The sequence below is a fragment of the Rhinichthys klamathensis genome, unplaced genomic scaffold (assembly GCF_029890125.1).
Source record: "Rhinichthys klamathensis goyatoka isolate OS25496 unplaced genomic scaffold, OSU_Roscu_1.1 h1tg000157l_1, whole genome shotgun sequence".
NCBI classification, from domain to species: Eukaryota; Metazoa; Chordata; class Actinopteri; order Cypriniformes; family Leuciscidae; genus Rhinichthys; species Rhinichthys klamathensis.
In genome coordinates, this window is record NW_026606692.1 from 1,931,793 (window position 1) to 2,003,881 (window position 72,089).

Here is a 72,089-nt window from a genome sequence, read left to right on the forward strand (position 1 = left end):
TTTGTATTATAGACGTGTTATTCTTATTTATGTTGTTTCACTCACAGCATTTCTCCACCTTTTGCCTAGGACTCATAAATTGATAATTAAAAGCTTACATCACACAAAAATATGGAGAACCTCCACATATATTTTGGCCCTTTCCGAAATAGATGTGCCACATCACATGAGTGAATAATAATTTCAACTAGATGAACACGGGACAAGAATGGACCAGACACTTCCCCCCCTGCAACTAACCTGAGGCTAACACAGACACACACAGTCATTCCCCGTGCTGTTCAATTAGCAAATAGTAGATTAGTATCGATCCCTGTGTTTTTCACACTGTGTGAGAAGTTTTGCTCAGCTCATTAAAAAGTTAGCTGTTCTTACTGGAAATGTAATAGTCTACACATTTCCACCTAATGACAGCATTACCGACACATGCTGTATGATATAGGCCCTATGAGGGCCACATTTTAGAGCTATTCATAAAACATGAGTCTGTGTAAATCGTCCAAAAAATCACTATAATGCAAGTTGTTGCATTTAACTAAATGCCCAGAATTACACAAGAATCATTGTTTAAACCATTTTCGGTTACCCAGTAATTCAACATTAGACATTCTACTAACTATAAGTTACTTTGCAACATGTCCACTAACTCTCATTAGATTATTAGTAAACTGTTAGGTTAGGTTTAGGTGCTAGGGTTCGGGTTAGTAGAATAAGTTAGCATCAAAGTTACTTAAAGTCAGTAGAATGTCTTTTGGGGATATTAAGCAGACAGTTAAATGCTCAAAATAATTTCTTCGTTTAAGTATAGGCTAAACTTAAATTCAACAAATTAGTTTAATCAAATTAACTTATATGAGTATTTAGAACTTTATTTTTCTTTTGAGATCACCAAACTGGCACATTTTAAGTAATCTGAATTGTTTTGAGTTTTATGAACTTACTTTATGAACTTTAAATTTAACTGAAAGAGTGCTGGGATTTCTATTTCCCCAGCAAGCTTTGCCATGACAGTCTAAAGGGAGAGTAAAATAAGTAAAATAACATTAAGTGTTATATATATATATATATATATATTGTTGTTGTTTTTTATTTATTTGTTGTTGTTTTTTTTTTTTTTTTTGGGGGGGGGGGGGGGGGGTGGTTTGGGTTGAAGTGCAGCATGAGCTGGGTTTGAGAACAGGTATATGTTAAATATTCTACATTGTCATTCAGCAGTTGCTATGCTATACTAATGCAATCAAAGTATTGTGTTACTAATTAACAATTTAGCAATCACTGAATTAGCTAGTTAAAGCTAGCCAAGTTTCCACTGTCAAAAATATTTAACTTGGCATTCCATGAAAATGGTAAGTTAAAAGTATAAATTAGCTTACTCAAATATTTCAAGTTAAGAGCAATTAAATCATATGAGTATAAAATAAAAAAAAACTGCCAGTTCTGCTAACTTAAACTTTGAATATCATAACTTTAAAATTGTGATGTAACCGATTACCTGAATTGGTTTACAGTGACTAATACTCTAATGACTGCTAGTTGACATGTAGTTGCAAAGTTAGTATAGTCAGTAGGATGTCTAAAGTGGACGATCGAAATCAAGTGTTACCTGATTTACCAATTCACCTGAATTCAGAAACACTGTAATGTGTTGTTCCAACAAACAGAATTTACTTCTACTTTAGTGTCTAAACTTTTAGGTTTAAGTAGACAGCTAAGGATAGTATTTTGCAATTTAAATTTCGCCCTCTCACAAATGTGCCAAATTTTCAGGTCATATTCTGGACATCGCCGGACAACAATGCTCTACAAGGACACACCATAAAACTGCTTGTAAATTTCTCCCCGACCCGTGGAAGCAGCATGTATTATTATTTGAATCCTTGCGTAGTATTCAGCCAGTCCTGTGATGATGCTCAGTTTCAAAGTACTAACCAAAGTCAAACACATCAGGCTGATGAAATCTGTGCTTAAGGCCCCACAACAGTAGTTTGTGACCTCACTCTCCACATTCAGATGATTTTTGTATGATGACACTAAATGAACTTGAAAAAAAGTCTTGTTTTGTATCCAGGGATTAGAGAATCGTCCTTGCACCAGGATTTACAGATTGTCCTGTATGATTTACTAGAACCCGCGTTCTGCGATCACCCTGAGGATGACTTGTTTGAACACAGTCAGACACAGACACTCTTTCGGGAAAGCTCATGAGAGCCTCCATCATGAGTCTTTCAATCCTTAGTCATGCGGTCCCGTGTGTTAAGAACTACTCTCAAGTTTCGTGTGGCCCTGGAGGAGGGAGGATGAAATTGACTTATTTCTGGTTTCCATATTCAAATGCTCTGACGATAGCAGCAAAAGTTCACCCAAAAATGAAAGTTCTGTCATTTACTCACATTCATGTCATTCCAGATGTGTATGACGTTCTTTCTTCTGTGGAAAACAAAAATAATAGTTTAACAAAATGTTCGCAGGCTCTTTTTCAAAGAATGAAAGTGAATAGACCGTCAAGCTCCAGAATAACAAAAAAGAAACATCATAAATTTATATTCCATGCTACTTGAACATAATTTAAGTATAGGGATGTCAATTTTATATGAATTAAGACTGATTTATAATGATCCTTGATATTTTATCTGGTAAAACTAAGGTTTCATTTGGACTGGACTAACATTGAACAATACTTGTACAGCATTTTTTAATCTTCGTTAAGGTTAATTTAAACATTTACTTGTACATTTTTAAGATCAAATGTTGTATCTGTAAACATTAGGTAATGCACTGTGAACTAACGAACATTTTTATTAACTAAAATTAACAAATGTTGCTCATTGTTCAAGTTAGTTAATGAACTAACGTTAAAGGAGCTGTATGTAAGATTGTGGCCAAAACTAGTACTGCAATCACTTTCAAATTACTGTAGAGTGGTGTATCCCCTCCCCCTCCTCCCTGACTCGAGGTTGCCAGATCGGCTGCAGGATCCAGCAGGAACGTGATGAGCTGCAGCTGTGGTAACTGAGCAGAGCTGGCAACCCGGATGCCGCAACACTACTGACTTCGTGATTGGTAGATAGGTGGAGGGTGGAGCATCAGACCAAAACACAAGATGACAACATCAACATCAGTTGAGGGCTGCAACTGCACTTTTTAAATGACAATATCCTGGCCGGACTACTGTTGTCAGTGATATAAGTATTTGAAATGAACATGATTTCTTAATGTCTAGTGACATTTCAGGGCCATTTTATGATTAATTGAAATACATTTCTTACATACAGCTCCTTTAACAAATGACACCATCTTGTAAGGTGTTATATCTTATATCATACTAAAATGTAAATGTACAATATAATTTTTTATGAATAATTGTATAAGTTATGTTTATATTAATAATTTAACTTTCAATATAAAATAATTAACGCATACTTTTTTATTAAAAACATGGTATATCAGCAAATATTGATACGTGCAATTAATTTGATTAATCAATCATATATCATGACACCAAAAAGTCATTGAAGGTGTAACGAATCACACAATAATAATATACATAAAATGTATTTAAGGGGGCCGGAAGGCCAATTTAGCTCAAAAGGAATGATTCATCGATTTGCAATGAATCTTGACCGAATCACTATGGAACCGAGCAAATGACTCGTTTAGAGTTCATTTGAACGGGCCGTAATTATAACCTTGGCAACAGATATGAATATCCAATCTATAGTGAAACACTATGTATTAGCAAGGTAACTTTAGATCGACAGTACAAGACATTAAATGTGCAAGCACAACACAAGGCAAATATCTTTTCAAATATAATGACGACTTTATTAACTATTCTAAACACATAAAACTAAGGTCTAAACACAATCACACACACACGCATTCATACAAGGCGCAGAGGAAGAGAGAGAGAGTGAGTTTTCACGTGAGATGCACTTTGTAAGACATGACCTGAACGAACCACCAAGCATTAATTTAAACCTTCGTTTCTTAGACAGGTTATTCAATTTACATTTAAAGCACCAGTCAGTTAGAGTCTGGAGTAAGTTACTTGCTTGTCTTTGTGTTGCTCAGGGAGTTCCGTTTTTGCGGTGCTTCGTCAAAGGGGTTTCCCGACCGGGTCCGTGTGGCTGGTTGTCTTTGAAGTGCCTGGATGGAAGTTTCTGAACAGCCGGTCACGTGTGGTTGGCAGGCGAATAAGAGTCTTTACAGTTTGAAGCGCGTTGCAGGAGAGACGTTTAAACGAACTTCGCAGCAACTTAACTTTGAACCGAGACTTTTACGAAAACAAGAAAATAAAGGAAGAAATGAAAGTAAGACGAGTTAGATGGCTTGAATGAGCTGTTTTAACCCCGATCTTGATGGGTTATTTGTCTGCTGGTCTAATTTGGTCTGGTCGATGTAGAAGCGTGCGAACACGCTCTTTGGTGTTTTCAGAGAGAAGCACGAACAGGAACACTCTCTTGCTGTTGCTAGAGAGAGGCGCAAACTTAGTTCAACACCGAACCGAACTCAAAACCCCGAACTGCTCTCTGAACCGAATTTCTTTTTCTAACTCTTACTCTAACTCCTTTGTTCGGGTCTTTAACTTAAAGTTAGTCCGACCTCTTTTGGAGAATTCTGACCAATGAGACAATGGCATCATTGTGGGAGGTGGATCGAGTTCCTAGTTATCGTTATCTGGGATCTGCTTGGGTTCCAGCACTTAGCAGAGAACAAGAGACCCCAGTTTAAACATTATAGATTATTATAATCATACAAAACATTTTACACAGATTTCAAACAAGCCACCTTTTGAATTAAAGACATACGATTCTTTTGATTGGAAGCACGATACTCTTTCATCCATACACACAGTTATATCACAATTACATGATTTATATGTGATCTACGCATAATACAAACATGAATTGTAGGAACAACAAGAATTATGATGTTTGATTAAGTCCACGGAGCATTGTTCTGCGTGAGTTTTAATTGGTTTGATATGTGAAGTCTGTAAGTCTCTCACGTTCCGTGAAAGCGTGGTCTGTTTTACATCGCTGTCCTGCTCAGCAGTGGTGGTGCTGAGGGAGGTCAAAGGTTGTCAGGCCCCTTGGTGGTCAGGCCTGTTTCACCATTTTTGAGCAGCTTTGTCTTGCTTAAGGATGAGACAGTGACAACGTTCTTCCTGTTTAGGCTTATCTCTTGGGCCATAAAAGTCTTCTCTGGGGGGTTTTCTAGACAATTTGGAGCCAGTCTTGTGACTTTGGAATGTGGTATTCAGATCCGAAATGCTGAATCACATTTGAATAAATCCCATGAGAGATTAGAAAGATTAATTCGTGTTTGGTTCATCCTTAAAGTCTCTACATATTCCCCCCTTCGATCGATGATGGGTTGAGAAGAAGACATCATTGAACGCTGGAGAAACAGAAGAAGCAAACACACACAGCAAACAACACGGCAACCACCTCCAAGACTGGTCACTTTACTGGTGCAGGGCATTAGATTATCTAGGCCTAAAACAGGTTCACTCTCTCAATGTAGTCAATCATGTGGAAAAAGTTTAGTTCAATTTTAGGACCGTTATTCTAGTTTGTTTTAAAACGGTGATTGATCAACTTTGTGACTAAATTTGATTTGTTTGTTTTATTCTCTTCTAAATTGTTCTAGGTTTAGACCAATTTACCTTTCACATTTTGATTCGAATGATGCAGGGAGTTCTCTAGGCTAACATTCGTCAGGCGTGGTGCGTCAATCCTTATATGGTAACCTTGACCCTTATGGGGTAACAGGGATTTTACCTAATAAAGGAAGAAGAAAAGGAAGAGGTAAAACAAAACCAAGCAGTTGAGTGACTCCTGTATGGCTACTGTTGTGCAGCGTCAGGTGTCACAATGTAATGAGAGGGTTATACTTGTTGGGTGTATTGCTACATGTTTCCTATGGAAAGGATAGCTAAGTCAGTGTTGCGATTTCCGTGTCTACCTGTGGGAAGAACATGTTTGTTGAATGTTTTTCACGGTAGCTGTGTTTAACTTGTGTATGTTAGTGGTACAGTGTAGTGTAGTGCATGTACTGCATGTATGTCAGATCTGTCTCAGTCTGTTTTGCTCCCCCCTTTGCTTGATGGCTTAGCTTTGATGGGCTTGTTGCATCTTTGCCTTGGAAAGGGATTTTCGGTGATCTGCTGGGGGTCAGTCCAGTAAGGCAGGAAGTTCTCTGGCAGACATTGGGAGGTGGTTTAGCATGGATGCGTGAAGCTGTAGTGCAAAACGTGGTCTCCTTTGTTGCCTTCCTCTTGTGATGCCTTCTGGTCGTGACAGATTTCTGACCTTCTGTGCTTACTGTCGTTGCTGTAGCACACACATGGTTCTTGAGTTTGGAGCTTGTGGTGTGATCGGTAACCAGGATGGTGTTTCCTGGTACCTCTGGGTGTTTGTCAGTGGTTGACTGTGAGAGACCACTTTGTTCTGGGTTGTTGTAGAACAGGTGGTCGTCTCGGGAAGGTGTACAAGGTGATCACTGGTCTTCTGTGTTCAGCTTGTCTTTGATGAACACTTGCAGTTGCCTCAGTAGTTGCTCCATGTCTTCTGAGGGGAGACTGTCGTGTTCTTGGGCACACTCAGTGTGGTGTTTGGCTGAGTGGCGCGGAGGTGGGTTTCGTTGTCGCTTACCCTCATAGAATGCTTTTGGATGCACTCGTTGATTCCAGTTGTTTCCTTCTGGTGGGTCCCATGACTTTTCCATGTGGTTGGAGTGGTAGCTGTCATCGGCATGGGAGTAACGTCCTCTGTGCTCCTTATGAAGGACTGGGGAGTTGTCATGCCACTGGGTGTCTTCCAGTGCAAGGCTTGTGTCTTGGCTGATGGAGTTTAACACTGTGGATGTTTTCAAACTTTTCTTTGAGGCCATCTTTTGTTTGATGTAGGCCTTGTGTGTCAGGTCACGTAGCTGTTGAATTGTCATTGTGCCTGGGCAGGCCATGATGCCAAGATGATGACTCAATCCGGGGTGCAGGTTTCTCAGGAAGAGGGTTTTGAAGTTCATATCCTCTTCAAGTTCAGGTTTGCTATGTGCACCTAAGTAAGCTTGTCGAAAGCGGTGGTAGTAGGCTTGGGGAGTCTCTTGTCGACATTGTTTGGTTTCCAAGGCGATTAACACACCGTGTTCTGACTCTGGACCTGTAAATTCTTTAATCAGTGTCTCACGTAGTAGCTGGTAGTTTGACATGACATTAGCAGGTTGTCGGTCTAGAAAGCTTCGTACCTCTGGACTGGATGTGGATCTGAGGAGGTAGAACCTGTCTCTGTCAGTCATATGGGGTCTCACCTCTAGGTGGAAGTCGATATCTCGGAGGTAGGCCTGGATGTCGGGACCCTCTGTGGAGTTCGGGTTGAACTGAGTGATATTCTTAACCAGCTGGTTGAGATCTTTAAAGGTCATCCCATGTGCAGCTTTGGAGTCTGCCTGGATGGGCTCTCTTCGTTTGTTAGCAGGGAAGAGTTCTGTGGTGAAGGCCGGTGACGTTTTGGGTTGTGGCCATTCACTTCTTTCACTGTATGCCAGTTCTTGGATGGAGGACTCTGTTCTGCTCAGCAGGGGTGATGCTGAGGGAGGTCTCTCCCTTCTTGGCTCTGGTTTCTGTTGGAAAATGTGCTGGAGTTCATCTCTGACCGCGTAGAGCTCATCGTTGGCGTCGTCTCGCTGTTGGGTCAGATGGTCCATTTCAGCGCTGCACCTTTCCAGGTGGTCTTTCAGAGCAGTGATTTTAGAGTTCTTACTTTCAATGTCAGCTTTGGCTTTCTCTAACTGATGTTCAGCAGACTGGAGTTGGTTTACCAGGTGTTTCTGGACAGTCTTTAACTCTTGTTTGTCACGTTCAGTGACTGCAAGGGCTTCTTGGAGCTTGTCAACTTGTGTCTTTGTTTCTTGCTCCGCTTCGTCGGACACTTTGAGTTTGTCTTGAGCTTCACCTTTGAGCTGGTCTTTGCAGTGCTGAGTGTGCATCAGCTCTCTCAGGAACTCGGTGGTCTTGGAGTCATCCTGGACTTTCACTTCAAGCTTGTCTATGCGGCTTTGGGCACGTGTCAGCTCCTCCTGAAGGTAGGTGACATGCTGGTGGCTTAGGTTTAGCTGGGCTGTGAAGGCATTGCTTAGGGAACAGGTTATTTTGGTTAGTTCCACATGGTTTTGGTTTTGGCTTGAATCGTGTGTCAGGAATCTTCTCAGAATTATGATTATTATTAAAAATAATAACAGTTCAATTGTCTTTGGTGTGAGGCAGTCTGTAATGCCTCTGAGCCAGGCGTCCACGTCTTCCCGTTGGGCAGTGGGGTTTGTCGTCCACGACATGTTGGCACGCTTGGTGAAGAGACTGACACAGATCTGTGTGTATAAGCCTATATGTGGTTGAACGGCTAAGTGTCGTTTCAGTAATTGTACATCAATAGTGAAGTGTCGTGATGACTAAGTGTTGGTCTAAGTGTACACAGTGAGGCTAGTGATGCGAAGATCTCGTCACTCAACTGGGTAAAGTAAAGAAAAAGAAAAAAAGGTTAAAACAAATCTCAAATGGAAAAAGCTTTTTTTTTATAGGGGGAAAATATTATTTTTGTAAATATTTCCTATCACTGAAAAGCTGGTTTCAACTCGTGATGTGAGGACTTCGTCGCTCAACTGAGTAAGGGAAAAAGAGAGAAAAGTTAACCAATTTCAATGAGGGAAAAACAAAAAGAAAATTATTAAATAGGGGAAGTATTAATTTCTCATAGATGTTTCTTATCAATGAAAAACAAAAAAGAAAAATCTGTTTCCAGAAAGGTAAACAATATTATTGCTTATGTTTGCAATGAAAAATACAACAATAATAATGCGGATACCTCTTTTCTGAGTTTGACAGGATTGACACACACACCTTCAGTTGGACCGCTTACAGCAGAGTTTACAGCAGGGATGCTTTGAAGGCGGAGTTTGCTCAGCACTTGTCTCTGTTACTTGATCTTGGATAAGATGTCAAAGTTTAAATTGCGTTTACAAATGCAGGGAGAGTATGAAGACACAAAAGGGTTTGATTAAAAATCAAATACCTAATAATCTGTTTGTTGGGAAAGATTATCTTTGTCTCTTTTTAGAGTCGATTAATGGTTCTTTCAGGTTTGTTCCCTACAAATGTGAAGAATAAGATGGAATAAAGCAGGACAGAACAGGAAAGACGTGATGAGGAAGAAATGAAGCAAGGAGGTTGGATCCCGCTACCTTTAGGTCTACCACGAGTATAGAATTGATAGTTGAGGAACAACTAAACACACAAATAAACTTTTGTAAAAGACGATTGTCTCTGGTTTATTTGAAACTCGTATGGAGATGGTAATGTCCCCTATTGAAGCGTCCCGAAAATGAATTAATCAAATATAGTGGTTAAGTTTATAACCAACAGGACGAAAGGATAAAACGCAATGACAATAATAAGCAAGTCTGAGTCTAACACTATTTTTGTAATAGTAAAAAAAAAAACTTTCAAACTTTACTTTCAGAATTCTTGAGTTTCAAAGACTTATTCACCTAAAGTGACTAGATCTCAACGAGAAATGTAAAAATTATGAAAATTATGTCATTAGAATTATTACAAAAATAAATCTAGAAATCATTAGAAATGATCTGTCTAGAAAAGGTAGAATTTCAATTTTGTTTAATATTTCCTTGTTCTTTAAAACAAATTCGAAATTTGACTATTAATAATCATAAACCAGTATTTTCCTTTTACTTAAAGTGTGAGAAAGGTAAAATAAGAAAAACAAGAAAGGACCAACAGGTGTGAACGTCGAGGTGTCTAAATGGTTAAATCACTTTAACGTTTTTCAAACAGACACTGTAGTTAACCGCTAGGGTTAGTATTGATAACCGTAACTGATGCTAAAGCTTTAGCACAGGCCTCAATGCAAGCAACGGCCTCTCTTAGCTTAGCGTAGCGTTTGTTTACAACGAGGGTTGGGTCAGAGTTCACCCGGAAGCGTTGGCTAAGACTTCCGTGTCACGATCGTAACTATAGCGACCAAACGAACGCTAGTGGGCGAACCGGGAATTGCAGACAGTTGGAAAACCGTTTGTTCGAGTTCCATGCAATATGGGAGCATTTCAACAATGTCCACAGAACATGCATGTACAGTAACAATCGATCATTTTACGGGAAATGTCGGCGCATTTCACACTGTTCAAATAAGATACACCACTCGTAGCTGGGTTTACGACGTGGGGCTTCACTCAATTTGTTTGGAGTGATATTAACTTTAAGCAAGCGACAGCTTTGCGGTATAATAGATGGAACGATGGGAAAATAGCGATCTCGGGCGGATCGTCTCTGTGCAAGTTTATCTGGGCACACAAACAACAGCGTTCTTCACTGTTGGTTAGTTTCAACGTCAAGCTTTACTTGAACACAATAAAAATAACTCTTATTCAACAACACTCGCGAGTGTTTACACGAGAATTCATTGAACAGACACCAACATACAAGCAAACATAGACAAACAGCTGTTTATTTCTGGGATTGCAATGGGACACGCATTGACAATCAGATAAATATAACTGCTTCTATGTTTATCACGGGTCGCAGTGGAACACGCACTGTGAATCGGATAAAAATATATAACGTTAGATGAACACGCTTGTCGCTCTGTGAGGAGAATATTTCAACTTACAGGGTTATTTTAATTACTGCAGTTTGATTTCGTTCAGCCCTCTAACTGATATAAACACACACACACAACGTTATAGCCCTTCTAAAAAGACTCTGGAACACGCAGACGTCGATCAGCTATAACGAGGTATTTCTGGAAATTGAGGAACACGCCCAATTCTCACCTTATTGTTGTGTGATATTTTATAACTTGGGTTATTTTACTGCAGTTGAAAAATAACATATATGGAGGCAGACAGACTAGATTAGCAGCTTTCTCAGGGGTGCGTCTCTCAAGCAGCAGATTCATTCAAACAGGGCGCGCGCTGCGCGCTCTCCATACGTCACACACAGACTTTCAGAGGTTCGGATCTCGCATCCGAAACAAAATGAAAAGATAAATCTTGATATATGCTTACAATTTAGGTTGAACTGCCCGCATCATTCTCCACCAATTATGTAACGAATCACACAATAATAATATACATAAAATGTATTTAAGGGGGCCGGAAGGCCAATTTAGCTCAAAAGGAATGATTCATCGATTTGCAATGAATCTTGACCGAATCACTATGGAACCGAGCAAATGACTCGTTTAGAGTTCATTTGAACGGGCCGTAATTATAACCTTGGCAACAGATATGAATATCCAATCTATAGTGAAACACTATGTATTAGCAAGGTAACTTTAGATCGACAGTACAAGACATTAAATGTGCAAGCACAACACAAGGCAAATATCTTTTCAAATATAATGACGACTTTATTAACTATTCTAAACACATAAAACTAAGGTCTAAACACAATCACACACACACGCATTCATACAAGGCGCAGAGGAAGAGAGAGAGAGTGAGTTTTCACGTGAGATGCACTTTGTAAGACATGACCTGAACGAACCACCAAGCATTAATTTAAACCTTCGTTTCTTAGACAGGTTATTCAATTTACATTTAAAGCACCAGTCAGTTAGAGTCTGGAGTAAGTTACTTGCTTGTCTTTGTGTTGCTCAGGGAGTTCCGTTTTTGCGGTGCTTCGTCAAAGGGGTTTCCCGACCGGGTCCGTGTGGCTGGTTGTCTTTGAAGTGCCTGGATGGAAGTTTCTGAACAGCCGGTCACGTGTGGTTGGCAGGCGAATAAGAGTCTTTACAGTTTGAAGCGCGTTGCAGGAGAGACGTTTAAACGAACTTCGCAGCAACTTAACTTTGAACCGAGACTTTTACGAAAACAAGAAAATAAAGGAAGAAATGAAAGTAAGACGAGTTAGATGGCTTGAATGAGCTGTTTTAACCCCGATCTTGATGGGTTATTTGTCTGCTGGTCTAATTTGGTCTGGTCGATGTAGAAGCGTGCGAACACGCTCTTTGGTGTTTTCAGAGAGAAGCACGAACAGGAACACTCTCTTGCTGTTGCTAGAGAGAGGCGCAAACTTAGTTCAACACCGAACCGAACTCAAAACCCCGAACTGCTCTCTGAACCGAATTTCTTTTTCTAACTCTTACTCTAACTCCTTTGTTCGGGTCTTTAACTTAAAGTTAGTCCGACCTCTTTTGGAGAATTCTGACCAATGAGACAATGGCATCATTGTGGGAGGTGGATCGAGTTCCTAGTTATCGTTATCTGGGATCTGCTTGGGTTCCAGCACTTAGCAGAGAACAAGAGACCCCAGTTTAAACATTATAGATTATTATAATCATACAAAACATTTTACACAGATTTCAAACAAGCCACCTTTTGAATTAAAGACATACGATTCTTTTGATTGGAAGCACGATACTCTTTCATCCATACACACAGTTATATCACAATTACATGATTTATATGTGATCTACGCATAATACAAACATGAATTGTAGGAACAACAAGAATTATGATGTTTGATTAAGTCCACGGAGCATTGTTCTGCGTGAGTTTTAATTGGTTTGATATGTGAAGTCTGTAAGTCTCTCACGTTCCGTGAAAGCGTGGTCTGTTTTACATCGCTGTCCTGCTCAGCAGTGGTGGTGCTGAGGGAGGTCAAAGGTTGTCAGGCCCCTTGGTGGTCAGGCCTGTTTCACCATTTTTGAGCAGCTTTGTCTTGCTTAAGGATGAGACAGTGACAACGTTCTTCCTGTTTAGGCTTATCTCTTGGGCCATAAAAGTCTTCTCTGGGGGGTTTTCTAGACAATTTGGAGCCAGTCTTGTGACTTTGGAATGTGGTATTCAGATCCGAAATGCTGAATCACATTTGAATAAATCCCATGAGAGATTAGAAAGATTAATTCGTGTTTGGTTCATCCTTAAAGTCTCTACAAAGGTTTGAAGAATGTAAAAGAAAAAAGAAAAACTAACCCCAGACTTGTGAGGGTTAGTGTATGAGCCAGCTTTTAATATTCAACCATTTATTCAATGCTCTTGAATTCCCCCACAAATGGAATATGTTTGTCCACTAAGACTTGTTTAAGCAAGCACTCATTGTTCTAACCACTCAGCTGGAACCATCTACAGAAGAATAAATATTTCAGAGCTAGCCCTCTGTTCTTAGTGTCCCATCAGGAGCACACTGGAATTAAAGCCTCTAATTTGCACGGAGCTTTTCATTTATTAATGCGAAAATAGAGTTCCAGTGTTGGAACATTAATTTGAGGGAGGATTCTTGTTTTCATTATGATTGTGCCGATCCTGCGTTACCTTTCTTTTAATTAACTTCTGCACGGACCTCCCACAACTCAGCAGCTGCACTTTAATTATCTCGCACAGCCTTATCGTTCCCGCATAATCTGTGTTAACAGCAACTTTACAGAACTGTTTAAGAGGCGCTCTTGTCCTGCACACAGGCGCTGTAATTTATTTCACAAAGTTGGAAGTTTCAGAACATCCTCTTTTTATGTCTTTTATCCTCAGCAGCCTATAATAATAAATTACAAGTTACAACTTTCAAATTAAAAGTTTTTTTGTTCAGAATACAATAGAAAACTATCTTTTTTTTTCTTTTCTTTTTTTTTAGCTGTAGGCTACTGCTTTGAAATGGTTCCCAGATTACGGGTCTTCATCAGTGGACTGTTTTCTGCTCTCCTGCTGTTGCAGTGACACTGGGCTCTGTCCTGCTGCTACACATGCGTCTTGGTGACGTCGATGCCCGTAAGCCCTACAAAACAGAATCGTTCTAGTTCTTACACTGCTAGAAGGCCACACTTTTGAACTTTCATAGCGCCAGCCCCATTGACGTCGGCAGTGAATATTAGAGTCACACCACTAATGTTGATATTTGGATCAGTGTGTGCACATTTCGATTAGGTTTTGCATTAGCATGGGGGTTTAAAGGAATTAGGTCTGCAACTAACAATTATTTTGATAATCAATGAATCTGTCGAATATATATTTTTAATCAATTCGATTTTAAAAAAAAAATCTAAAAATGATTATACTTTAAAAATGTATTCTAATCCATTTATAAACAATGTTATTCCACATGCTGCCCTCCAAACAATGTGTAATATAAAGCCTATGATAGTGAATGTATCAATGTAGGCTGTAGTACTTTATATTCAAAAAGGGTTTAAATACAAATATAATATTTTAAACTAAAAATCACAAAATAGAAAAAAAAATCACAAAATGTTTCTTGTTATTTCATTATAGGCCTACATGATACATCAATGGGCTAGTCCAACAATAGTGGCTTTACTGTCACTGCTTGCATAAATATGATTAATTGCGTTACATGTAGAATTGTAAACTTAAACTTAATAAAAAAATAAAAAAGATTTTAGCAAAACGTGCGCTCTGTCTGTTTGACGCGCATGCGCAAATTCATTACAGACAGTGAAGTTCAACAAGAATCGCTTATTGTCATAATATGCTAAATGGAAATGCTTGTGGGACTTTCTAACATTTACAGATAAGGATGTAACCATAAAATCGAAGTTATGCACTGAGGAAACGTGTCAGAGGAATTAAACATCACACGCATCTGTCAAAGCACGAGAGGGCACGAGGCGGTAAACGATGCTTTTGTTTGAATCGCTTATAAATACAAAGCATTCTCATGTTTCGGAAAACTTGGATCATGTACCTTTCCCGCAGCAGCTCACTCTGTGTCCTCCGCTGTTTGTCATCTATTGTCCACAGAAATGAGTGATTCACTATCACTACTACTGTGAAGCGACGTGACTGGCTGATGGTTTCCCGAGCGCAGAGGCGCGACTAATCGATAATCAGATTCGTTGACGAAAATTTTAATTATCGATAATAATCTATTTTATCGAATATTTGTTGCAGCCCTAAATGAATATAGACAACAAACCAAAAATGGTAAGTAGGCTATATCTTAATTTACTTCCCTTTGTGTCCTTAGAAATCCATAATATGTTGCTGTTTTGAAACAGTAGTGTTTTGTTCCTGAATCTGTTGATCGAATGATTCATTTGGCTCACTCAGTTCTGATACTTGTTTCGTTTTGACTGAAGCAGTGTTTTAGAACGAATTGGTTTATTAATGGTATAAGTTGGTGAATCATAAAGACAGTCGCATCAACTGTTTCATTCCTAAATAAAATCATTGCTCACAAACAAATCGGTTGAGTGAACGATTCATCACTTACAAATAGTAATTTGTTTCCTTTCTGAATGATTCTGTGTTTTTAAACGAATCAGTTTAGCGAATCAATCCATACTTCCCTATTAAGTTACATAATGACAACATGACGAATCAGTGCGTCTGGATTACTACTACACATCCATTTTGTTACTGAATATTTAAACAAATCAATTGATTTAATGTTTCCATAACTCCATAGTGAAGAATCATTTTCGATTATGAATGAATCCGTGTTTTAGATCAAATCTATTATATGAATAATTACTCATTATAAATTCACTTGTCGCCCTATTAATGTAACTAACCTGCAAAAACAATCATGTCCTTACATCTTGTGCACTAACTATATAGTATTCCAAATCTTCTAAAGTCATATTGTGTGGGGAAAACATTAATTTAAATACTTCTTCACTGATAATCCAGTCACACCTCTTAAATCACAGTCATACTTTATTCCCATACTATATTCATGGATGTGGCATACAATATTTATGATACATCATAGTTATGTTTGTTCCTCCATATTAAATCTATAACTTCAAAAGACTGGAAACCGATTCTCTTTGACTACTTTTATGGTGCTTTTTGGTCATTTTGGAGGTTGAAAGCCCCTCATTTCATACGCTTTTGAAACAAGGCTGAGATAGAAAGGTTTTTTTTTTCTTTTTTTCTGAGCTGTCCCTTTAAAGTAGATGGCTGGATCTTGGTTGACTGGTCAAGTCTTTTATTCCCTTTGTTCTTCATGGTTCCATGGTCTCCTGACAGGGGACAAGTGACATCCAGTGGACACCTGCGAGGTCAACCTGAAAAACATATGGTGAAGCACGTAAAACAGAAGCAGGAAGCAGTTGTTGTTGTTCTTAAGTGTTAATGTTGTTGGTCAGTGACAGAGAATATGTAAAATAGGGACAGGTTAGGGCAAGGTGATGTGATGTTTTTGTAGCTTGATGGGGACAGTGTTGAAAGGGACTGCTTAAGATATGAGTCATGAATATGCAATGTGCTTGTTTCTTTGAACCCATAAGTAGGAAAGTTGAGACTCCTCTCTGATGTGTCAGAAGTACTTGTAAAACTGTTTGATCAGAAGATAACCATAAACACAAACTGCCAACAAAATATATGTAGAAATATCATTTCTAGTCAAGATATAGCCAGACGATGCAATATGATGACAATATTTTGTCAGAGTTTATAAGGTTTATTAATGTCCCCCGCCCATTTACTTTGATTCTTAATATTCCAACAGTATTGCTTGCTGTTGTTTTTGTTGGTGTTACATCATATGCCTTTTATTTCCCCTTTTCGTCTTTGCACCACATGCTTTATTTTGACAGAATTCACCAGCAGCTTGTTTAAAGAGAGAGACAAACTGAGAAATACAACCAGATGTTAGTAAAAGTAAATATGATATTTTGATGGCAGGTATATGATTTATAATTTTGCATAAAGGGTCACCTCCATGTGCACAAACTGCCAGAAAATATTACATCTATCTATCTATCTATCTATCTATCTATCTATCTATCTATCTATCTATCTATCTATCTATCTATCTATCTATCTATCTATCTATCTATCTATCTATCTGTCTATCTATCTGTCTGCTTGTCTGTCTGTCTGTCTGTCTATAAAAATACAATTTAAGTTAAATTGAATTGCTTTAATTTGAAAAAAAACTTGCAGTACAGAAGCAGACATTTATATATATAATATATAGTATTACTATCTATCTGTATGATTTTTACTAAAATTGAATTAGATTTAATTGTATATGTGTATTTGTTATTAAAGTAAGTATTATCATTATTCAATAGCGAGTGACTCAGCCTCATAGGGAGTTTTATGTTACAGTCACGGGTCTTTCTAAAGGTTGTTTTCACACACAGTTTGAAATGCTTTCCTTGTAATTAATATTTCATGTTGTTTGTAAATTGTACAACTCTTTCACTGAACAGACTCTATCCCTGGCCCACTAAACCAGGCAACCTCCATTCACAATAAAATAAATGAATAATAGATTCATAGTGATGCATTGTGGACTCCAGGGCCCAAGGCATTGAGGTGTTCGGAGGTAAGCACATTTAAATGAAAACCTGCGAGCTCATAATTAACTCGAGCTGCAACGACCAAATCAGGGTGAATATAATTTCTCTGTGAACTTTAAGATATTAACTTAGTTTGTGGAGAACTGCTCCAGCTACGTGAGGTTGATGAATCCAACTGCTTCAAGTGCCGTCTCACAATTTAAATAGCTTAAGTTATAATTAACAACTAATGGCATGCCTAGTCTTTTAGAGTGTTTATTGTTAATTAGTGATGATTTTGATTATATTATTGAAGTGACCACTGTGAGAGACGTACCATATGTGTAGGTTTGTTACAATATTCAGCTTGAAACTGGGTTGTTTCATGAAGGGTCCACTCGTCGATTATTGCATGCTTACAGTATTTTCTTTCCTTCATGTGTAACAACTGACCCAGCTAAACGGACATTTTGCATGTAGAATATGTTTCATTTCATGCTGAACATATTCAATAACTCTTGTCATTGCAATAATTTAATAACTCTTGTCATTTTTAATGGAACAAAGACCTTTATAACAATGCTACATCATCAAAGATCGAGTCAATCTAATATTCCGCTGATGGGACTTGCTTTTCAAAATCATATGCAAATTACATTTTTTGTTTAGCAGTGTATTGCCGAATGTCATGAAAGGCAATTGGGCAGTCCAGTGGCCTACTACACATTACAATTCTTGGATAAAAATTCAGCAAATTCACTGCCTCCTCCGCTAAAACGTGCAACCTTGGTGATGATTGCATTTATAAGTCTTGACTTGAATAACATTTGTGATTGTATGAGTGTCACCATCATTGTGTTTAGTGTGTGGAATGAAAGAGACCATGTATGAACAGCTTTATCTACTTATCTTTTATTGCAGGATACTTCTTGTGCAGTTACATTTATACAAGGTCTTACTATGATAGCAACAAGCAATAAAGAGCACCTCAACATACTGTATGCACCAGTGCCACTGCAATACCCACCAGACATGCAGTTTATTTGCACATTACACAACGGTTTACTTGGTCAGTGGGTTGTGCGGGTAGTTCAACAACAATGTGCGGTTCGGTTAAAGTGTTTAGCTTCTACACAGCACATAACTAAATAAAACAGGGGTAGTTTGACCTGTATATTGACAGATTCAAATAAATTAACACATTTAATATTAATATCTCTCAAAATCTTTTTTTGATAAGTTTGGCTGATTTGTAGAGAGTGTTGTAGCATGCCTACGCAAGTAAACCAATCTACTTCCTGCTTTGCTTTCATCTTGGAGGGATCCCATCTCAATTTTGTTCCTGCCTCTGGCAGAGCGGTTTCCTGTTCTGACTAATGCCGTTGGATTCAGTGTAAAGCATTAACCTAATGTTTCCCTGAAGTCACAACGTGAGTCTTTTGCAATCCAGCCAATGGTAGCATAGCATAAGAAATAAAATACACCTGAAAGTTTTATTTCCATTTTCATGAGTGAAACTCAAGATCTCCACAGGAATCAAGACTGATATGATAATACTCATCATAAGGGCATAACTCAAAACTTCCACAACAATATTTGGATGTAAAATCACAATGGCAAAAGTTCAAATGGCTGCAAAATATGACCTAGTATTACAACAAACAAAGTTATAACTTTGTTTCACATAGTAAATGGCCACAGTCCTTAAGTATGATGAAACCGAGACGAAGTTTCTTGGTGAGCTCTAACATCAAACATTTATACACTAAAAAAAAAAAAAAAATACTTTGGACCAGCTTAATTTCACTAGTTATAATGTGAAAGTAGAAGCTCCTTCTGTTAGTCATTGTTTATTTTGTTTACTTACTATAAATTAAGACAATTTGAAAGTTTATTGTGAGGCCTTTTCAAAATATGCATCATATAAAAATTTTAATTAAACACACACACACACACAGTTTTAATAAAATGAAAAAAACCACAATAATATATGCAGTCAGTCCCAGCTGCTTAACTCCACAATACATGGATCTCCATAAAACCAATTTGAACACATCTGGATGAAAGTACAAGTGAAAACTTTTGATTTAAACTAGTTTTGTTCCCTCAATAGTGCACATTGTAATCTGTGAAGAGCTAAACAATTTTTTTTTACAAACATGTCAACTAGCAGTCATTGGAGTTAGAAAACGTCTCGGGTTACGGCTGTAACCCTCGTTCCCTGAGAAGGGAACGAACGCTGCGTCGAAATCGACACTACGGGGAATGCCCTTAGCATGACGCGTCTGAAGCCTGAATCCAACTAGTCCAATCCTGATTGGTGCTGCGTGATGACGTCAACCGTGACGTCATATGTGACGGTGAGCGGAACTATAAAAAGGGCGCCGGAACCCGGAAGCAGTAGCTTTAAATAGTCCGAAGCAAGTCGTCTCCAGGGGCGCGAAGAGTGTGGCCGAGGGACGCAGCGTTCGTTCCCTTCTCAGGGAACGAGGGTTACAGCCGTAACCCGAGACGTTCCCTTCCGAGGGAACTTCCGCTGCGTCGAAATCGACACTACGGGGAACGAAATGCCCACTGCGCCACACTAAGAGAGTACGCCCTGGTGTGAAGCAATCTGGCACACTCAAGACGAGAGAACCCGTGAACCCGGTGTAGAGGGCAGATCCAGACTGTAATGTCTTATAAAAGTGTGAGGGGAGGCCCAGCCTGCGGCATCACAGACCTCTTGAAGAGAAATACCCGCAAGTAGAGCTTTAGAGGAGGCCACTCCTCTCGTGGAGTGGGCCTTGAGCAAAAGAGGTGAAGGCAAATTGCGCACCTCGTAAGCTGCAGAAATAGCCTCTACAATCCATCTACTTATGGTCAGTTTGGAGGCAGGAGAACCCTTCTTAGGTGCCCCAAAACACACAAGCATCTGGTCCGACTTTCTCCAGCCTGAGGTCCTATGCACATAGGCCTCCAAGGCTCGAACCGGGCACAGTAAATGCATCTTAGCTTGCTCATCCGACACATGGGGTGGAGGATGAAAGGCCTGGAGAATTGTAGACCGTGCCACATTTGTTGGCACTTTGGGGACATAGCCCGGTCTAGGGTGGAGAATAGCCTTTACTTTGCCAGGAGCGAACTCGAGGCAGGAAGGAGCGACCGATAGAGCCTGCAAGTCGCCCACTCTCTTTAGGGACGTGATGGCAAGCAGGAATGCTACCTTAAAGGACAAAAATTTCTCCGACACTTCCTCCAGAGGTTCGAAGGGCGCCAGGGATAACCCTTCGAGGACCACTGTCAAGTCCCAAGAGGGAACTCTGGACTGGATGACAGGCCTCATCCTCCTTGCTCCACGAAGAAAACGAACAATAAGTGGGTGCCTCCCCAAGGTGCCCACCCCTAAAGGCGTGTGGAAGGCAGCAACGGCCGCCACATAGACCTTAAGCGTGGACGGGGAGAGCCCGTCAGAGAAGCGGTTCTGAAGGAACTCCAGCACTGAAGCCACTGGGCAGTTAACTGGGTCCAAAGAGTGATCTCTACACCATAAAGAGAACACATTCCACTTCAAAGCATATAGTTTCCTCGTGGAGGGGGCTCTAGAGTTTAGAATGGTCTCAACAACCTCGGTTGAGAGACCTGCATTTATGAGCTGGTCCCCCTCAGGGGCCAGACCCACAGTTTCCATAGCTCTGGACGAGGGTGAAATATTGTGCCCTCTGCTTGAGAAAGAAGGTCCCTCCTGATAGGGACTTGCCATGGAGGACCTGCTAGGAGGACCATGATGTCCGAGAACCATACTCGGGCCGGCCAGTACGGGGCTACAAGGAGCAGGCTGATCCCGTACCGCCGGACCCTCTCTAGAACCCCTGGGAGCAGAGCGATCGGGGGAAACGCGTACAGACGTAACCTCGGCCACGTCTGTACCATGGCATCCAGTCCCAGAGGAGCTGGATGAGTAAGGGAGTACCATAGGGGGCAGTGAGAATTCTCTTGGGAGGCAAATAGGTCCACCTCCGCCTGACCGAACTCCTTCCATATTAACTCCACCGACTCGGGGTGGAGTCTCCACTCCCCGGGCCTCAGCCCCTGCCTCGACAGGATGTCTGCCCCCAAATTGCTGTGTCCCGGGATAAACATTGCTCTGATTGACAGAAGCTTTCCCTGGGACCATAGGAGGACTTGATGCGCCAGTCTGCACAGAGGGCGCGACCTCAAGCCCCCCTGACGATTCAAATACGAGACCACCGACATGTTGTCTGTTCGCACTAGAACATGATGGCCTCTGAGGTCCGAGAGGAAATGCCTGAGAGCCAGGAACACGGCCATCATCTCCAGGCAATTGATGTGCCAAGAAAGATGATGGTCCCTCCAGAGACCTCTGGTGTAGCGGCCTTCCATTACCGCACCCCAGCCCGTGAGGGACGCATCCGTGGTCAGAATTTTCCTCTGACACGGTGCTCCTAAGACGGGACCCAGGGACAGGAACCACGGTTTCTTCCACATGACCAAAGAACGAAGGCATCTGCGCGTTACTTTGATCGTGCGAAAAGGGTTCCCCCTCGGGGAAAACCCCCTGGTCCTGAGCCACCACTGCAGGGCCCTCATATACAGCAGGCCAAAAGGAATAACGTTGGACGCTGCTGCAAGAAGACCCAGAACCCTTTGGAAATGTTTGACAGTGACAGCCTGGCCTAGTTTGACACTCATTACTGTGGTCAGGATGGAGTCTATACGGGCGGGAGACAGTTGTGCCCGCATCGTAACTGAGTCCCAAACCACCCCCAGAAAAGTTGTTCTCTGTAGAGGAATTAACGAACTTTTCTTGATATTGAGCCTTAACCCCAAGCACCTCAGGTGTTGCAAAACAACATCTCGATGTTGAACTGCCAACTCCAGCGACTGTGCCAGTATTAGCCAGTCGTCGATGTAGTTGAGGATGCGAATGCCTTGAAGTCTCAAAGGAGCAAGAGCAGCATCCATGCACTTCGTGAAGGTGCGAGGGGACAGCGCTAGGCCGAACGGAAGAACCCTGTATTGATACGCTACTCCCCCGAAAGCGAATCTTAGGAACTTCCTGTGCTGAGGAAGGATGGAGATATGGAAGTAAGCGTCCTTTAGATCTATGGTGACAAACCAGTCCTCGGATCTGATTTGACTCACAATTAGAGGTATAGTTAACATTTTGAACCTGTATCTCCTCAGAGACCGATTCAATACCCTGAGATCTATAATCGGGCGCAACCCCCCATCCTTCTTGGGAACTATGAAGTACCGGCTGTAGAACCCGGTCTCCCAATCTTGAGGAGGAACACGTTCTATGGCCTCCTTTGCCAAGAGGGACTGAACTTCCTGTTCCATAACCTGACCCTGCTCTGGTTTGACCAGCGTGTGAACCACTCCGCTGAATCGAGGTGGACGATATTCGAACTGAATTCTGTACCCCTTTTCTACCGTGAGCAGGACCCATTGAGATATATTTTGAAGACCCTTCCAGGTGTCTAAATAATCCACTAAGGGAATCAGTCTCTCGGGACTGACCTCTGGTCTTATAGTAGAGATATCGGTGACCTGAAGCATTTGATTGGCAGGAACTAACCGATTTAATTTTTCTGCAGACCTCTTGAGAGGGAACACAATGCGCGGAGCCGTCAATTTTACGGGCGGACTCTGCACCTTGCATTCGCTGGAAACCGATGCGTCCCGAAGCGCACGTAGCGGCGGGCAGCATACATCGATTTCCTGAGGGCTCCGTGAAGGAGCGAGCTGTTGTTGCTCGATCACGGAGGGGACCACCCTCAGAGGCCTGCGCAACACGTCAGGACCTCTTTGATGAAGCCTTCCTAGCCTGAATGACAGTCCTCAGATCTGCCCTAGGGTTGGAAGACTTCGATTGAGAGTGTTGCCCCTGGCTCCAGGCCTTTTTCGGGGGAGCACGAGAGGCAACACTCTCTCTCTGCAGCTGCAGGCGTGAGGAGCTGGCGGCTGCCTCATGGGACTGCCCCCTGGCAGCAGACCCATGAGACTTAGAACGACGGCGGGGGATAAGGTGTTTTAATGCGGCTGACTGTCGTTTCGATTCCTGGTACCTCTCGACGACAGTGTTGACTGCGTCGCCGAAGAGGCCAGTAGGCGAAATCGGGGCATCGAGGAGGAAAGCCCTGTCTTTATCCCCGATGCCCGACAGATTCAGCCACAGGTGTCTCTCCGTAGCTACCAATGCTGCTAGAGAACGGCCGATGGCGCGGGCCGTCTCTTTGGTAGCACGGAGAGACAAGTCCACCGTACGACGCATCTCGCGGATGTCGTCGTAGGCGACCTCCCCGCTGTCGTCCACTTCCTTTAGGAGGTCGGCCTGGTATGCCTGCAACAGCCCCATAGTATGCAGGCATGCACCAGCCCGACCTGCCGCCATATATGCTTTCCCAACCAAGGCCGAGGTGGTACGGCAGGGCTTGGAGGGAAGCGCCGGAGCTCTCAGGGACGACGCAGCATCGGGCGAGAGGTGGTTAGCAAAAGCCTCTTCAACCCGCGGCATCGTCCCGTAGCCCCTCTCTCTCGACCCCATGATTGACGAATATAAATGTACATCGGGGCTGGAAAGTCGAGAGGAGAAGGGCTTGTTCCACGATCTCGACACCTCAGTGTGGAGATCGGTGAAGAACGGGAGACTCCGGCGCGAAGGTTGTGCCCGAGTTTGCAGGAAGCGCTCATCAAGTTTACTTTTTTTAGTCGCTTCCTGCACTTCTGGGGGCCAATCGATATTTAATTTGGCCACAGCTCGGGTCACAACCTCCAGCAGCTCCTCAAAGGCAGGGGAATGTGGTGATGGAATATCACATCCCTCTGCCTCGACGCTGAGCACATCTAAATCCTCGGATTCAGATAGCTCAAGCATCGGATCCTCTCTGCGGTCGGGAGAAGCCGCAGGGCGGGCTCCCGAACCGTGAGCGGGACCATGAGAACTGACAGATGAATGCTGAGAAAGGGCCTCAGCCGTCTCAACATTCTCTGTCAGATCCTTCTGCGATCCCCATGAATGCAAGCGCCGCGATGCCTCAACAAACGCGGGACCCGATCCATGGGGAGCGCGAGCCTGGCCTGATTCATCGAACAGGCTCAGGCGGGAGCGGAGCGTTCTCAGGGGCAGTGTTTCACAGTTTGCACAGGCAGCGCCCTCAAGCGCTGCCCGAGCATGCTCCACTCCCAAACAAACCACACAGAGCTCGTGTGTGTCACCCTCGCTTAAATAACGTGGGCAAGGGGACGCACACTGTCTGAAATGCTTTGCACTCTTTTCCTCCATCACAATACCTTGGTTTTACCGAACAAACAACACCAAATAAGACAGACAGATTCACATATAACGCTTGCTGAAGGACAGAAAGCTACTGCTTCCGGGTTCCGGCGCCCTTTTTATAGTTCCGCTCACCGTCACATATGACGTCACGGTTGACGTCATCACGCAGCACCAATCAGGATTGGACTAGTTGGATTCAGGCTTCAGACGCGTCATGCTAAGGGCATTCCCCGTAGTGTCGATTTCGACGCAGCGGAAGTTCCCTCGGAAGGGAACTGTTGCTTTATATCTGCTAACACTTTACTTTGATGCTCCCCAAAAGACATTCTACTGTCTAGTAATTTAGCAAATACTGTAAATGTCAACTTCATCTACTAACCCTAACTAACCTAACAGTCTACTAGTATTCTAATGAGAGTTAGTTGACATGTAGTTGCAAAGTTACTTATAGTTAGTAGAATGTCGAAACTGGACCATCAAATTAAAGTTTAACCTCATTGGTAACTTAAACTCCCATACAGCATCAACTCAACTGCTATTTGAATGTAACAGGATGTTTAATTCATATTAGACATCTGACATTGAACATGAACATTTGGCGAGAGCAATGACCCCATGTAAACAACCGTTCCGGACACAGACTCACCTTCAACATGCAGAGGTCAAACCCCTCAAGCTGCTGATCTCTGAACAATTCAATGTTTATTTGTTATGATGATAGCTGGACATGTTCTACCTTCAGCTTAAAAGACATACATTTGGCCCACATTGCAGCTTATTCAGACAATTTGTCAGTCCTAAACCGGTGATCATGAAGCGAAAGTGTTTCCTCTACGTCAGTTTTATGTTTGGCCACACAGCGACCTGGTCAAATATGAGCTAGAGCACTTTTGATCCCAGATCAGACAATGCGGTGCTCAACGGGCCTGGTTATAAATGAACATGTCTACATCTAGATTTCTATTTTCACTCCAAATGGATTGATGCTCATTTAAATCACATCGGAGGCACACAGGCGGTAAACTGGAGACCTACCCCAATTAACTTCAACACCCCAATGACACCCGCTCAAGTACACATATCAGAACTAAGCTATCAAGCACACTGTCTATTTCTCTCTCTCTCTCTCTCTCTCTCTCTCTCTCTCTCTCTCTCTCTCTCTCTCTCTGTCAAAGCTCTTCTATTAATACTGTGGCCTAATTACACCGGTTCCCACTGACTGACACAACCAATAACCCAAAAATGCTATTTGACAAAACAATATGGAGCCGCGGCACGTTGTAAAGCAATGCAACTGTCAGCTGAAATAATGGTAGATTAATAAATCAATGAAGTTGAGTTTTTAAAGTGATTGTTTTACATGCAATGTATAAAAAGAAAATCAAAAAGCAAATCCATGTCATGTTTTTCTTGGAAAACCTGAAAGTGTTTAGGATGGTGTATCATTACATATAAATCATTACAAATATAATGGGATAGGCAGTTACAGCTTTGGATGAAGTAATATTGATTAGCTCTTCTATATGGGAAGATAAATGCATTTATTTGTTCGTTTGAAAACTGAAAGTGAATAAAAACGGCACGCTGGGGGTTCGTCAGCGACAATCATTTTAATGAATGTTTTTTTGGTTGAAGTGTTTGTTTAATGAGTATTGAAATGTTAATTGCGGTACAAAAAGCATAATCATGTTTTCCATTAAAAACGCTGAATAGATAAACAATGACAATAAGCCTAAATTGTCTGCAAAGTGTGATTAGGAGATCCTAAATATTTGCCATCGCCGTTCACTGTATAGCACTTAATTTCTTTCTGCTTTATGACTTTGAACATCTTTAATAAATGCTTCTCATGCTGAATAAAAAATGATTAGTATTCATTGTGAAAATATATTTGTGAGCTCTTGTCAGGCCTATATGTTCGACTCAGTGTGCGGTGTTGGCGGATTGTCAGCCTGGGGGAAAATTTATGCATTAGGAATTTGCCTCATTAGACATATTCTGAACGGCTACAGACCATTCAAAAGATAAATTTAGCGCTGCTTTCATCTTAGTCGTGCAGTGCTCACTTGTGTTTCTCGGAAGCTTTTGCATGGAGTAATTGGCATCCTTAACACAATTGAACATTTTCATTAGAAGTTACACTGGTCTCAAATAGCAAAGACATTACAAAAAGTTTGATGATGGTGGATGATCATGTGCCACAGTGTGGCTGACCACTTCTTGTTGAGAAATTGATACAATACCAAAAATCGCCTTTTTATAATAAAAGAAAGCTTCATTATTCAGATAAATTCACTTCAGTGATGATTCAATTCAGTGAGTGTCAATGTTGCAGTTCAATTGTGAACAAAATTCAAATACTGCTGTAAAGTATGGAAAAGTCAGTCGTGTAATTATTATTTTTTTTGTTTAAATTTGTTTTGTTGTTCAAAATTAACAAACTTTATGTAATGAATTAATACATCATCAATCCTTCCAAAACGTGTTTTTGTCTTACCCGGGTTCACTATGGTAAGCCTATTATAAGTGTTTATATATAAGACATTTTACTTTCGGTTTGCACTGTTTTTAAAGCAAAACTCGCCGACGCCACTTTTTTATACTTGAATTGAACTTTTTGGCAGTATGTTGATTCGATTAGTTTTGGACTGCCGCCTTGAACTTGAGAACGTGACACGCTTCGCAACTAATAGCCTTAACGAAATTGAATCACTGTGTAAGATAACGTTTGTGGCGAGCAGGACGAGGTCGAGGGCCGTGAGAGAGCGGCGCGAGGCCGGTGGCGTGATTGCTGATGAGCGACACCTGTGAGACGCACCAGTCTCGTATCTCTCACGGAGGAGCGGAGGCATAAAGGAGGAGCGACGACAGAAAAGATCGAGAGAGGACAGGCCTGGATTTTGTTGTGTTTTCTTTTATTATATGTGACAGCAGTCGTCCGTGAGGGGCTCCTGTCTTTTACTTTCTTTTGTATTTGTTTTATTTTATGTTATTAAAAATTGTTGAACGTTCGCTGGTTCCCGCCTCCTTCTTCCCATAACAACTGAACCTTGTTCCAACCTTATATCTTTTGCTCCATTAACAGAGAGTTGAGAAGACAAGATAAATAAGAGAGTTCCAAATTTATCCTACATTATGTTTACATGTGTGCTAGACTAGTAATACACGCAGTGCAGTCAGTGTCATTCTTGCAAGTATAGAAAGGTTTAGTTAATGTGGGGTAATATGAAGAAACCCTTTTGGACAACACTATCTGCAACACTGAAGAAATACAAAGTTCTGTTATGAAACCCCAGATGGCACAGGCTGATAGGTCCTTAACTCAATCTGCTTGTAATCACACCATTCTCTATAGGTCACAACTGATTGGTTCCTGCTGTATCAGTATCCAATGAGCTCGCTGCTCAACCTTCAAATACTTGGTTAGCATTTGTAGCAGTGCAGCGCGCCTTCAGAAATTCTTCACCTTGCCCAGCTCCTCCTGTATAGATCTGCTACGGGTTATTCATGTAAGCTATATCAACGCTATCTCACGACCAATTCGTACGAGCGAGTAAAAGGTGGATAATTCACACGACCTCACTCGTACGAATTTGTACGATTTGTCTAAACCCACGTTATGGGTAGTTGTAGGGGTGGGGTCAGGGGTAGGTTTAGGGGTGGGATCAGGGGTAGACCTATAGGAATACGATGCCTATCACTGTATACATATATAAGCTCCTTCAGTATTATCAGCAGCTATCGCGTTTCTCAGGAGTGAATTACCCTCCTCCATCCCCAGCTCCTCTTGTTTCTCAGGAGTGAATTACCCTCCTCCATCCCCAGCTCCTCTTGTTTCTCAGGAGTGAATTACCATCCTCCATCCCCAGCTCCTCTTGTTTCTCAGGAGTGAATTACCCTCCTCCATCCCCAGCTCCTCTTGTTTCTCAGGAGTGAATTACCCTCCTCCATCCCCAGCTCCTCTTGTTTCTCAGGAGTGAATTACCATCCTCCATCCCCAGCTCCTCTTGTTTCTCAGGAGTGAATTACCCTCCTCCCTCCCCAGCTCCTCTTGTTTCTCAGGAGTGAATTACCCTCCTCCATCCCCAGCTCCTCTTGTTTCTTAGGAGTGAATTACCCTCCTCCATCCCCAGCTCCTCTTTTGTCTCAGGAGCGAATTACCCTCCTCCATCCCCAGCTCCTCTTGTTTCTCAGGAGCGAATTACCCTCCTCCATCCCCAGCTCCTCTTGTTTCTCAGGAGTGAATTACCCTCCTCCATCCCCAGCTCCTCTTGTTTCTCAGGAGTGAATTACCCTCCTCCATCCCCAGCTCCTCTTGTTTCCTCCCTCCCCAGCTCCTCTTGTTTCTCAGGAGCAAATTACCCTCCTCCCTCCCCAGCTCCTCTTGTTTCTCAGGAGTGAATTACCCTCCTCCATCCCCAGCTCCTCTTGTTTCTCAGGAGTGAATTACCCTCCTCCATCCCCAGCCCCTCTTGTTTCTTAGGAGTGAATTACCCTCCTCCATCCCCAGCTCCTCTTGTGTCTCAGGAGCGAATTACCCTCCTCCATCCCCAGCTCCTCTTGTTTCTCAGGAGTGAATTACCCTCCTCCATCCCCAGCTCCTCTTGTTTCTCAGGAGCAAATTACCCTCCTCCCTCTCCAGCCCTTCTTTTTTCTCAGGAGTGAATTACCCTCCTCCATCCCCAGCTCTTCTTGTTTCTCAGGAGTGAATTACCCTCCTCCCTCCCCAGCTCTTCTTGTTTCTCAGTAGTGAATTACCCTCCTCCCTCCCCAGCTCCTCTTGTTTCTCAGGAGTGAATTACCCTCCTCCATCCCCAGCTCCTCTTGTTTCTTAGGAGTGAATTACCCTCCTCCATCCCCAGCTCCTCTTGTTTCTCAGGAGTAAATTACCCTCCTCCATCCCCAGCTCCTCTTGTTTCTCAGGAGTGAATTACCCTCCTCCCTCCCCAGCTCTTCTTGTTTCTCAGGAGTGAATTACCCTCCTCCCTCCCCAGCTCTTCTTGTTTCTCAGTTGTGAATTACCCTCCTCCCTCCCCAGCTCCTCTTGTTTCTTAGGAGTGAATTTCCCTCCTCCATCCCCAGCTCCTCTTGTTTCTCAGGAGCGAATTACCCTCCTCCCTCCCCAGCTCCTCTTGTTTCTCAGGAGTGAATTACCCTTCTCCCTCCCCAGCTCCTCTTGTTTCTCAGGAGTGAATTACCCTTCTCCATCCCCAGCTCCTCTTTTATAAGAATCGTGTAGAGAGTATTATGTCTTTTAATATGACTATGTGGTATGGAGTTCTGACTGTTAAATCCAAGCAGAAATTGTCTAGGGTGGTTAACGTAGCTAGCGCAATCGTAGGTAAGACACAGAGACAATTGAATGAGATATATTTATTGAAAGTTAAAGAAAATGCATGGGTTATTATAGAGGATTCCTCTCATCCCTTACACTCTAGCTTTCAGCTGCTTCCATCGAGGAAAAGGTTTAGACAACCTAGGGCGAGTAAAAATGTGTACTAGATGTCATTTGTGCCAACTGCTATTCGAATTTTAAATGCTGAGAAGATATGAATATGAGTAGGGGTGGATATGTAAGCTATGTATAGCTGCATGGGAATGTTACTGTTTTTATTGTATGTATATTTTTATGTTTGTGATGTCCTTGTGTGTGGTGCATAGTGAAGCCAAAGACAAATTTCCACTTGTGGACAATAAAGGAACTAAACTAAACTAAACTCTTGTTTCTCAGGAGTGAATTACCCTCCTCCATCCCCAGCTCCTCTTGTTTCTCAGGAGTGAATTACCCTCCTCCATCCCCAGCTCCTCTTGTTTCTCAGGAGCGAATTACCCTCCTCCCTCCCCAGCTCTTCTTGTTTCTCAGGAGTGAATTACCCTCCTCCATCCCCAGCTCCTCTTGTTTCTCAGGAGTGAATTACCCTCCTCCACCCCCAGCTCCTCTTGTTTCTCAGGAGTGAATTACCCTCCTCCATCCCCAGCTCCTCCTCTTGCCAGTCAGGATTTGGCATTCTGATTCCCCTTGAATCAGAAAAAATTCTCGAATTATGTTGTACTTTAAAATCTTGAATTAATGATATCTGCAATACATTCATGTTGGTTCTGTTCTGTTTACCCTAAGGGGGGTTATTGCTGCTCTCTCTGCTCTTATCCATGCTAGGCTGCATGGATGCACAGGGAGTTCTCGCCCAGAACGGAACCATCAATCCAAACTGTATGCAATTGTCAATCGTATTTGACGATAGTGGTCCTGACAGAAATGTATAAACCTCAAGTTCTGCCACTGCCACCAATCCAACACCATAACCAATAGACACACACATGCACAAGTGAATATAAATGAGTCATGGGCCTGTGTCCTCCTGTGAGAAAACACATTCAGGTCGTCCTCTCAGTGTCCGGGGGAGTGTAGAGCTTCTCACCTTTTAACATGCATTTGCTCAGAGTATGATAAAAATAATACTCTTCGTCACGCTACCTGCAGAGAGGCACATTGTTTGAAGTGTAAATCCTTCTTCAGAGGAGGTGGAGGTGGGCTACAATGCTCTGTGATTCACTGGTAAACATTACAGGCAGCATGGGAAATAGCCAAAGAACAAACGTACATTGAGACATTTTCCTCTCAGATATGGAATATTAATGCGTCGTCTCACATACACATTCTATTTGTAGTACGTTCTATCAGCAGTATTATTTAGGAAGCTTTCTCACTATTAATATATCAGTGAGTTACATAAGCCTCACATAGCAACTCGGAAGCTTTTTCCTATCAAATGTTTTAGCTCTAAATATATGCACGTTTTGTTTAAATTGAATGGGGAGGGCATACTATAATTGCATTCATACTGAATTACTCGAAAAGGGCAGTGATTTGAAAAGAATGGAGAGTCACGGAGAAAGAAACCAAGGGCACTTTCATGCTGGAATATTACATTGTAAATCAGAGACATTTATATGTCCCTTTCGTATAATATAGTCGGTTTTGTGGACTTCTTCAAGCTCTGCTTTGCACAAAGTTCTGGCAAGTTCAACATCTGCACTACATTGCATTGTAAATTAATGAAATAATAAAAATAAAATGAAGGTTGAATTTAATTAAATTTATTCCCATATAAAATTCGAATGTATATTTATCTGCTATTTAATGTAGTTTATGGGCTATACAGGCTTCAAGTAAAGTTATTCTTGGCCATAAAGTCACCTTTCTTTTCCTTTGCTGGTGGGAGAGAATCAGTAGGAGGTCTTCATTCGTAACCGGCTCGATAGCTGACGGGAGTTGTGAACCCTGGTTCAGGAGGCAGATGGTTGTAAAGGCAGTGGGTGTAAATTAAGGAGGTGCAATTGAAGTGAGAACACTATCTCTTGACAAGCCCCTCCCACTACAGTCTCATGTTTATGTATACGGGATGAACAATAGCGATATCACTGCTTTGATTGACCCAAACTCTGTCATTAAAGCAGGAATGGTCGACAAAGTTTGGAGGGTTTGACTTAAAAGAGTAAAAATGTAGTCGGAAGTCTAAAGGTCGGTTTGGGTGATGGGTGAGATAAAGAATTATCTCACTGACTGAGCATCTGATGCATTTTTCACACTGAAATGGCAAGGGATGTCACTCTTGCCTGTCTTTAAAACTTGAGAGTCCTGAATACTCTACTGAGAGTTAGTTGACATGTAGGTGCAATGTTGCTTATAGTCAACAAAATGTCTAAAGTGGACTGTTTTGCTCTGAAGGTTCAAAATTACACAAAAGAGCAGATGGTTCGGGTCAGATGATCTCTTTCTGTCTAAATCGTCTCAAATCAGTTCTAGGCTAGAAATATTGTGCAATGTGAACTGGCAACATGAAACTAGGTGGATACAAGTCAATGCACTGATATGAGACCCACTTAAATTCATGCATGTTTATGTAAACAGCTTGTTTGTCAACAGCGAGCGTCACATAAGAATTACGCAGTTCTCTTCATCAGAAAGTCAATGAAATATCACGAACTCATGCATGATGAATCTGCTGTTCTTCCGCTGCACATTAACTGGCAGTAAAGCAGGCTGGGGGAACACGGGGAATCTGTGATGAGACATGCGAACAGGTGCTTGATGAGTTGATCTTACAGCTTCTCGCTGGGTTCGGCTCTGTGGGTGTCAGCTGCTGAATCACACTGATCAGCCCAGGCCTCTGAACTCTCACTTGATGGGAATCTGCTCTGCACATTTGGGTTCTCTGCAAAGATGTTGGTGGAAAACACGCACATGCTCAAAGGCCTCGCTTGAGGATGTGGAACATGCTAATAAACTTCAAATAAATTGTGTACGGTATTGTAACAGAGTTTTTGAAGAATACCCTGGCCACTCTTTAGAACACACTTATAATTTTTTTGTTATGTTTAAAAAAAAACTCTCTTATGTTCATCAAAAAAAACCCTAATAAAACAGCAATATTGTGAAATATTACAATTTAAAATACTGTTTAAATGTAATTTATTCCTGTGATCAAAGCTGTATTTTCAGCAACATTACTCCAGTCTTCAGTGTCACATGATCCTTCAGAAAATCATTATAATATGATGATTTGATGCTCAAGAAATATTTCTGATTATTACCAATGTTAAAAACAGTTGTGATGCTTAATAAGTTAATAATGCAAGTGGAATTATAAATGCTTTTACTGTCATTTTTGATCAATTGAATGTGTCCTTGTTGAATATGCACTCACCTAAAGGATTATTAGGAACACCTGTTAAATTTCTCATTAATGCAATTATCTAATCAACCAAATCACATGGCAGTTGCTTCAATGCATTTAGGGGTGTGAGACAATCAAGGTCAAGACAATCTCCTGAACTCCAAACTCCGGTCTGAGTATTTCACAATCTGCTCAGTTACTGGGATTTTCACGCACAACCATTTTTAGGGTTTACAAAGAATGGTGTGAAAAGTGAAAAACATCCGGTATGCTGCAGTCCTGTGGGCGAAAATGCCTTGTTGATGCTAGAGGTCAGAGGAGAATGGGCCGACTGATTCAAGCTGATAGAAGAGCAACTTTGACTGAAATAACCACTCGTTACAACCGAGGTATGCAGCAAAGCATTTGTGAAGCCACAACACGCACAACCTTGATGGGCTGCAACAGCAGAAGACCCCACCGGGTACCACTCATCTCCACTACAAATAGGAAAAAGAGGCTACAATTTGCAAGAGCTCACCAAAATTGGACAGTTGAAGACTGGAAAAATGTTGCCTGGTCTGATGAGTCTCAATTTCTGTTGAGACATTCAGATGATAGAGTCAGAATTTGGCGTGAACCGAATGAGAACATGGATCCATCATGCCTTGTTACCTCTGTGCAGGCTGCTGGTGGTGGTGTAATGGTGTGGGGGATGTTTTCTTGGCACACTTTAGGCCCCTTAGTGCCAATTGGGCATCGTTTAAATGCCACGGCCTACCTGAGCATTGTTTCTGACCATGTCCATCCCTTTATGGCCACCATGTACCCATCCTCTGATGGCTACTTCCAGCAGGATAATGCACCATGTCACAAAGCTTGAATCATCTCAAATTGGTTTCTTGAACATGACAATGAGTTCACTGCACTAAAATGGCCCCCACAGTCACCAAATCTCAACCCAATAGAGCATCTTTGGGATGTGGTGGAACGGGAGCTTCGTGGCCTGGATGTGCATCCCACAAATCTCCATCAACTGCAAGATGCTATCCTATCAATATGGGCCAACATTTCTAAAGAATGCTTTCAGCACCTTGTTGAATCAATGCCACGTAGAATTAAGGCAGTTCTGAAGGCGAAAGGGGGTCAAACACAGTATTAGTATGGTGTTACTAATAATCCTTTAGGTTAGTGTAGGTATTAATTCATTTTAAAAACTTTTAAACGATACTAAATGTAGTAAAAGCAGAAAACTGTTCCATATGACTATATTTTACGAAAGAAGTAGTGATGGCCAATTTTTGAATTAACCATTGTTTTGAATTGATCAATTGAGGCAGGACAGGTCTGTCATCAGAAAATATTCCAAACCGACATGAGGCTGAGTAAACAAGTACATCAAATCTAGGCCTATAAGAACAGGGGCGTAGAAATTGATCTTAGGCCTGTATTCATGCTTCTCTTCATGCTTTTTTGAATTATAATCTTGTATTCCTCATTAGGGCATGTTTTTACCGATCGTAAACATGGGTAGGTTGATAAATGCTTTCCATTTGTTCCACTAATGGCTTACAATCCAAACTTGCCCATGCAACACTTCGCTGGTCAGTTGCTTCGGGCTAAACTACATTTAGATTATTTATTTCTTAGCTTACTTTCTTTTTTTCTTTTTCTTTTTTGTACGTAAGAACATTATTTGGATACAAATACACCATGTCCATTTAATAGACTATCGGCTACATAAGATGAAATGGGTCTCTTAAAACCCACCAAGACCAATACTTAGCAATTCTCACCAAGGCATTAGCACAACTGTATTTATGTTTATGCCCGATATAATTAACTATTGATTTAGCTTTTCAAGTCCTTCTCTTTTTCCTGATGAAATGTACCCGAGTGGAGCAAAGCCAATACGCATAACATTATTTTCTGTTTCTTTGGTGCCAGTAGAGTTATTGCTCCCTTTTTGCTGCATTTTACAAAGGTCCATAGGGCAATTGATTACTGTTGCCGTGGGGAGAAGCCATCGGGGTCCACATGACCTTGATTGACTGGTGTTCACAATCCCACAGCACCAGCTCAACCCTTGCCATCCTGAGATAGAGGCGGCAGTTTTTGGACGCAGTTACATTTATAAGCGGCAACTGGGAATTTGTGCCTCTTAATGGATTCTCCTTTGATTGGTTGAACTTGCGGGGTTATTTTAGGCTTGCAGTGGCGTTCAAATCTCCAGGAACCTGTGGCAGATAGAAAGAAGTGATGTGCGGTGGCACATTTTAAGTGGCCAATTAAGACTAAATATTTAGCATAATTTCACATTCTTACCATGTGATTTATACTGTAAGAACTGATTTTCCTGCTAAAGACAAAAGATAAAACTCGCCATAAAGCACAGGACATTGTCTTGTCCAAACAATTCTCCTATCTTATCTCTGCATCCCCCTCTCCCTCTCCCCCTGAGTCAAGTCACCAAAAGTTCACTAAGAATGCTTATATATCATATATGATGTATCTTGGGAATCTATTGTTTTTCCTTTTCGTGTTTGGTATCATTTTAAGTGTCTCGGTGCGATTGGTAAAATGGTCTTAATTTCATTGCAGTCATTGGTAATATAAGAAAGATTGAGGACTTAGGAGAATCCTGTGTTCCTCTTTGGGTGATGTTTCTTCAAGACATCTCCCCTCTCCCCCGAGACCAGGTGCTACCCCCTGGGGTACAGGAACTGACCCAAAACACACTGGAAAAATATTGGTACAACCCTTTTTCTGGTCTGGGTATTTAAGGCTAGGTAACAGAGCAATCTTGGGGAACTGTAACCAGAAAAAAAAACCCATGGAGTAATGTGTCAGTGTTATCCCCTTGGAAAGCTCTCACACACGAATCTGTGTCTCTGTCAGGAATGCATTGCTTACTTTTAGAATCATCTTTGAGTAATTGATGTCACGCATTTATTATTTCTGAATTGGCTTTTAATCATTTACTTGTGAAATTGGCACGGTACATTTTTCCTGACAAAAATAAATGTTAACCTTGATTATTCTGAAGTTTTCTGGAATCATTATTTCTAGTAGATTATGTGTAGTCTGTTGTTCCCGCAAATCTCTGTCCAGGATAGATCACACCTAAGGCACTAATGAATGGAGCATGGGGCACATCATTAGACCTTCTGATTCCTGACTATCTCCTAACTTAGCATGTTGTACGCTGCAACTATTGAGAAAAATTACACTTATGAGTCAGCAGTGAGCGGCCGCGTAGGGTAAGATAGTTTGCACTGCACCCTCTGACTATTTTAGGACTGGCTAGTTTGTGATCGTGAGTGCACACTCGCGACGTGACGTCTCAAAGCGACACCAGGGGCCTCATTTATAAACGTTGCGTACGCACAAAAAAAGGCGTACGCCGCTCTCTACGCAATAATTGGTATTTATAAAAAGCAAACTTGACGGTAAAATGTGCGGTCCTTCACGCAAGCTCTGACCCAGGCGTACGCACAAAAACGGGTGAAATGAGAAATGGCGACACCGTCGGCAGATGGAAAAAAACACGTGAAAGTGTAGACCGTTGTGTAAAAGAAATGGCAATACTGCCTCTCATAAATAACACGAAGACTTCACAAAGCAAGTCTTACAATTAACAGCCTACACGAACACCCGTTTGATCGATCTGCAGTGTAAAACAAACAAAATCAAACGAAGATTACAACAGAAATGCAAATTAACACATATTTGCAAAAAAGAAAAGTGAAATATATTCTGCAATAATATTGGCATGTTATGCAATTCATCCTCATAACACATATGTAGCCTGTCAGATGCAATCAAATGGATGGTAATAAAATGCCATGATGCCATCACAATACGTAATGGAGAGCTAGACGCTTTTTTGCATCGACTTTGATGTCCGACCATTTCTTTCTGCCACGGTCCGAGGTTGTGAGGCTGCAGCATTAACGGCGTCTGCAACCTTTTGCCACTCAAGTGCCTTTTTGGCATTAGGCTACTAGTAATGCCCACACTGTGCCCTCCAAACAACATTTTACTCCTCTTATCCACCTCGCCAACGATAATAATACGTGAAGTTACGTTTCTTGGTTTCTCTCTCTGTATTTGCCATGATTTCACAATCGATGAATATTAAATTGTGGGCGTTTCACGGACTATTTATGGGCAACTATGGGCGTTTCACGGACTATTTATGGGCAACTATGGGCGTGACATGAAGCCGCAAAAGCTGCGCTACATTTAGAATTGATTGTGATTTATTAAGGGAAAACTGCGTAGGATGTGCGTGCGCACGGTTTTATAACTCCGAATATTTCTGTGCGTACGCACGTCCTATGTTTCATCCGTACGCCACTTCTGACGCAAATCCTACGCAGAGTTTTATAAATGAGGCCCCTGGTCCTTAATGAACGAATATTTGAAATTATGAAATGGCTAGAATAATCAAAGATCTAACTTAACTCATAATCAGTATTTATGACTGTTTTCTAATAAGAAACACAATCTAAATTTGATTAACATTTGAAATTGGAGTCAGATTAAGCGTAGCTAAAGTATTATTTTAACTAAATTCCAATAAATTAAGTGAACTTCACTGGAGCGCTGAAAAGACATACACGCATTATCCCTTCGACCATACCATTGGATTCCGGTGTTGGGCCAATGGGTGGACCTTACAATACATAGAGATTTTGAATGGTCTGGCCAGCCAGAAAGCTGATAAAGAGCACAAATATGTGCTATTCTGTATGCCGTTCAGTATTTTTTTTTTAATAGTTGTATTCATCAAGGATGCATTAAATGGATCAAAAGTGACATTTAATTTACAATACGGTTCCATTTGTTTACATTAATTAACTACTTGAACAGTGAATATCAATTCTAAAGCATTTATTAATCTTTGTTACTGTTAATTTCAACATTTACTAATACATTATTTAAATCAAAAGCTGCATCTGTTAACGTTATTCAATGGACCCAAGCTGACATGAACTGGCAATGAACAGAACTTAACAAACGGATTGTTCATTTTAAGTACATTTTAGTCAATGTATTAAATAACACTAACGAACGGGACCTTATTGTAAAGTGTTACCGACTTTATTTAAAAATAAATAAATAAATACATTTTAGTAATATTAAAAACAAACAAAAAAACAACAACATGCACAACAAGAACATGCAGGAGCATGAAGTAAGATAAGGTTATGTTTGACATTAAATAAAGCCAGCAGAACAACCCTTGCTTTTTGCTTTTCCTAACGATTAGAAGCATTCGCCATCACTGGTCGTTTTCTAACATCTGTTCTCATTCCCTGCCATCGCATGATTAATGGAGCTCTCCTGTGTAGTATGCATGCATGCAGTGCGCAATGCAGGGATCATAATCATTTGACAACCATATAATACAGGTTTATATATCTCGCCTATATGCTCTCATATATATATATATATATATATATATATATATACCTTTGCTCTCAGTGTAGCTCCTGCACTTTATGGTGTCACTCCCATGGCAGGGAGTAAGAGCTCGCTCCGAGAACTGGAACCATTTAAAACCACCATTAGAGGTGCAATCTGCAAAAAAAAAGATTTAAAAATGCAGTGGTCTCATTTGTTATGTGACTTACAATAAAATGGAGCCTGGCTATATGCCAGTGGAGCGGCGAAAAAAAGGAGAAACTATATAAAAAGACTTTCTGGCATATACTGTACTGCAGTGCCATTTTTAAAAGGCTACACAATTAGATATAATATAATGTATGGTTGAGGTTTTTAAATCTGATTGGATGAGCCGCACATCAACCGAATTCAATAGTAACACACCAAATGCATAAAACTACAGTATATCATTGTTTATTTTGATTATTAAAGTTAATAAAATTAGGAATGTATTTAATTGTTGTTTAAAAATATATGTATTTGTTTGAATCTAACATCTAGATTCAAACATGCTAACATTGTTCTTCAAAATGGAAAAGGAAAACCAATTTATATATATATATATATATATATATATATATATATATATAGATAGTATAATGCTTTGCATCATTTTTTTACACATTTTCTACCTAAATTATTATAAAAAATGCAAAATATTAATTTATTACATATATATATATATATATATATATATATGTATTTTATTTTTGCATATTCTTTATTTTCTTTATTACTTTACTATTATTAATAGTAATTCTCATTAGAATCTGATTAATATTGTTTTCCTTCTTATTAAAGTGATATTTAATTGCCATGAAAATAATGTCACAATTTTTTTTTTTAAATGTGGTGCTTAAAATGTATTATTATTATTATAAATTTATTTAGCTAGAAATATATATGATATGGACAGGTTTCATGAGATTGTCTTTTAATCATATTGCTGTTGCCATTGCTTTATAAAACAATAAGCCTCTAGAGGCTGTGTTATGTGTAGTGCCTAACGATGCTCTTTTTATTGTAGAATCACTGCAATACACAGCCTAATGTGGCTTTTTGTTTTCATGTGTCATTTAGGAATGGGTGTGACATGATGACCTCTTCCATGCAGCTCTCTGAATTACATTGAAAATAACAACGGAAGCCAATCAACTTAAGCTGGGTCACTTTTGCACATTTCAGCAGTAATATTTAGTACTTTCACCCTTTTATTTGGCTTCACCGCTATTTTTTTGCATCCTCAAATGAGTTCTTGGTTTAATGTGCCTCTACCCTAATGGTAGCTTGATAGAAGAAACATTTGTATAGTAAGTTTTATAACCAGTAATTGTCTGTTTGGACTGACTCAGTTAACTGGAATGCTTGGATGAAGTAAACCTGAAGTAACAGAAAAAAGTTATCCACTTTACACTGAAATACTTTTTTTGAGATGCCTTGAATTTCTCTGTAAATTTATACAACATAGTCACATTGTCACTTTTTTAGGTTCACCTTGCTAGTACCGAGTTGAACCCCCTTTGCCTTCAGAACTGCCTTAATTCTTCATGGCAGAGATTCAACAAGGTGCTGGAAACATTCCTCCGAGATTTTGCTCCATATTGACATGATAGCATCACACAGTTGCTGCAGATTTGTCGGCTGATAATTTGAGCTTTGTGACATGGACATTATCCTGCTGGAAGAAGCCATTAGAAGATGGGAACACTGTGGTCATAAAGGGATTGATATGGTCAGCAACAATACTCAGGTCGGCTGTGGCGTTTAAATGATGCTCAATTTAGGAGGACCAAAGTGTGCCAAGAAAATATCCAACACACCTTTACAGCATCAGCAGCCTGAACCACTGATACAAGACAGGATGGATCCATGCTTTAGTGTTGTTTACACCAAACTCCGACCCTACTATCTGAATGTTGCAGCAGAAATCAAGACTCATCAAACCAGGCAATGTTTTTTTCCAACCTGCTATTGTATATCTTCTATTGTGTTGTTGTAAACTAGTACATTCGTTACATGGGACAAATCGAATCCAGAGAAGGTGGCAGAGATACTGTATAGATTGAAATCTCCAAGCCTCCCATGCTGACATACTGTACACGGCTCAATAATGTTGATGTTTATGCGTAGAATAAGTAGTAGTAAACACAGAGAAAAAAACAGTTTGGAGGTCGAAAAAAAAAGGATTTTTCATCATTTTTTCCCCCCCATGTTGTTCCAAATGCTCACGGTTTTCTTTGTTCTTTAATAGTTGCAGAGTCAGGCAAATGACTCTTTGGCACTTAATATATGATAAACAAATAAATTTTCAGCATCTTACAAAATAATGGACCAATTGCACATGGATTAACTTCAGAGGGTGGCAAAGAAGACGAGTAGACTGAAAAGATTGTTTTCTCTCTCAATAAGTGAACGGTGAAAGCAGGTTTATCTATTTTATGACTTTGGCAATGTATGACTATTTGAGCTTTGCAGACTACACTAAATACAGTTTAAAACCCTGATCTGTGTCATTCTAGAAATACATACACTTTATTTTAAGGTGACGTAGTTACATTGTTCTTACTCAAATTAGAACTGAGTAATAATAACTAATTATACATACACTTACTATAGAGTTACGGTTAGGGTTTGGTATTGTAATTATGCATAGTTTACCATTATTACTTTAGTATCACCTTAAAATGAAGGTTTTTTTTTTTTTTACAATAATTATGGATAAGCTTGATGAATGTAGTCAACACAAAGATAATTGTTCATTTAAATGTGTACGTATTTCCTCTATGAAGCTTCTCCTTCCAAAAAGTACAATGTGATCTGATTGGTCGGCTGAATCAGTGTGTTGTGATTGGTCAACTGCTTTAAGTGTGTTTTTAAGCGAGGGCCCCTTGCCATAACCACAAGTTTCAACACACTTATTTTAATGAGGAATATTGTGATGTGTTCGTTTGCAGAATAAAACTCAAGACAAGACGTTTCAGGGAGTTCAGAAACAGTGACACGGATATAGAGAAGAACTCCTGCTGGAGGGACTATGTGACTTTGCAGAGCTTTTTCATGCACAAACAGCAACAATACATTTGAAAATGTAAAAAAGCACAATAGGTCCTCTCTAAAAAATATGTTTAAGCATAGCTAACTGAATAACATAGAAATAGAACATAGTAATAAAGACAAAATAACAAAAGCAACTTTTCATACTTTTCATTTACAAACGAAGCCAAAGCAGAATCAACCACACAACTCCATGCACTACATTGGATTTGTCGATCTAACACAATGAGAGAAAAAGAAACAGCACCCTGTATGTGGCAAGAGTCTTATACTAATCTATAAAATAAGCGCAGCTTTGATGGGAGATGCATTAGCAGATGAAAATGAAAAGTCTGGCATGGAAAAGCATGGTAGCTGCAAGGCATCACTTGCTGTTCACACTTGACAAAACATTTTCAGACCTGGTGTCTGGAATACAGTTTAAGGGCCGGGGGGAGTTCGGGGAAACACTCTCGCGCTCTTCCAGGGCTGGAAAAGCTCACAGGGCATATCAGACAAATGCTTAGTGACAAACGTGGGGCGGTGTGTGTTACATGATCCAGACAGCTCAAAGCTCTTGGTTTGTAGCATTTAAAAGTAAGTGACTTTTAAGTGAATGTGCCCATGCTAATGCATTGCAAATTTATGATGTTGCAATCAGACACTTGGATAATTAATTTAAATGCATGTCCATTAGATCATATGGAAGAGTCATTCTACGCATCCCAAGAGCAGATTCTTTGTGGGTTTGGGTGAGAAGTTCCACAGGGCATGTGGCGACACAAGCTTTGAACTTTCTAGAAATGATTCAAGGGTGATATTCTTAGATACATAACAAGAACAAATTGCCACACATGACTCATACTTTTAGACCAGAATTTCTAACAGGCATTAAACAATTAAACATGTTAGTTTTAAAAAAAAAAACAGCATAGATGCTATTTTAGCACATTACTGTGATGACCCGGATGCAACTAAGCAAATACTCGAGTCAAGCATTGACAAAAAAAAAAAAAGTCAAGCATTTTCAACAGGATTAATAACCAGACTATTCTCCCAAACCCCTCAAGACCCATTTTAATTCAATTTAGAATCAATTAAAGGCTTGAAATTACTAAATTAATGAACACATAGTTCTTTAGACCTCTGGCAGTTTAAGTACAGACATTAGCTTTAACAAATATTGAGAAACAGAAAAAAAAAAAAAAAAAACTTTTCAGAGAACAGTGGTTAAATGTCTGTGAGATGCTACTTATGTTATGTGGATAGCAGATGAACCCAATTGCAGACAGCAAATAACTTAAACAACGGTTTATTAAAGACAAAAACAGAAAACAAAACCCACGATGGGGCAAAACAAGACAGGATCGACTTGACAAAGATAAATACTCAGACGGTAAATAACCATGACAGGAACAAAACACTTCTTTAGACAAGACTTTCTACAAGATACTCACAGCTAGAATCACACAACGTATGATAATGAATCGCACAGGACAGCAAATACACAGGGATTAAATAGGGAACACTAATGACGAGGACAGGTGAAACTGACTAGACACTAATCACAAGACGAGGATAACAAGGGGGCGGGGTTACGAGACAACACAAGCACATGGTCCAAATAACAGACCATGCGCTTGTACATAAAACATGGGTCTGCCATGATCCTGCCACAAAACCAGAGAAAACAGAGACATGATGGCAGAATCATGACAGAACCCCCACCTTAAGGAGCGGCTTCCAGACGCTCCTCAAAGGGAAACTAAACACGGGACATGACAGACTGTGACAAAGACACGAACCAACAAAACATGGAAAACACTAATAAAGGCAAACATGAAAAAACAATAACAGGGTTAGGGTGAAACATCAAAAATAACATACAGGGTAGAGGAGGTGGAGGAAACACAAAGTCTTTGGGAGACAGTCCAGGGTGGATGGGCGGGACAGGGGTCTTGGGTCTTCGGGACGAGGGCTGAGGACGGGGAATCCGGGGGAACTTGGAGGAAGACACACAAGGACGGGGCTTGGGCGAAACAGTCCGGGGTTTCGTGGTGACAGGGGGAACAGTCCGGGGACTAGTGGCGACAGGGGAAACAGTACGGGGACAAGTGGCGACTGGAACAAATGGTGAAACAGTCCGGGGACTAGTGGAGACCGGGAAAACAGATGGGGATACTGCATTTGAGGGAGCAGCAACAGGCTCAGACATAGAGGACACAGAGGATGAGGTAACGGGACTCCTGACAGGGGACATGGCAGGCGACAGGGCAGGACTAGGTGGAGCGCTCTCGGCGACAGACTCGGGGGCTGGGGATAAGACAGGACAGACTGGGACTTCAAGGATTCTAGCTAGACTAGACAAATAATCAGACAGGGTCTTTGCAGCAAGGAAGATGGGCATCTCATGACGAGCAGAAACCGATTTCAAGACCTCTTTTGCGGCTAGATCGGCCGCGAGTCTCTCCGTAGATTCTGGGACGGCGCTTGCTGGAGCGGCCTCTAGGGCGGCGCTTGCTGGAGCGGGCTCAGGAACAGCGCTTGCAGATACAGGGGATGATAACAGACCAGAGACTCCCCTCCTCTTCTTCTTAGGTCGGGGAGCAGACGCCGTAGCTGGACTGGAGGCCGGTTGTGAAAGCTCCACAGGGACCGTAACTGGTCCAGGAAGGGCAGTCTCAAACCGCGCTGATTCTGTAGCGGAGGACTCCGAGGCGAACTCCCACGAGGCGTGTCTGCCCCGTTTGCCGCAGAGACTCGTGGGTGGAGATGATGTCTCAGGGACTGAAGCGGCGTGGGCCTGCTCCCCAAGTGTGACCACCGCTAGTACACGACCCTCCGGAATCACAGGCAGCTTGGCGGATGGTGAGCTCGAGGGTGTCTGTGACTCTCTCCGCGATAACGATCCACCATTTCCGTGAACGGACGGGTCACCAGCTCCTCCCGTTCAGCCAGGGGCGGAGGGGAGTTGAGACCTGCGACGAGGTAGCGGTTAAGGAGGAGTTCTGGTAAGAAAAACCTCCTTTCATTCGCGACCCGAGCATACTCCCTTACCGATCGCTGTCCCTGGGCGGGAATCGGGAGTTTGCCCCTCTTTGCGTCAGCGATGGCCTGGTACCACCAATCCTTAGGGTCCGACTGGCAATAGACAGGCGAGGACATACTGTCCGCTGGGTTCTGTATTGGGCGATTCATTCTGTTATGTGGATAGCAGATGAACCCAATTGCAGACAGCAAATAACTTAAACAGGGGTTTATTAAAGACAAAAACAGAAAACAAAACCCACGATGGGGCAAAACAAGACAGATCGACTTGACAAAGATAAATACTCAGACAGTAAATAACAACTATGACAGGAACAAAACACTTATTTAGACAAGACTCTCTACAAGATACTCACAGCTAGAATCACACAACGTATGATAATGAATCGCACAGGACAGCAAATACACAGGGATTAAATAGGGAACACTAATGACGAGGACAGGTGAAACTGACTAGACACTAATCACAAGACGAGGATAACAAGGGGGCGGGGTTACGAGACGAGACAACACAAGCACATGGTCCAAATAACAGACCATGCGCTTGTACATAAAACATGGGTCTGCCATGATCCTGCCACAAGACCAGAGAAAACAGAGACATGATGGCAGAATCATGACAACTTATATGTGCACAGATGAACAGATTTTTCATTAATATATTCAATTATTATAATTTATAATTTATCAAAATTTCCTCATATATAAAAAATGAGCATCTGCTTTGGTAATATTATATATTTTAGGGTAGGCTTGCATTTTGAAGTTTGCGTTTTTATGTAAATGAATGGCCCAAATGCATACATATTGTTTTTTTGCCACTGCAAAAGACCAAAAGTAAGCCAGACTGATGTTAAATACTGATCAATATAGGGAGGAAAATTATTATTATTATTTCATGAACATCAAGTACTGGGACTTTGCAAGGACTTGCCATGATACAAAAACTTTTTTCTTTTGGAATACACTGGTGAATCATGCACAATAAGGCCACAAAAACATGCATTAAGAAAGTAAATATGATCCATTTTGATTTCATGTTGACTTTAAATCAGCACTATATACATGTACATACCATATGCATGCTGCATTGCTGATGCATTATACTACATGAAGTCTGTACTATATATATGTGAGCAATTTGCACATCATGCCATTCAATGCTCTGATGTCTGAGAGCCATTTACCGGAACAACAGGAGTCAACAGGATGCTTTGTTAAAAACATTAAATATTAATCTGTACTTCAGTTTATAAATGTATGAACTCAATGCATATTGTGTAGGTTGAACATGGCAAACTGAGCTGAACATTTGAATTTTAAAGGGTTCCTATTATGCTTTTCTACTTTTTCATCTTTAGTTAGTGTGTAATGTTGCTGTTTGAGCATAAAAAAGATTTGCAAGGTTACAAAAGCTCAAAGTCCACTCCAAAGGGAGATATTTTTAACAGAATCCCCTTTTCAAGAACTACAACGAACGGCTCGTTTGGACTACAACGCGATTTTTACGGATCTTATGAAGTCGTAAAGTTTACTAATTTAAATAATCCTCACCCACAGAATACACAAAAAAAATGGACAAGGCCTGCTTGAGCTGCATTAGAGAAGACAGTGTTGTCGCTATGTCAAAGAGACACTGTTTTTTTTCTGAACTTAGAGTAGTTAAAATTTATTATAAACACTGTTCCTGAACATTAAAACCCAAATGTTTATCTGTGTGCTGCACATTTGATGGAGAACAGCTTGTAGCTTTTGTAAGCTCTCACTTTTGTAAGAGGTTTCACTGCTCCTTAGGATCATTAGCCATGATTTTGTGATCGATTATTGTTTGTATTACCTTAGTTTTCCTACAAATATCACGATGAAATGGTGGATAACATTGTATCTATAATGAATAAGAAAATTACAAACATACCACTCTGAAACGTCCTGTGAAATCCGTGCTTGCAAAGTCTGTGCATGAAATCCGTTCTGCACAATCCTCTTGTTCGTTAACATTGTCAGGGTCTGAATCAGGCTCGAATTGGTTTGAAATTGACGCCATCCTTATTCATATTTACACTAGAGAAGAACTCGCAGTTATGGAGGGGCAGGACATTTCCCGAACACACGCTAAGCGGTGCCAATCACAACACACTGGGCCAGCTAACCAATCACAGCACATTTCATATTTCTGAAGGAGGGGCTTCATCGAAATTGGCGTGTTGTAAGCAGACTGGGGAGAGAGGTTCTCTAATTATGTAAAATATGTCAAAGCGTTTTTTTGAACAATCAAGCATGAAAACATATTCTAGTACACCCCAAAAACAAAATCAAGACTTCATAAAAGGGCATAATAGGACCCCTTTAATGCAGTGATGTTTAATGCAAGTTAATAGGTTTTTTTTTTCTTTAGATTCTGAATGACAATATACACAAACCAAAGAAAAAGAAAAAAACCCAGTAAAGCATTCCGTTTCATGCACAAAAAGAGACATCAACAGCAATGCCTGAAATCATCCCATTAAGACGATGACTCATCCCATGGAAAAGCTCTCTGATAAAGCTGAAATTCCCGCTGTCCCAGCCAGCAGTTCCACACTAACATATGTTTACACAGTGTTGGATATTTAGGACACCCACACACTAGTTTGTGCTGCGTCAGAGAACGCTCTGAATCTATTTTCAATGCTGTTGATGCATCACAGTGACATAGAGGAAAAATACAAGGGTTACCTAAAGTGACACTGTCATAGACCAAAAGTTGAGAATCCCTAGGCGATGTTATTCATAAACACTTTTTGTTATACTGGTTGAAATACTCATGATAGCACATGATAACAATCAATAATAGAAGTGGTCTAAATATTAAAGCCACATTTTACAGTTCCCCCTGAACCAAAACAACGAGCTTATTCTGTGTTCATGCCATGTCGTAATTACCGTAATTGCTGATGGCAACCCGTGACGTTCTACTAAACTGTTTACGTCCTAAGAACACTATCAACTACTTTACGAATCACAAATGACTCAACGCAGTCAAATCAATTTAAAGTTGAACCACTAATAATTTGCTGCCTAAATGAGTTATATTTACAAGTTTGTTCATATTAATGATTGAAAGCATACTGTATGAAAAAAAAAAAAAACAGATGGCACCATAAAGAAGAACTGGTTCGATTATGCTATGATACAGAATAAGTTGAAGTGTTTTAATTTCCGGATAACTGTCAGTCTCTGTTGACAATGCTTATAAATAGCCAAAGTATGCTGAGGGAAGTTAAGATATTCAGTGTAATGCCAATATCTGAAGGTGTCCACTATTTCAACCTTCTCTCCTCTGATGGTAATACCAGAAGGATGGATCGGCAATTTAGAGGAGTTCAAATAAAAGCAGTTCTTTAGTTGTTGAGATGTCAAGGTGGAGAAAATCATCACACCATGAACAAAAAAGGATACAAAGCATTTTTAGGGGAAAAGGAGTTGTGCAGTTAATAAGCAGTGCAAGAATAGCTCTTATCTGCATAGTTTAAATAATAGGTAGTGGTAAGTGGACTCTGACAATCATTTGTATGGAAAGTATAGAGAAATGGACTAAGTACACATCCTTGTGGGCGATACTAAATTATCAACCCTTACCACTTACAGTCTATTAGAAATGAAATTATAGACCCAGTGTATTAATGGTGATGGAACTTTTTTTGTTGTTGATACAGGCCGTACAAAAACAGAGGAATATCATTCCATTCTATCACCAAATGTGGATCTGACACCTGCAGGATGTTTTCTGAAGTGTTTGATTGGTCAGTGTCTCACATATGATCTGGTAATCATCCTGAAGTGTGTTATTGCTGGGCTATGTGAACTGTGACTGATCCTGATTTGTCATGAGTAATTCAAATGACTTGCCCAATTATCACGGTATAATTTTCTGGTGCTTTGCGAGATGCTCAACGGTCAACATGTCATCCTACTTCCTAAAGCAATCTACAGTCTGGATGGGTTGCACTTAAATCGACTTTTGTCCACTTAGAGTGTAAATATAGTGAATTATGAAACAAATAAATAGTGGAGTGAATTTAATTTGCACATGACACAATATATCTATATTGGTGTATAAACACACAAACATTCAATTCTTTCAAAACAATGAATCTCTTTAGAGTTTAGTTAGATAATTGGGTGGTTATTTGTTATACATATTTGTGTAGTATATATAATATAAATTAGGGCTTAAATTGTTAACAAACTTTTTTCTTTAATTGAAATAAAGCTGAAAATAAATATAAATATTAGATTAACTTAATATATATAAATGTGAATATGAAAATATAAATAAATAATATAATACATAAATTATATAGTAGTACATAGTAATTTATAGTACATGAATAAATCACATGAATAAACTGAACTATTTCAGTTAATTTTTTTATTTCATTTGTCAGCACTGTAAACAAGGATATGATTAATAAGTCATGGCAACATAAATTGAACTATTTTTAATTTGTTTATGTTATTCAAGATTCAAAGTCGAAATTACTTATACAGCCAAGTTAATTGTATATAAAGTTAAAGGCAGCAATTTTTTTTTTTTTTTTTTTTTTTTTTTTGCAGTGAGGGATTTATTTAAGGAAAATGATTGGTAGTTTTTTACATCAAAAATGTTGAGAAAAGTTGCAATATGTCAACAGAACAGCATGCATCACCGAAATGTCAAACATTTTTCCCTTGTTTTGTAGTGCAGTGTTTCTACATGTCATATTCATTAAAGCCATCTGATCTGTGTTAGATCATAATGCCAGAACACTGTCAAACCGACACTTGAGTGATGGAATCTGTTGACAGCTTGTCCCATGGCCAGCACTGCCTCCGCTGAAGAGACAAACAGACCTCAGCCTATTTGTGTCATGATCAATACTTTGTCATAGTGCATTACTCAAGACGCTTTTACAAGCCACCTAAATTCAAGTCAACAAGGCCCTCCATTTACTCAATCAAAGAAATGAACAGTAACAGCAGTGCGTGAGTGAAATTAGGAAGCATAGTTGGCCATTTGGAGGTTTTATTAAAATCATGAGTGTTAAAGGTCTCTCATCTGAGCTTACAGTCTGAATTAAACAGCTCTCAAATCTGTTTAAAGATTTATTAGCTCTGAAAGTTGACATTATTTTGGTGCTCTCATTTCGAATTGGAAATATGACGGTCGAGAAATAAAACTAAAATAATGGCTATATTGCAATGATCTGTGTATCAATATGCATCAAGTGTGCTTTGATAACACTATTGATACTTGCCAAGTTTACATTTCTTTGAGTCTCTTAAAGAGACAGTACACCCAAAAATTCCAATTAAATCTTTAATTACTCACCATCACATAATTCCAAACCTTTGGCGATTATTTTATCTGTGGAACATGAAACGAGAGGTTTTAAAGAATCGTCATATAACCATTTGCATTCAATGACAATTCATAGTGACCCAGCTGGAGGGAACTTTCTGGTAAGTTTCAAGTCTCAAAGTTATGAACAAATGTTCTTCCAGTATTGATATAACATTAGTTCAAAGTTGTCTGGTCTTTAGTAATGTTCTCAAAACATCATTGATAATAATTCATCATTAATGGAATGATGAACAATAATTCATCATTAATGTAACTTGTTTTTGTTTGTTGAACACTTTGTTGTTACTGCCTGTTTCAGATTGTCCAAATGTAACTTCCACATAATGTTTGCAAAATGATTTGAATTAAATGTTCCCTTAACATTCAGATAACCAAGAACTAAAAAAAAAAAAAAAACATTTAAAACTTTTTAAACATTCAAAGAGCATTCAGAAATAATGTTTTTATAACTAGAAAAATAAATTGCATTTAACATAAACGATGTCAAACCTGGTGCACTATTTCTGAGTTTTGGTCAAGATAAACAGCCGGGGTGAGTGCTGTAAATATGACTTCTCGTTTTTGGTTGACTGATTTTTTTTCAATGTATGCTATTTGAAATTGGGCTCATATGCTGCCCACCTGAACTAAAGCACAGCTGTTCTGCAATGTAGAACTGGAAATTTCACTCCATGTTTGTAAAAGTTTCCTACTTGTATCTACTCGTTAAAGGGGGAACATGAGCTTTTGACCCAGCAGTGAGCTGTCAATGACTCAGTGATATAAGCAGCCTTGCCAATAGCAGAAAATTGGGCTCCACCAGACTGGCAAAGACTTACCGTTCACGCAGGCTCCCAATCTCGTACATCTAGTTTAAGCAAGCTCAACAGGGCATATTTTAAAACCCCGAGCCACTGCGAAAAATTCAATGTAGCTATAAACCGTGTGCTGCTGAAGCATCCACTATTCATAGGACAGAATTTTCTTTATCTCAGCTCTGCACTGGCTTGCATGACAAACACCATTCGCCTCCAGTACAGATGACACGGGCGTCTGGGTGGTGATAAGTCCCTCTGAAACCAATGATCAATTATGTGGAACTAATCAGGAACCACACAAGCACTCTCCATATGGTGTGCTGTGTTACATTCTCAGATTCAATCTCCTCAGTCTTGAGACACAAGGATTTTCGAGTTGCGGAGGATTTCCGGTCTCTGTGGACACACATACATCCATTTCCAACAAGGTCCCTGAATATGTTGTCCTTTTGCTTGCTATGAGCTTTGATGGAGTGCCTCTTTTTTAGCAACTGCCTGAAAATATTGAATGGGAAAACAAAGTCAACATGAAATCCTGTCAATCCTCCTTAAGGACGCCATATATAGTCACACGCACACACACGCACACACACACACACACCACCGTTTGCAATTGGAACAGCTTTAGTTCTGGAGTGCTGCCATACGAGTCCAAAACTGTGTGTGTGTGTGTGTGTGTGTGTGTGTGTGTGGTCGTGGAATATTGTACCATTCTTCAAGAAGAAAAGCCTCCAGTTCTTTGAAGGATGAAGCAGGAGGAAATCTACTTTGCACTCTGGGCTTCAGAATTACCCATAACGCTTCAGTGATGTTCAGATGGTGACTGGGGAAAATGTGCAAGACATTTGACTTGTGACGACGCTGACATGCAATCACAGCCCATTCTCATCCCTAGGCGTCATGAAACTGACGCCTTGGGAATAATTTTGACCATGCTTCAATATTCGACGCTTTAGGCACCCTTTAGCGTCAGTTACATGACGCGATCCTAGGGCGTCATCTTGCTGACGCTTTACCTTTAACGTCAGTTAGATGACGCTATCTAATCCTAACCCTACCCCAGACCTAAACCTACCCGCGTCATCTAACTGACGCTTAGGTAAAGCGTCAGTAAGATGACGCCCTAGGATCGCGTCATGTAACTGACGTTAAAGGGTGCCTAAAGCGTCGAATATTGAAGCATGGTCAAAATTGTCATTTTAGTGACGCCTTGGGGTGAGAATGCGTTGGCAATCACCGAACTTAATAACTCCTACAACATGGCTGCACACATCCTTATGTTTATCTGTTGGAAAACACACATCTTTTTTTAGCATTCCTTGGATTTCTCCAAGCATAAACTTAGTTTAGGAGGGTGAAAAATGACATGTCAGATTAGACCAGAAACATCCAATTGGGGGGATGTAAGGGTGTGCTGACTCTGGAATAATTTCATCGGAATATTATTGGCTCTTTCCTGCCACATTTATATCTTTGTATAAAACATTATTGTAGCCCAAACTGTAAAACGCACAGTGCTACCAATGCAAAAAGAATGGGTTTGATTTCCAGGGAATGCATGCTCTGATAAACTGCCCATCTTCAATCCATAAAACCATCTGCTAATTGCATACATGTAAAACCTACTATTTATAAAATGATCTTTGTGTGACAAAGCTGTTTAGTGCCACTGCATAGTGCACTTACCATTAAACCTAAATCGGGTTCACTTTATTTTGATGGTCACTTTAAAACATTCTGTTGACTATGTAACATTGCACCTACATGTCTACTAACTCTCATTAGGGTGTTAGTAGATTATTAGTAGACTGGTAGGTTTAGAGTTAGAATAAGTTGACATGCACTTGCAAAGTTACTGATAGTCAGTATAATGTCTGTTGGAGGACCAACACAATAAAGAGTTAGCAGATATTAAGCAGACAGTCTACTAATACTCAAATGAGAGTTAGTTGTCATGTAGTTGCAAAGTTACTTATAGTCAACATAATGTGTTAAAGGGACCATCAAAATAAAGTGTTACCCCTAAATCCAGATCTAAAAATCAAGTCTGTTGAGTATTTTTTCTACTGCAATCATTTTTAAAAGACACTTGGACACGTAACGAATTATCAACACAATAATATCCATTAATAAACCTAAGGATTATAATGGGAACATTGCTTTTCAGCAGGTGATTTCGAGTCCAGCAGCTAGTGATTGTCTTGAATTTGTACACAAACTGTAGCAGCTTTAAATGAGTTGAATTATGAGGAAAAAAACTTCTTTGAAAAGGATTTTCTGTGCTGAATGTTAATACACTAAAGAACATCATGCTAAATTATTGATATGCAAAGGAAATGCAGGATGCATTTGATTTATTATTATTATGACAATGCAGTTTTTTTTCTCTGGTTATTTCCAAACCTTTTTATTGCCTGTTTTATTGTTATTTCCAAACATGTTTTTTTTTTTTTTTTTTTTTTGATTGCACCAGTTTTCATTGGTTTGGCCTGGGATGCATGCACATTCGGCGCTGTCATTTACTTCAGCCTTCATGTTGACTTAGAATTTTCCATTTTCACGACCAGAGCACCTGCAGTTCGGGCCCTTATTTGGCCTAAATAGAACTTGGTTTGTTGCCTCATTGTGCTTTGAAAACTATTAAAAGATTGGTAATTGATCACTTTAAACCTGGCAATCAATCTATTGTAGTTCACAAGCACTGCTGCATTTTGAACTTTAAAATTGAAGCTGTTCTTGAGTGATATTTCTGCTGTTTTGTGAAAATTTAAAGGATAAGGGACAACTGCCTCTCTCAAGAGTGCAATAGTAATAAAAGACATCATTAACTCTGCGGTTCACAGGTTATCTCAATATGAGGTCAGTCCTGTGGCAGCTAAAAAAGAGGTCTGACAAATAACAACTGAAGTTTGCAGTCACCGGCAATATTAGTGTTGAATTACAGAAGCCCACTGCTATGACTGTTATGATGTTTTGCTCTGGAGGCAGTCATATAGAAATGCATTTGCTTGTGTGACATCACAGATCCCGAAATATCAAAACGAGTTGTTTTTGGAGCTTGGTTGAATAAATGCACTGTTTATAATGAGGAGGATGTTTAAGCTATGAAACTTGCAGGATGTTTTAAGGGTACAAAGACCTCTGATTTGTCAAAAGTTCAAGGAAAATTTGATTTATCATGTCTCATGACCCCTTTCAAAGTAAAGATGTGCTGGAATTGAATATATTTAACACAAAAACAAATGTGATGAATGATTAAGCGATTGTTCTACATAATAGCCATGATTGGTATTCAAAGTACAGAAATGTGTTATTTTATGCAGTTATTTACTGATCACAGCTCTGGCAAACCTGCCTTCTCCAGATGACGAATTAATTTCACATAAGCCGTCAAGATGGATGAAGTATATACCTTTGTTTTTATGTTTGATTGTGTCACATCTTTGCATGGCAGATATTAATGTGAGTCCAGAACGACTGCAGATAAATGAATGCAAAAGAAAAGTGTGAAAAACAGTTCCACCAAAAGAGGCTATGTATTGTAGAAACATGTTGCTTGAAGTGAATACGTGAAGATGTAAATAAACACAAGGCGGCCAACGTCTCATAACTTGGCTCCCAATTTTTAATAAGTGGGTGTCGGGAGCAACTCTTGCTTTCCAAGAGATAAAAGAGTTTATGAGAAGAATTCAAAGTGGTAAAAACATTACTCTTCATAAGGAATACTGCAAAACATTGTGAAATACTGCAAAACAAATTATATATATAAAATGGAACCTGCTAATACATTATAGACTTTTAAGACTGAGTTGTAAAATTAACAGCAAACAATGTAAATGTAACATGTATCAAACCATTATTTTGGCCAACGGGAATTTAATGCAACCAATTAAGGTTTCACTTTATCTTAATGGTCCCTATAAAACATTATGTTGACTATAAGTAAGGCTGCATCTACATGTCTATAGCTCTCATTAAAGTGTTAGTAGAGTATTAGTAGACTGGTAGGGTTAGTAGAATAAGTGGACATGTAGTTGCAAAGCTACTTCTAGTCAGTAGAATGTCTGTTGGAGGAGCAACAGAATGAAGAGTTAGCAGATATTAAGCAGACAGTCTACTAATACTCTAATGAGAGTTAGTTGACATGCAGTTGCAAAGTTACACTGTTAAAAAAAATCTGTTCAATTTACGGTAAAATACCGGCAGCTGTGGTTGCCAGAAATTTACCGTATAAAATACAGTAGCAAGACTCTACGGTACGGTTTTACAGACTTAACTTAAAATTTACAGAAATAAACCGTATTTCATTATCTGATATAATGTTAATTTACTGACCTGACCTATTGAAGAATTAATATCTGTTTTGTACCATTGTAATACACTGACAGCCAACAATCACAGCAGTGATGAGAGTCAAATGATCAATCAAAGCTCATCATAAGCAGCTCTTCCACAGGAAAGTTAATACTAATATATATAAGCTGCACAGTGTCATTCACACAAACATTAAACACCATTATGGTAACACATATGAAATTTTAAAAAGGCAATAAGCATTAATTTAACAACATTAAATGTCACATTAAACCCTAATGTACATAACTGATTAGAAAAAGACTAAGCAAACTATGAAGAAACAGTTATTTAAAAAAAATAACATCAAATGCAAAGTGTCACGCAGGGAATTGTGGGAATGTCAATTTACGTTTTTTCACTGTAAATTATACAATGAGTTTTTCATTTTCACTTTCAAAAACTGTAAATTTAACGGTATTTTACAGTAAAATTACATGAAATGTACCATTACATCTATCACAGTTATTTACCGTATATAGTAAGGAAAGGTTCTGTTAACCAATTAACAGTTTTTTAACGGTCTTTTACCGTTAAAAAGGGGTGGTGATGGCGCAGTGGATAAGACGCATGCCTTTGGTGTGAGAGACCCGGGTTCGAATCCACTGTGAGACACCAATGTGTCCCTGAGCAAGACACTTAACCCCTAGTTGCTCCAGAGGCGTGCGACCTCTGACATATATAGCAATTGTAAGTCGCTTTGGATAAAAGCGTCAGCTAAATGAATAAATGTAAATGTAAACGTTAAAATCACGAACATTTTTACCTAAAGTCAACATAATTCATTCAAATAAAGTGTTACCCAATTGAATGCAAAGCTTACTGTATGTGTTTGCAAAGTCATTGTACTTCTGACCAGGCAACAAATAGGGGCAACAAAATAATACCAGAGGGGAAAAAAAGTATAGGAAAACACTTTGTCTTTTGTTTCTGCCAGTCGCTGTATCTGCAAAAAAAAAAAAAAAAAAAAAAAAAATACAAGAGTCAAAGCAATCTGCAAACCCCACCAAATGTGTCAAGTCAATCCACATCATTAAAGGCTAAAAGGCTGTGTGAAAATTTGAATATGACTCACAATTGTCCCTCTGGTCCTCATTTCCTGTCAGACTTCTTTCTGGTGGTTCAATGGCTCTGTCCTTTGAACTGCTGCTGTATCACATCCTGAATCTCCAGGAGGTCGGTTCACCCCCTACAGTTCAAAGAGCACATGCACACAGTGAGTCCAGTCCTAATCTAGTGGCCGGCCCTAATGATTGATTGCATACTGAGAAGTGCCGTCACCTCTGCTGAGGGAAAGAGTGCAAGAAATGCTCATCACGAAACCGACAGAGGAACCGAGAACAGCTTGATTTGTGGTAGACTGGTTAACTCAGAGGGCTAATTGTTTTCTAGAAATTTGTGCAACCATTAACCAAAGGGTTTTGATGTGAATTGTATGCATTTGTGTATTCGATGTACTTTCTGTTCATCAAAGAATCCTGAAATAATGTATCACTGTTTCAACAAAAATATAAAGCAGCTCCAATTTTTTCAACATTGATGACAAAAAGAAATGTTTCTTGAGCAGCAAATCCGCATATTAGAATCATGTGACACTGAAGACTGGAATAATGATGCTGGAAATGCAGCTTTGCACCACAGGAATAAATTACATTTTTAAAATATATTCAAAGCTGTTAATTTTAAATTGTATATTTGAAATATTACTATTTTACCGTATTTTTTTAATCAAATAAATGCGGCCTTGGGGAGTATAAGAGACTTCTTTTTAAAAATGAAAACAAACACTGTTAAGCTCAAAAAGTGACAAAAAAGCACAATGAAAGTAGTGCGTATGACTCTTTCAATACATGTCATGTCTTCTCAAGCCATTCAATAGGAACAGACTGTTTATTCACTGAGAACATTCCCTTCATACTGATGAAGGAAATTATGCATTTTCAAGTATTCAAATGGCACACAGAGGTGCAATGCACTTGGCGTTAATGAAGTCATTTGCAACTGTTTTTTGTTCAATGTGAGCAAGAGTAATACTAGATTAGCAGAGGAAAACCTTTTTTTCACATAAAGCTATCGCATAGCTTCAGAAGACGACTTTTACGTGTGAACATGCTGTCTATCAGCTCCTTTTGTGTTTGAACATTTTTAATAACTTGAGACTGAGTAAATTATGACAAAATTCCTGGATCTCTCAAAACTTGTTCTTTAAATACTGGTGAACACAGTGTGTTTTAGATCTCTGGACTACACACACATATGTAAACTTGGTGTGAAATGTTTGTAAAGTACTTCCTATTTATCATTGATGTGGTTTGTCATGTTCAGTTGAGTAGCCCGTCCTTTACAGTAGTAATTTGGTCAAAGCATTATTGGGACAATACAGCTGTCAAACCATTTAAAAGTCTCTTGAGCTTCACAATAACATCCACACACTACAAGCTCATTGTAACCCTCTGAATTATTCACGCTGTCATGCTGACCTTGTTTTTTGATGGTGTTAAGATAAATAATTAGCTCTATTAAAGGCTTGATTAGAAAGGCAGCGGTAAACTAGTCGATATCAGATCTGAATGTATAATGCATCCAGTGGGCGACTCAACACATGAACGCTTGAGAGCTCATATAGTGTACGCAGTAAGTAACAATAAGGCAGATTAATCTTCTGGTGTTTTCTACAACAGAAAACGAGATATAGACCGGGGTGAAAAGACGGAAGAGGATATTAGACAGATAGAAAGATAGATATGGACAGCGAGTGAAAGAAATCTAAAGGAACAATGGCTTTGTTTAGATGTGAGTGGGCAGGAGAGGTGAGTAGTGTGCACATTGCTTTGCCACAGGGGTATTTATGAATCTGACGATAATTGCATAATTATCTACAGGTTATATCCTTAAAAAAATACTATTGAGAAGGCAAACAATAGGTCATCCGAGTATGAATCATATTGATGATATTCCATACTATGCATACTATGTTTCATTTTAGCGAAAAGTAAGCAATTAAATACACACAAACTAAATTCACCTTTTCTGTAAGACATCAAACATACTTTGTGCCTTTTAATGACGTGGCCAAGTTCGGTGTGTGTCTTCTGTGTTTTTTATTGTTAACTAAAACTATAAAATTATTGTATTTGCTAAATTAAGTAAAGCTGAAATAAAATATACATATTAGAGGGAAACTAATAAAAATGGCGGTAACACTTTATCTCAAGTCATCTTTAGATATTCTACTAACTATGAGAAACTTTTCAACTACATGTCAACTAACTCTCATTAGAGTATTAGAAGTTAGGTTGGGGTTCGGGTTAGTAGAATAAGTTGACATATTTATAGTCAGTAGATTGTCTGTTGGGGAGCATCAAAATAAAGTGTTTTCAAATATTAAGCAGACAGTCTACTGATACTCTAATGACTGCTGGTTTACATAGTTGCAAATGGTTAGTACAATGTTTAACCCTCTGGGGTCCTTCATTTCAGAGTCACACTCAGGACCTTCGGGTCCAAATGGGCCGGAAGGGTGGGATTAATGTTTATTAAAAAAAAATCTTTTTTTTTTTTACTTGTTTTTTATAATATTTTTTCTTTTCTTTTTTGGTGTTTTGAGATAATTAAAAAAAAAAAAAAAGATTTATAATTAATATTAATGCAATAATTATGACCCATTTTTCCCCATTGAATATAATAGATTTTTTTTTTTTTTTTTTTTTTTTTTTACAGCTGTATTTCATTTTAGAGTCAAGCCTAGGCCTCATGTAAGCAATTTTTTAAATGAGATGGATGCCATCTGGTGGACAAACTGAGCATTTTAAAAATTCAAAACCCATATGTAATCTGAATTTATTAGTGTGTATGTGTATAAAAGTGTGTTTGTGTGTGTGTGTGTGGATGTGTCTGTTTTGCACTCTTGATGTTTTATAGATTCACCCCTTCACTGTTGTGTGCTCTTTTTCTGGATCGTGGCTGATTTGTAGATTGTACGCACAAAAAAAACTCTGTATTTTCACATTTTTGCCCATTTCCCATTCATTTCCTATGCGGGTCCATTTGGACCCGAAGGTCCTGAGTGTGACTATTTTCTTTACAACCACTTAGACTATTCAAATCCTGTCCCCAATTTTTTGGGGTGTTCATATACCAAGTACCAACAAAGTCACCAAATTTCGGACCATTCCGATAAAGCTATGATTTAAAAAAATATATATATTTAAATGCTTCGGGTCCATTTGGGCCGAAGGACCCCAGAGGGTTAAAATGGACTATCAAAATAAAGTGTTACCAGAATGACAAAAGCACATAACATAATAACTAAAACTTGAACTACAATACAAACTGAAAATGCAAAAATAAAAGCTATATTAGTATATAAAAAATACCAAAGAGCACTATGTGCTGTGTTTCTATGAGTGTTTCTTCCGAGTATGCATTGAGTAGTACATGGATTTTATTATATATTTTAATTGGAGAATTTGAGAAACTTAGCTATTTATTTTGCAGTATTGGCATGAACTGTGAATCAAGTCTGGAGAGCACCAATTGAGCAGAGCTATTTATAGGAGTTGCTTTCTTATAGTGTTACAAATTGGTCTCTTATGCGGTTGTGATTCATTCAAGAATGCTGTCTAAGTAGCTACCAGCCTATGCATGTATTACAGTAAGGCAGCTCATTAGGTTTTGGAACAGAGCCCTTATGTAACACACACATAAAAAAAAGGATTCCTTCTCCATATCATCATCTTAAAAATGCCTCTAATTACAAGGTATTGTAGCCGTCAATACTTCTTGATTTGTCTGGTTCCTTATACACGGCAATGCAATTCAACCCGCCCCCTGTCCTTTATCTGTAATAGAGCCCAACAGCTACAAATCAATATAGTGCTACAAGATAACAATGGATGAACTCGCAGTGTTGACCATCTCTTAAAAAGACCTGCACTTCAGGCAGGGTGGTTCATAGAAAAGCTTTAGTTGGTGCATTGTTACCCGAGTTGTTTGGTAATGCCACAAGGCTATAATTGCGTCTCAATCAGTAACCTCGTCATTGTTTTGTATTTGGGAAGAAATGCACAAAAATATCTAGCATCAGGGAGCTTGTGAAACAACCGAGAAAGCACATACTGAGCACTAAGTGGTTCATCCCTTTGAACTTTGAAATTGCGCTCTAAAAATGTCAACGGCGTGCCGAAAATGCATTGCGCACACTGACGTAGAATATAGTCTTGAAAGTCGTGTGTTAAGAGCTCTAACCTTTTCCACAACCACATCATCCCTCTGACTTCATCTCTCTCTAGCTCTCTCCTCCGGAAAGTCTTGTAATGCATGCCGGATAAGTATACTATAAGTTACAAACAATTTTGTCGACGTTTACTTTATGACACCATCCAAAAATAGTCTAGATTTACGCTATCATACACAATCAAGAAGGTGACAACAAGTAATATACATTCATTTATGGCCTGGCCTGATAGCGCTCTGCCAAAGCTGGAGATGTGCACTTGGGAGTAACTGCCTTTTCTGCATGGGTGAGCATCCGTAATCCCACTTGACAAGCATATATCGCTGTCTTCACATCAGGCCAGGCGAAGCAATCGGGTTAGAGCAGGTTTGTTCCTGTGACCTTGGCTGTCAGAGCATGCATGCTGAAGTCGGCCCCACTGGGGTGAACATTGTGTCGAGGTGGACTTGACCGCTTTGGGTCATACATTATGTAGACATAATTTGTGCTTTAATTATCATTTAGAGCGATCTACCTCAGACAATGCTTAAGGCTTTTGTGCCTATGATACAAAAGTTAGTTTGCCAGCCGCACCATAGGTAGGATATGCTGTGTTCGGCCGATGTCTAATGTCCTGTATCCCAAACGATGAGTAAATGACACAATTATGCGACGTGCAATGATTATGGTCGCCAATCGTCCCGTAGTACCAGGGGCATCTTGTTTTTTTAATCAGCGAAAATGCCCCATATGCCAAACTCAAAAAACGGTACTACAAGAAAAACAATCATGCTTTTATTTCCAACAATTAGAGTGGACAAACATCCTGCATTAGCCAGGATGTCATGTTTATGGTCAATGAAAATGCCTCAAATGCTAAACTTATCTAAGTTAAATTGCATGTGAACTTTCCCTTAAGAACAACATAATTATTTCACTATTTATAAATACTGTGATTGTCAACCAATTTTAAATGTGTAATAGTGTGCATGACATGCTGTTTTCATCATTGTGATTATTGTGAAAACATACTTTGTGGTGCAATAAAAAGTGTTTAGATGTCTCTTTTTAACTGGATGAGAGTAAAGCATTAATTCCATAAATAGTAATGACGTCACATGACTAGCTACTTTAATTAAGAGTAAGACAGTACATTCGAATTATGAAATCGAGGAAAAGTGTAAAAATGCATACTTCATCTTATACATCTTAGGCATATCCAATTTACAAACATGTTTGTAATTTCCGATACGTTTCATAGACAAATGCATTAGCCAGGACGTCAATGAAAATGTCGCTAAACTTACACACTCTGTGCTGCAATAAACGGTGGTTAGACGCATCATTACATAATAAGTAAATCATTAATTTCCATAAATAGTAAGGTAACATGACTAAGAATAAGGCAGTATATTCCAACGCATTCTCATCCTTTGGCGTCATATAGGTGACGCCATATGACATTTCGTCGAAATCTTACGCACATGGCATCCTTTAGCGTCACTATAACACGCACTGTTATGGGTAGGTTTAGGTCTGGGGTAGGGTACGGTTATGACGCAGTGGGATCTGCGTCTCATATTGACGCTAAACGATGCCATGTGCGTAAGATTTCGACGAAATGTACAAAGCGTCACATGTATGGAACGGGCTGTATATTCGCACGATCATGCGAATATTCATATGAAATCAAGGAAAAGTCTAATAGTGCAAACTGTATTTGTATAGCGTATGCAATTGTGTTTGTGTAATTTATCTGATGTTTAAAAAAAATAAGCAACTGCACATTTCTGCTACATCTTTATAACCTACTGTCCTGTATTTGGGTGGCGAGACATCAGACACACTTGATACAAGCCAAATATATTATTGCAAGCTAACAGGGTCCAGAGGTGCTTGCAAGGACACAGTGATATTACTAATAAAAGCAGCTGGTGAATATATATGGTACAAAAAACAGATAAGTGAGACTGCTCGAAATTTAGTTTGAAATCTGCCAGCTTTGTTCGGAGCCTCACACAGTCGGTACGAGGCAATCAGTTGTCACACAAATATTGCAAGATTGGTCAAGGCCAAAAATTCAATTCTTGGCAAAGACACAACTCTACAAAGGAAATGATGCAATGTTAGCACTGAGTTGCTCCACAGAAAGAACCTTGACATTGTACTTTCACACCATGTGAAATTCATTACAAAGCTTGTAAAGTTTGCCTCGGCAAGCTGAATGTAGATGCTGCTGAAATCCGCTGATAGTGATTGTGTGAGAAAACAAGCAATATGTGATAAAAACCAGTATTATCACCTTACAAAAGCTCAGACTGAGCATGGAGATGTTTCTTCTCACACCGGCTGATATGATTCGGTGAACCCAAAATTAAGTGGAAAACACTAGGCATCAGAATTGAAAAAATATTAATATAGCATAATTGCAACAAAGCTGACGATGAAGCCGAAAAGAAAATATATTTACAGTTCTGTAAATATATATATATTTATATTCTGCAGTAACTTTGCAACCATATAACTTTTAAAAACTGAACAAGCTTGTGTTTTTTAAACATTGCAAAATAGAAAGTCAAAGTGCAAGACAAAGTCCCCATCAGGAAAAAGAAAGCTCAATTGTAAGATAGCCAATAGGTAATGTCGCTATTTTGATACGGTTGCAATTATAAGAAATTAAGTTGCAATTACGAGATAAAGTCTCAAACCCAGTAAATAATGTAATCACCTCCTCCCGACTTAAACAGTCTTCCACTTTTCAATAAAAGGGTTTAGTAGACTTTCAGAAATGAATGCTAGTCAAGCTTGGGAAATTAAATGTTAATTATAACTAGTTTATTTTCACATTGGGAGGAAGAGTAAGCTAAAGTTTAACCACTCAAACTTTACATGACTATATACAACGTCAACGCACAACATTAGAACATCAACGCTAGGATTAATCGACAACAGGCAGGGCCTACAGTATATATTTTTGATATTACTGTTTAAACACATTGTTCTGTTACATATCCTTACAATATTTCAGCTGAATCTTAATTATTAATACGTGTTCACTACCTGTGTAGCGATGTGTTTATGCTGACATATAATACAAAAAATGCGGTTTGTCTTTTCAAATCTTCTATCGCTTCATTAGATGTATTGAGTTAGCTCGTGGGTTTTATGTTTCGCACTTCAGAAATGTGACGTAATTTCCTGGTAAGGGAGCATATAGTGAGCGTCAATGCTGGTTTTGCGGTGTATTGAATGATTTTTTTTTTATGGAGCAAACTTTCCAGTGCACTGGAAATTGAGCCAGCCCTTAAAACGTCCGACTCCCTGATCAGTGTCCTGACTACTGAACTAGAGAGCTGATTGAGACGCACCAATACTGAGCACAAACCAATGCAACACCATTGCTAACACTCACTCATGTCTGTTCTGTTGGTTCCCTTCCTGAAGTCACTTCCTGAATGATGATGTTATTCAGGAAGTGGTATTTCTTTTGTTAAAACTTTAGCTTTGAACATTTTGATTAGAGAAAGGAAAATACAATTATAATAAATTGACAGTTTTCAGTGCACCTGAAAACATGACAAAAAATGACAACAATCCACTTAAAACAAAGCAAGTAAGATAATTGAATATTCTCCCTGCCTTCACTTATTTGTGACATTTTAATTAAAAAAATACAAATTTAACATGTTATCCATATTAGGATTAGAGGATGAGAAAATGCACTGCATACAGTAGTAGGAACAACTCTAGCATGCACAGAAAATAAATCAGTTTTCCTTGTAGAACAACATGTCTGAAATCTTCCTCTGTCACTATATCTTCACACATTCCCATGAGTCTGGAAGGCCGTCTTTCTGATGAAACCGATGACAGGCAAGACTAAGAAGTATATGGATACGGCAGTCTAAAAGTCCATGCATATGTATGCCTCATCGCCATATGGACGCAAAGACAAGGGCATCATCAAGGTAGACAAAACCTGGCCACACCACTCTCTCTTCTCTCTTAATGTATTCTGTCACCAACTTCCGTGAACATGCGTGTCACTTTGAAACAATAATTAGACATCTGATGCACCGTAAGGGGTCTGGGGAACATGAACTCCGCAAAGTCCCCGGAGGAAAAACAATGTTCATCATTATGCATTAGATTGTTTCCAAAGGCCTCTTCCAGCGGGAACAATCTCCATTCCGCTCGTAAAAATGATCAGCGCAAGTTCATCCAGCCTGCCGCCTGCCAGTAATGAGAAATGGACACACATAATGGGGCCTGAATGGGTTTAAGTGAGGGCTAGTGAGTCATATTATCAGAGAGCGCCCAGTCGACTGCCAATAACTTGAAGGATTCCTGTGCAGGTATCGATTCGTCTGTAGGCGCGTTCAACTTTTATCGCACTAAAGTTTTATGCGTTGTACACTCTGCTGATAAATTCTAGGGGGTTTGAAATGACTAAAAATCAAATGTGTGCTGAAGAAGCACAGAAGCGTTGTTTGAGACTGTAGCTCAGGCGAGGTCCTGTAATGTTAACAAATGTGGCATGAATGTTCACCATCACCACAAAGTGTAAACTCTTCTATGTTAGAAGATGTGCATTTCCTGTGACTGTAAATAAAAAAGCAAGACTGTCTGTTAATTAATGGAAAGTCAAAAGTCTATTGAAGAAAACAATGGAAAGTGACAAATAAACCTACTAAATAATTATCGTATTTAGTCAAACATGAACTGACAAACAGGGAATCATAAACTTGCTTATTTCAGGGTTTTAGCCAAAAGCACCATTCTAAATATAATACAATATAAATATAATACGTTGAATTATTAGAAAAAGAATGCAAAGTTTCGTGGCAGCTCCACCTAAGGTGTGCGGTAACACTTTACTTGAAGGGGTGTACATAAGACTGACATGACACCTTCATAACCATGACGTGACATATGTCATGAAAAATGAACAAATCTTTTTCCGAGTCAATTCGTTCATTTCGGTCGTTAAATGAATCAAATGACTCGAAAAAAGATTTGTTCATTTTGATGAACGAGTTCGAACAGGAGAGTCACACAGAACAGAGAAAGGCGAGCATGTGAGCTTATAAAACTTAAACGTTGTTATTTATTTTTTAAATGAGCGATCTTTTCGCATGATAAGACCCTTATTCATCGTCTGGTGTCGTTTAAAGACATTTTAAGCTGCATCTGAAACTGTTATTAACTGTATTTTGGACCTTGGACCGTATGGTTCCCATTTAAGTCCATTATATGGAGAAAAATCCTGGAATGTTTTCATCAAAAACCGTAATTTCTTTTCGACTGAGGAAAGAAAGACATAGGCATCTTGGATGACATGGGGGTGAGTAAATTATCAGCAAAAGTTTTTTCAAAAGTGAACTACTCCTTTAAGTGTCTTTCGCTCAATACTGACATTTTGAATGCAAATATGACATTGTTTAAGATGTCTTTGTTATGACGCCTTGACATAAACCATAACATCATAACCTGTCAGTGTCTTTGTCATGACAACTTGACATTAAATTAAGTTAAACTGTCATGTGGTTGGTTTTGACATTGGCTGTCATAAGGCCATTATAACTGTGTCATGAATATTTTTCGTGACCTCAACTACAGTGGTACAAATTGAATTTGTCATTAAACAGTTATAACGGCCTCATGACAGCCAATGTCAAAACCTACCACCTGACAGTTTAATGTAATGTTAACCAATAAAGCTAAGCTGGTTTCTTAAGTTTGATAATTAATCTGCTATGTCATGTTTATGACAGGTTGTGTTGTCTTAGTAATGTCAAGTTGTCATGACAAAGACACTGACAGGTTATGATGTATTGGTTTATGTCAAGGTGTCATAACAAAGACATCTCAAATAAAGTCATATTTGCATTAAAAATATCATAATTGAGCGAATGACACTTAATGACAGTTGTCACAAACATGCATAAAACTTGTGTCATGTGTCATGTCACGATTATGAAGGTGTCATGATAGTCTTATGCACCCCCCTTCAAGTAAAGTGTTACTAGGTGTGCATTATTTTCTAATACAATTTTCTAATAATTCAACAGCCCGTCGTCAATTTAGCCGTGCGTTTAACTGAAAATAATTGCACACCTTTGAACGTTCATCAACCAATCAGATTCAAGCATTCAACAGCCCCTTAGTTACATTACAATATTAATATAATAAATGAATTCCTCTTGAACACAAATGCTTCTTCTAAATTATAGCTATACCTTGAATGCAGTGTAAGTCACATTTGATTAAAACATCTTCCAAATGAGTCATTGTAATTCAAAAGAAAACTGCTCGACAATCTCCTACCGTTTTTCGCACGCCGATCATTGTCAGTGGTTCTTCTGGGACACGCATTCATCAAAACTGTTGCTCAGAGGTTGAACCAGATCAGTTGTGGGAAACTAATTAGAACACCTTGCTATTAATGTGAGGCACTTGGAGCTCAGCTTCTGATTATTCATTATTTGCTTGTGTACATCACCGCACAGCTGCTCGATCAGTGTGTTGTTGTCAGAGTAGCCCATCTGTTTGGGATGTTTAAGACAGAGAGGGGGCTGTGGAATTGGGGAAGGGCAGGGGTTGCCAACCCGGTTCATATCTCCAAATATGATGGATTGATAGTCTTTTGTAATTCTGAAGGGAAGAGCACAGGCAAAACCACTGTTTTGAGTCAGTTTTGAGATTTTAGGCTATTTTGCTTCCATAACGTGTCATCTTTCAGACTAGTTGAAATAAAATAAACACTTGAATGTGTAGTTTGGATGCTATCTGCATGTCTTTCAGTTGCAATACATATCTTTAATTGATGTATATTTAACAAAGTTTGGGAGGAACATATTCAGGTAATCCAACCAATCAGCATGAGCAAAAGCCTTTACATAGCTGTCTCTCACCTCTGTCGCTTGTTTTACCGCGTCCCTCTGCCACCCATGTGTCATTCACCTGATATAAATAGCATTTTATTCCTAAAAAAAACATTGCATTTTTTTTTATGGCTGTTCACACTATTTTCTGATTCATAGAGTGATAAAAGATACACCTGAAATTCCCTCTGTAAAAACCTTTAACTCTACTATGTCAACAAATTGAAACAATAATTTAGAATCTCGCGTTATTCAATGTTCCGATGTCTGTTCTGGAAATGAGTGCAAATTAGTACATATTTAATTAGATAATGCATCATTTGCATATTTAAACAACATGTGTGGATACAAAACAGTTGTGTTAATTTACTGTGATTTATCAACGCGTGAGCTTAGAATTATAAGGTTCTATCTCCACTTTTGGTCGAAATTGAGTTTTTGACATAATCTGATCCATTAGGTGTTTATTAATGCCTGTGTGGTGTTATTTTTGTAAAAAAAATATTTTGTTAGTAATAAAATAAAAAGGGTCTATCTCACAAAACATAAACCTCGTTGGGATTATAAGGTTCTATCTCCAGTAGATTCAATATCCAATCAAAACCCTGAATGAACACGGACGGACCAATCAAAACCCACACTGTTAAAAATTGCTGTAAAAATACAGCCAATTTCCAACAGTAAAATACTGTTATTTCAATAAACAGTTTTATCCTGTAAATTTACAGTCTATGTTCCATAAATTAATTGCTTGCTGTAAATTTACAGCATTTATGTGTAAACCAATTTGTTCCTGGAAAAAACAGTATTGGACTGTAAAAAATAGCACGTGTGGGCGGGGCATCTTCAACGCGGTCTCTTTTCGAACAGAAAGCAGTCAAAGAACAAAATGGTTTCGCAACACTCCTGCTGTCTTAAAGAAGGCCACTGTTCAAGGTAAGTTTATTTCTTTGCTGTTATTCTATTATGTTGCTCCAGAGTCCCAACCTGTAAAATCGCCTTTTTTTATGAGGTATTTTTTTTTTAACTGCTTACTGAGCGCGAATCGCGTTTTGCAGACAGAGCTCGACGGTTGAGACATTTCGCCTAGCTGCTAATGAATGCTCTCTGAGCTCCGATTACTAAATCAAATCTATGCGATTATTACTGCGAATTCTTTGCTTGGCTAAAGTTGTTACCATTTAGAAATTAGTTGGGCTTTCTTTTGTAGTAGCCTAACCCTTAACTCGATTTATATGAATTTGTGATTCAGTAACGTTACACGGTGCGAATCTTGCATCAATTCGCATAATATCATGCACATAAGAAGGAGAATAATTACAAAACAACTCGAAATATCCAGATCCAATGTTGTAATTAAAATGTAGTGGTCAATTTGTTTAGTTTCCATGCAAATAATATTAAAATTCCCAAAGCAAATTAGATATGTATTTCTTCTTTGTTCGATTTAGTGATGCAAGTACCTGCGTTTTTGTGAGATTCACATGTAAGTTAGGCCTAACGTTATAGTATTAAGTCAAAGAGGTTGTGTTTGAAAGACGAGGCAAAGACGAATATTCTTTGCGGCGCGAAACACGTTTTTGCAGACAGACAGTTATCAACAGCTGAGGCATTTCACTATTCAATGTTCTCCGCACTCTGACGTCGATTTTCTTTGCTTGGTTAAAGATTTCGAAATAATTATTTTCTTCTTTTTTCCTAGGAATCCTTACCCTTGATGTAAATGTTTTACTGAGACAGTTTGCCTTAATCTTTGGTGAGTTTCACGCCATGTATAACTTACTTGCAAACTTACTTTTGTGCACAATCATGCAGTAACGTTACCATTTTTGCATTTGATATTCCAGAAGTAACACAGAAGCAAGGATGACCGACACATGAGCTTCACAATTCTCTGTCACGTCACCATGTCCCTGGTGAACAATCTTATGACAGTAGATCGTAAGTAATGATTTATAGTTCATTTAGTATTTTTTTTATTTTTGTTTTTCTTACACAAAAATAAAATGAGTTAAAACGATTATTATTTGTATTACACACGTCTATCGTTTGGCTTCAGATTTAGAAGACATTGATTCATCCACGGTGGTCTTGTGAATTAATGTTACGATCGTGGTGTTGTTTTTTAAGTGACAAAAGAATTAAGATTAGTTAAGTACATTAACATGATCATTTTATGTTTCTTTTAAAAGTGTTTGCAGAGTATGTGATCACTTTTTGCAATGTGCTTTATTTTAGCACTAAGATTTTCTTGATTTTCTTTACTCTCAGACCTGGATTTCCTCTCAGACCAGATCTGTCAAAAGCTGATGTGGGACGTATTGGCTGTTTTTTGCTTCTTCCTACATTTCTTCACCCATTGGTTCTCGTGATTATGTCCTCTCAGATCTGGAATTCCTCTCAGGCCAGATCATTCAAAAGCAGGTTTGGGATATTTTGGCAGTGTTTTTTTTTTTTGCCTCTATCAAGGATTTTTCATCCATTGGTTCTCAATGTTTTCCTCTCAGACCCAGACTTAATCTCTGGCCTGGTTGCTGATGTGACATTTTGGCTGGTTTTAGTTTTTTTTTTTTGCCTCTTTGTAATGTTTCTGTTTGCCTACTGGTTCCTCTCATTGAATTTTAAAATGTATTTTCTGTGACTTTTTTTCCTTAAATACTGTTATTGTATTGTTAAAACCTGTTACCTATTTTAAATAAATGGCAAACAATGTACTAATACATAATCTATTTTGTCTTTATTTTTTCCATTGAGTAAAAAGTCTGTTTGGAATGTCTGTATACATTATGCTACATATAGGGATGTTAATAGATATCAGACAATAGAGTAAATAAAAAACAGTATTTATATTCTAACTTTATGCTGCCAGTACTTTGTGAAATTACAGCACAGCCTTAAAATTAAAAACTGTAAAATTACGGTAAAGGGCTGGAACCACAGCTGCCAGTACTTTACTGTGAAATTACAGCATTGTTGAAACAGTAAAATTACGGTAAAGGGCTGGAACCACAGCTGCCAGTACTTTACTGTAAAATTACAGCATTGTTGAAACCGTAAAATTACGGTAAAGGGCTGGAACCACAGCTGCCAGTACTTTACTGTAAAATTACAGCATTGTAGAAACCGTAAAATTACGGTAAAGGGCTGGAACCACAGCTGCCAGTTCTTTACTGTAAATATACGGGTGAATTTTTTACAGTGCACCCTTTAGCTCTGTAGCCTGGACACAGACCTAAGGGCTGGACATTAGCCTGGACATTTGAAGCCGGCGATGGCGCCCAAAAGACGTAATTGTACAGACGCCAGCACTATTTTTCTTTTTCTCTCTTTCCAACTAATCTTTCTTTCTTTCTAAATAATCTTTCTTTCTTTCTTTCTTTCTTTCTTTCTTTCTTTCTTTCTTTCTTTCTTTCTTTCTTTCTTTCTTTCTTTCTTTCTTTCTTTCTTTCTTTCTTTCTTTCTTTCTTTCCAACTAATCTTTCTTTCTTTCTTTCATTTTTCTTTCTTTCTTTCTTTCTTTCTTTCTTTCTTTCTTTCTTTCTTTCTTTCTTTCTTTCTTTCTTTCTAATCTGTTTTTCTTTCTCTCTCTTTCCAACTAATCTTTCTTTCTTTCTAAATAATCTTTCTTTCTTTCTTTCTTTCTTTCTTTCTTTCTTTCTTTCTTTCTTTCTTTCTTTCTTTCTTTCTTTCTTTCTTTCCAACTAATCTTTCTTTCTTTCATTTTTCTTTCTTTCTTTCTTTCTTTCTCTTTCTTTCTTTCTTTCTTTCTTTCTTTCTTTCTTTCTTTCTTTCTTTCTTTCTTTCTTTCTTTCTTTCTTTCTTTCTTTCTTTCTTTCTTTCTACCTAATCTGTTTTTCTTTCTCTCTCTTTCTAACCTTTCTTTCTAACCTATCTATCTTTCAATCTAACTAATCTTTCTTTCTGTCTTTCTAAATTTTCTTTCTTTCTTTTTTAAATTTCTTTCTTTCTTTTTTCTTTCTTTCTAACTAATCTTTCTTTCTTTCTTTCTAACGAATCATTCTTTCTTTCTTTTTTAAAATTTCTTTCTTTTTTCTTTCTCTCTCTTTCTAACCTTTCTTTCTAACCTATCTATCTTTCAATCTAACTAATCTTTCTTTCTGTCTTTCTAAATTTTCTTTCTTTCTTTTTAAAATTTCTTTCTTTCTTTTTTCTTTCTTTCTAACTAATCTTTTTTTCTTTCTTTCTAACGAATCATTCTTTCTTTCTTTTTAAAATTTCTTTCTTTTTTCTTTCTTTCTTTCTAACTAATCTGTCTTTCTTTCTTTCTAACTAATCATTCTTTCTTTTTAACTAATCTTTCTTTCTTTCTAATATTTCTTTCTTTTCTTTCTTTCTAACTAATATTTCTTTCTTGTCTTTCTTTCTAACTAATCTTTCTTTCTTTATTTATTTCCTTCTTTCCAACTAATCTTTCTTTCTTTCCAACTAATCTTTCTTTCTTTTTTTTTCTTTCTAACCAATCTATCTTTCTTTCCTTTCTAACTAATCTTTCTTTCTTTTTTCTTTCTACCTTATTTTTCTTTTTTCTTTCTTTCTTTCTTTCTTTCTTTCTTTCTTTCTTTCTTTCTTTCTTTCTTTCTTTCTAATCTGTTTTTCTTTCTCTCTCTTTCTAACTTTTCTTTCTTTCTAACCTATATATCTTTCAATCTAACTAATCTTTCTTTCTGTCTTTCTAAATTTTCTTTCTTTTTAATTTTTTTTTTCTTT

General features: G+C 39.1%; 1 long non-coding RNA gene across 1 annotated transcript; it reads right to left on the bottom strand.

Annotated features, from left to right (window-relative positions):
- Positions 1–34,871: 34,871 nt before the first annotated feature.
- On the bottom strand, positions 34,872–56,453 carry LOC130090995 (uncharacterized). Its single transcript, XR_008807757.1, has 3 exons — positions 56,338–56,453; positions 38,676–38,783; positions 34,872–35,434 (listed from the first exon to the last, which is right to left on the bottom strand). It is a non-coding gene; the product is annotated as an uncharacterized LOC130090995 (long non-coding RNA).
- Positions 56,454–72,089: the final 15,636 nt, after the last annotated feature.